General features: G+C 48.5%; 1 protein-coding gene and 1 long non-coding RNA gene across 5 annotated transcripts; one reads left to right on the forward strand and one right to left on the reverse strand.

The window, feature by feature from the left end:
- Positions 1-14,084: 14,084 nt before the first annotated feature.
- Positions 14,085-50,917, reverse strand: CALB2 (calbindin 2). The gene is made up of 13 exons (XM_077132960.1): positions 50,766-50,917; positions 38,966-39,042; positions 36,436-36,525; positions 34,071-34,151; positions 29,411-29,467; positions 28,749-28,826; positions 28,173-28,228; positions 27,831-27,870; positions 27,632-27,685; positions 26,768-26,839; positions 23,821-23,933; positions 15,827-15,867; positions 14,085-14,455 (listed from the first exon to the last, which is right to left on the reverse strand). Exons 1-12 carry the CDS (start codon positions 50,860-50,862, stop codon positions 15,831-15,833), a joined length of 852 nt encoding a protein of 283 aa, XP_076989075.1. The 5' UTR covers positions 50,863-50,917; the 3' UTR covers positions 14,085-14,455; positions 15,827-15,830.
- On the forward strand, positions 26,330-35,169 carry LOC143659715 (uncharacterized). 4 transcript variants are annotated; one of them, XR_013163669.1, is made up of 5 exons: positions 26,330-27,699; positions 28,809-29,294; positions 29,891-30,287; positions 31,395-31,604; positions 34,929-35,169. It is a non-coding gene; the product is annotated as an uncharacterized LOC143659715 (long non-coding RNA). The 4 variants fall into 4 exon arrangements; XR_013163668.1 differs by having other exon boundaries at positions 26,330-27,161; positions 27,419-27,699; positions 28,809-30,287; XR_013163666.1 differs by having other exon boundaries at positions 28,809-30,287.
- Positions 50,918-70,683: the final 19,766 nt, after the last annotated feature.

The following is a 70,683-nucleotide window of genomic DNA, read 5'->3' on the forward strand; positions in this document are numbered from 1 at the left end:
GATTTTTCATTTTTTCTTCTGGCTTCTCCAAGACACTGGAGACCAACAGAAATACCAATAAAATGATTCAGCAGTCATATTTATTTGTTAAATCATATCTTCTCTGTTATTCTCTTCTTTCTCTTTCAATAACATATATACATAGAAGCAATAAATTTCGAAGTTCATTGTAACAATTCGTTGTAGAATAGATTTCAGAATTTGGTATGGGTTACAATTCCATACTTTTAGGTTTTTATTTCTAGCTGCTTTAAAGTACTGGAGGCTAAAAGAAATATCAGTGTAATGATTCAGAACTCATTTGTTAAACTGGAATTATCTGTATACCTCTACCATTACCTTGATCTTTCTTCCACTTTTTAGTACCTAAATGGGTACTATACCCATTCTAAATTTTTCATATTGGAAAGGGCTGTCGATTATATGGCATGGGTGGTAGAACTAGTTGATGTTCTGGAAGGGCTGGCCCCTCTGCATTTTAAGACTTTTGTCTAGTCCAGGGACCCACCTGGAGGTTGTAGATTTTCAAGAGTTACCCTAGTGCATGGAACCTTTGTGGAATCTTATATATTGCCCTAGGTATTTGTTCTAGTTTGCTAGTTGCCGGAATGCAATATGCCAGAAACAGAATGCCTTTTAAAAGGGGAATTTAATAAGTTGCTAGTTTACAGTTCTAAGGCCAAGAAAATGTCCCAATTAAAACAAGTCTATAGAAATGTCCAATCTAAGGCATCCAGGGAAAGATACCTTGGTTCAAGAAGGCCGATGAAGTTCATCGGTTTCTCTCTCATCAGAGAAGGCACATGGTGAACACAGTCATGCTTTCTCCCTCAGCTCAAAGGGCACATGGTGAGCACGGTGTCATCTGCTAGCTTTCTCTCCTGGCTTCTGTTTCATGAAGCTCCCTGGGAGGCATTTTCCTTCTTCATCTCCAAAGCACTGGCTGAGGGACTCTCTGCTTCGTGATCCTGCAGCATTCTCTGCTTCCTCTGAATCTCCTTCATTCTCCAAAATGTTTTGTCTTTTATAGGACTCCAGAAACTTATCAAGACCCACCCAGATGGGTGGAGACACATTTCCCCTAATCCAGTTTAACAACCACTTTTGATTGGGTTACATCTCCAGGGAGATGATCTAATTCCAGATTCAAACATACAGTATTGAATAGGGATTATTCTGCCTTTATGAAATGGGATGTTGATTAAAACATGGCTTGTCTAGGGGCCATACATCCTTTCAAACCAGCACAGTATTCTTTAGGAGTGGCAGGTATGGTTTTGGCAAGTTATGATAGGTAGCAATGTCTAACTGAAGCTTGTATGAGAGTGACCTGCAGTGTAGCCTCTTGCCTCTATTTGAACTGTCTCAGCCACTGATACCTTATTTGTTACACTTCTTTCCCCTCTTTTGGTCAGGATGGCATTTTTGATCCTACGGTGTCAGGATTGGATTCATCCCTGGGAGTCATCTCCCACACTGCCAGGAAGACTTTCACCCCTGGATGTTATGTCCTACATAGAGGGGAGGTCAGTTGTTTCACATGCAGAGTTGCACGTAGAGAGAGGCCACATCTGAGCAACAAAAGAGGTCCTCTGGAGGTGACTCTTAGGCATACCTATAGGTAGGTTAAGCTTCTCTGCTACACACATAAGCTTCACAAGAGCAAGCCTCAAGATCAAAGGCTTGTCCTATTGATTGGGTGTCCCTAATGTTTGACACAGTATCAGGGGATTCCCCAGTGGTAAAGTTTAATAGTTCCATAATCTTTCTCCCATTGCTCAAGGGACTTTGTCAACACTTCTTGATTATCTGCTCAATATACTCTGGGATGTATCCAGGCATTACATCAAGCCATACTGGATTAAAAAGCTCTCATTCTTATTTTGGGCTCTCTGTGTTTGGATTATTTAAATGATCTATCCAGACAAGTTGAATTAGATTATGTGCCACAGAAAACTGAAGTTCTGGACATAATAAGACTTTCTTCCTTTGATCTCAAAGAGTAGGTGAAGTTCTAAAATACATGCAATGTCTTCCTTACCCCTTTAATCGTGATTCAGTAACCTTAATCCTGATTCAATCGGCTTCACTCTTGTCTCTAAATACTAGGTTATACATTTATAAAACAGTCTATCAAAATCTAGAAATAACAATTACCACTAAATTGTTAGGTCAGACTAAATGTGACTGCTATAAGAACTTACATTCTAGGCCCCCGTTTTCTTATAAGTATTTTCTATATGAGACCATATAATATTTGCTCTTTTGTTTCTGGTTTATTTTGCCTCACCAAATGTCCACAAGTTCATTCGCATCGTTGCATGGCTCACTACTTTGTTCCTTTTCGTAGCAGCCCTGTGTTCCATCATATGTTTATGCCATCGTTCACCAATCTACTTCTCAGTCAGTGCATCCTTCAGCCACTTCCATCTACTGGGAATCATGCATAATGTCCAAAGCCAACAGTCCATCAGCACTCTCACGTTTAGATAATTTCACTGTTCTGAAGAGAAAGACAGCCAATAAACACACCCTCACCAAATAGAAAATCCAACCCCCCCCAACTCCTGTCCCTCCCCCGTTATTTACTCTGCTGTTGCTGTGGTACTGTTGATGTTTTCCTGTTAAGCATAGCCCATAGCATGCAATAGCAGTTTTCCCCCTGTACCCTGAAATTATAGCTCTTTGTACAAGATGCATACCTTTGTGATAGTTCATGCAAGAACTTTATATATGTAGTGTTAATTGGTGGCACACATGATTCTATGCAATCCCTTTCAATCATGTTCACCCTCAATGTGGTAACATCACTTATAGACCCACTAGTGAACCGCCTTCGCTTCTGTCTGTTCCCTCACAATTAAGTTCAGCCTCATTAGCAAACTGTTCACCCATCTCAAGGTCCGCTATATTCTGTATTATAAACCTCTGTTTTTACCTTTACCATGGTCATAAAAGTGGAATTATACAGTATCCACCCTTTTGTGTCTGGCTAATTTCACTCAGCATTACGTCCTCAAGGCTCCTCCATCTTGTCATGTGCTTTAGGACATCATTTTGTCTTATTGCTGCATAATATTCCATCATATGTATATACCACGTTTTGTTAATCCACTCATCTGCTGATCAGAGTGCCTCATTCCTTTTAATGGTTGAAAAATATTACACTTATGAACATACCACAATTTTTTTTGGCTCTTTTTTTTTATTAATTAAAGAAAAAAAAGAAATTAACACAACATTTAGAAATCATTCCTTTCTACATATGCAATCAGTAATACTTAACATCATCATATAGATGCATGATCATCATTTCTTAGTACATTTGCATCGATTTAGGAAAAGAACTAGCAAAACAACAGAAAAAGATATAGAATGTTAATATAGAGAAAAAATAATAGTAAAAAAAAGGAAAAAGAAAAAAAAAGACACAAACAAACAAACAGACAAACAAAAAAAAACCTATAGCTCAGATGCAGCTTCATTCAGTGTTTTAACATGATTACTTTACAATTAGGTATTATTGTGCTGTCCATTTTTGAGTTTTTGTATCTAGTCCTGTTGCACAGTCTGTATCCCTTCAGCTCCAATTACCCATTATCTTACCCTGTTTCTAACTCCTGCTGGTCTCTGTTACCAATGACATATTCCAAGTTTATTCTCGAATGTCGGTTCACATCAGTGGGACCATACAGTATTTGTCCTTTAGTTTTTGGCTAGACTCACTCAGCATAATGTTCTCTAGGTCCATCCGTGTTATTACATGCTTCATAAGTTTATTCTGTCTTAAAGCTGTATAATATCCATCGTATGTATATACCACAGTTTGTTTAGCCACTTGTCTGTTGATGGACATTTTGGCTGTTTCCATCTCTTTGCAATTGTAAATAATGCTGCTATAAACATTGGTGTGCAAATGTCCGTTTGTGTCTTTGCCCTTAAGTCCTTTGAGTAGATACCTAGCAATGGTATTGCTGGGTCGTATGGCAATTCTATATTCAGTTTTCTGAGGAACCGCCAGACTGCCTTCCACAGTGGTTGCACCATTTGACATTCCCACCAACAGTGGATAAGTGTGCCTCTTTCTCCTCATCCTCTCCAGCACTTGTCATTTTCTGTTTTGTTGATAATGGCCATTCTGGTGGGTGTGAGATGATATCTCATTGTGGTTTTGATTTGCATTTCTCTAATGGCCAGAGACATTGAGCATCTCTTCATGTACCTTTTGGACATTTGTATTTCCTCTTCTGAGAGGTGTCTGTTCAAGTCTTTTTCCCATTTTGTAATTGGGTTGGCTGTCTTTTTGTTGTTGAGTTGGATAATCTCTTTATAAATTCTGGATACTAGACCTTTATCTGATATGCCATTTCCAAATATTGTCTCCCATTGTGTAGGCTGTCTTTCTACTTTCTTCATGAAGTTTTTTGATGCACAAAAGTGTTTAATTTTGAGGAGCTCCCATTTATTTCTTTCTTTCTTCAGTGCTCTTGCTTTAGGTTTAAGGTCCATAAAACCGCCTCCAATTGTAAGTTTCATAAGATATCTCCCTACATTTTCCTCTAACTGTTTTATGGTCTTAGACCTAATGTTTAGATCTTTGATCCATTTTGAGTTAACTTTTGTATAGGGTGTGAGACATGGGTCTTCTTTCATTCTTTTGCATATGGATATCCAGTTCTCTAGGCACCATTTATTGAAGAGACTGTTCTGTCCCAGGTGAGTTGGCTTGACTGCCTTATCAAAGATCAAATGTCCATAGATAAGAAGGTCTATATCTGAGCACTCTATTCAATTCCGTTGGTTGATATATCTATCTTTATGCCAATACCATGCTGTTTTGACCACTGTGGCTTCATAATATGCCTTGAAGTCCGGCAGCGTGAGACCTCCAGCTTCGTTTTTTTTCCTCAAGATACTTTTAGCAATTCGGGGCACCCTGCCCTTCCAGATAAATTTGCTTATTGGTTTTTCTATTTCTGAAAAATAAGTTGTTGGGATTTTGATTGGTATTGCATTGAATCTGTAAATCAATTTAGGTAGGATTGACATCTTAACTATATTTAGTCTTCCAATCCATGAACACGGTATGCCCTTCCATCTATTTAGGTCTTTTGTGATTTCTTTTAACAGTTTTTTGTAGTTTTCTTTGTATAGGTTTTTTGTCTCTTTAGTTAAATTTATTCCTAGGTATTTTATTCTTTTAGTTGCAATTGTAAATGGGATTCGTTTCTTGATTTCCCCCTCAGCTTATTCATTACTAGTGTATAGAAATGCTACAGATTTTTGAATGTTGATCTTGTAACCTGCTACTTTGCTGTACTCATTTATTAGCTCTAGTAGTTTTGTTGTGGATTTTTCCGGGTTTTCGACGTATAGTATCATATCGTCTACAAACAGTGATAGTTTTACTTCTTCCTTTCCAATTTTGATGCCTTGTATTTCTTTTTCTTGTCTAATTGCTTTGGCTAGAACTTCCAACACAATGTTGAATAATACTGGTGATAGTGGACATCCTTGCCTTGTTCCTGGTCTTAGGGGGAAAGTTTTCAATTTTTCCCCATTGAGGATGATATTAGCTGTGGGTTTTTCATATATTCCCTCTATCATTTTAAGGAAGTTCCCTTGTATTCCTATCTTTTGAAGTGTTTTCAACAGGAAAGGATGTTGAATCTTGTCAAATGCCTTCTCTGCATCAATTGAGATGATCATGTGATTTTTCTGCTTTGATTTGTTGATATGGTGTATTACATTAATTGATTTTCTTATGTTGAACCATCCTTGCATACCTGGGATGAATCCTACTTGGTCATGATGTATAATTCTTTTAATGTGTTGTTGGATACGATTTGCTAGAATTTTATTGAGGATTTTTGCATCTATATTCGTTAGAGAGATTGGTCTGTAGTTTTCTTTTTTTGTAATATCTTTGCCTGGTTTTGGTATGAGGGTGATGTTGGCTTCATAGAATGAATTAGGTAGTTTTCCCTCCACTTCAATTATTTTGAAGAGTTTGAGGAGAGTTGGTACTAATTCTTTCTGGAATGTTTGATAGAATTCACATGTGAAGCCGTCTGGTCCTGGACTTTTCTTTTTAGGGAGCTTTTGAATGACTAATTCAATCTCTTTACTTGTGATTGGTTTGTTGAGGTCATCTATTTCTTCTTGAGTCAAAGTTGGTTGTTCATGTCTTTCCAGGAACCCGTCCATTTCATCTAAATTGCTGTATTTATTAGCGTAAAGTTGTTCATAGTATCCTGTTATTACCTCCTTTATTTCTGTGAGGTCAGTAGTTATGTCTCCTCTTCCATTTCTGATCTTATTTATTTGCATCCTCTCTCTTCTTCTTTTTGTCAATCTTGCTAAGGGCCCATCAATCTTATTGATTTTCTCATAGAACCAACTTCTGGTCTTATTGATTTTCTCTATTGTTTTCATGTTTTCAATTTCATTTATTTCTGCTCTAATCTTTGTTATTTCTTTCCTTTTGCTTGCTTTGGGATTAGTTTGCTGTTCTTTCTCCAGTTCTTCCAAGTGGACAGTTAATTCCTGAATTTTTGCCTTTTCTTCTTTTCTGATAAAGGCATTTAGGGCAATAAATTTCCCTCTTAGCACTGCCTTTGCTGTGTCCCATAAGTTTTGATATGTTGTGTTTTCATTTTCATTCGCCTCGAGATATTTACTAATTTCTCTTGCAATTTCTTCTTTGACCCACTTGTTGTTTAAGAGTGTGTTGTTGAGCCTCCATGTATTTGTGAATTTTCTGGCACTCCGCCTATTATTGATTTCCAACTTCATTCCTTTATGATCCGAGAGAGTGTTGTGTATGATTTCAATCTTTTTAAATTTGTTAAGACTTGCTTTGTGACACAGCATATGGTCTATCTTTGAGAATGATCCATGAGCACTTGAAAAAAAGTTGTATCCTGCTGTTGTGGGATGTAATGTCCTATAAATGTCTGCTAAGTCTAGCTCATTTATAGTAATATTCAGATTCTCTATTTCTTTATTGATCCTCTGTCTAGATGTTCTGTCCATTGATGAGAGTGGTGAATTGAAGTCTCCAACTATTATGGTATATGTGTCTATTGCCCTTTTCAGTGTTTGCAGTGTATTCCTCACATATTTTGGGGCATTCTGGTTCAGTGCGTAAATATTTATGATTGTTATGTCTTCTTGTGTAATTGTTCCTTTTATTAGTATATAGTGTCCTTCTTTGTCTCTTTTAACTGTTTTACATTTGAAGTCTAATTTGTTGGATATTAGTATAGCCACTCCTGCTCTTTTCTGGTTGTTATTTGCATGAAATATCTTTTCCCAACCTTTCACTTTCAACCTATATTTATCTTTGGGTCTAAGATGTGTTTCCTGTAGACAGCATATAGAAGGATCCTGTTTTTTAATCCATTCTGCCAGTCTATGTCTTTTGATTGGGGAATTCAGTCCATTAACATTTAGAGTTATTACTGTTTGGATAATATTTTCCTCTAACATTTTGCCTTTTGTATTATATATATCATATCTGATTTTCCTTCTTTCTACACTCTTTTCCATATCTCTCTCTTCTGTCTTTTCGTATCTGACTCTAGTGCTCCCTTTAGTATTTCTTGCAGAGCTGGTCTCTTGTTCACAAATTCTCTCAGTGACTTTTTGTCTGAGAATGTTTTAATTTCTCCCTCATTTTTGAAGGACAATTTTGCTCGATATAGGAGTCTTGGTTGGCAGTTTTTCTCTTTTAGTAACTTAAATATATCATCCCACTGTCTTCTAGCTTCCATGGTTTCTGCTGAGAAATCTACACATAGTCTTAATGGGTTTCCCTTGTATGTGATGGATTGCTTCTCTCTCTTGCTGGTTTCAAGATCCTCTCTTTCTCTTTGACCTCTGACATTCTAACTAGTAAGTATCTTGGAGAACGCCTATTTGGGTCTAATCTCTTTGGGGTGCGCTGCACTTCTTGGATCTGTAATTTTAGGTCTTTCATATGAGTTGGGAAATTTTCAGTGATAATTTCTTCCATTAGTTTTTCTCCTCCTTTTCCGTTCTCTTCTCCTTCTGGGACACCCACAACACGTATATTTGTGCGGTTCACATTGTCCTTGAGTTCCCTGATACCCTGTTCAAATTTTTCCATTCTTTTCCCTATAGTTTCTGTTTCTTTTTGGAATTCAGATGTTCCATCCTCCAAATCACTAATTCTATCTTCTGTCTCTTTAAATCTATCATTGTAGGTATCCATTGTTTTTTCCATCTTTTCTACTTTATCCTTCACTTCTATAAGCTCTGTGATTTGTTTTTTCAGTTTTTCTATTTCTTCTTTTTGTTCAGTCCATGTCTTCTTCATGTCCTCCCTCAATTTATCGATTTCGTTTTTGAAGAGGTTTTCCATTTCTGTTTGTATATTCAGCATTAGTTGTTTCAGCTCCTGTATCTCATTTGAACTATTGGTTTGTTCCTTTGACTGGGCCATATTTTCAATTTTCTGAGCGTGATCCGTTTTCTTCTGCTGGCGTCTAGGCGTTTAGTCAGATTTCCCTGGGTGTTGGACCCCACAGGTTGAAAGATTTTTCTGTGGAATCTCTGGGTTCTGTTTTTCTTATTCTGCCCAGTAGGTGGCGCTCGTGGCACACGTTTGTCTACGGGTTCCACCAGTGAAAGTTGCTGTGGGTCCTTTAACTTTGGAAAACTCTCGCCCTAGGGGAGGTTTGACAGCCGAAGCGTCTTGGAAGAGTGCCAGCCGGCCCGGGGGTCTGAACGCGGGGAGGGTCGCCGGCCACCGCAGCACGGGAGAGCGCCCAACCGAATTTCCTAGTCGGCCCGGGGCGCCAAGCGTGGCGGGAGGGCGCCAGCTGCCGCAGCCCGGGAGAGTGCACTGTTCCCAGCCGGACCTGGGAGTCACGTGTTTGGAAGGGACCCCCCGGTCACTGTTCTCCGCAGCCTGGGGATTTCCGACCCAACTCTCTCAGTTGGTCCTGGGGGCCTCGCATGGTGGGGGCGCCAGCTGCCGCGGCCCAAGGGGACTGCCTGCCCTATTCTGCCAGCTGGCCTGGGAAGGAGGAAGGGAGGGACTCCGGCCGCTTGCCGTCCCGCCCGGGAAAGCCCGCGCCCCACGGCGATCTCACCGGAGCTGGTTCTCCCAGACAGTCAGCCGTTCCAGGATGGGGTACGCCGTCCCTTTGATCTCCGTCGTGGCTCCGGGAGCTGCTCTGTAATGTCTCCACTCCCCCAGTAGCTGTTCTGGAGGAGGAAAGGTAAGGGTGGCAAGGCTGTCGAGGCCGGTGGTGGAGGAGCTGGTGAAGGCGGTAGAGGGCACCATGGTGGTTGGAGAGCTGCTGGATCAGGAGGAGAAAGGGAAGGATAAGATGGCGGATGGAGCGCCGCCGGAGCAGAAGGGGGAAGAGGGCTCTCCCTCATTTTTGAAGGACAATTTTGCTGGATATAGAAGTCTTGGTTGGCAGTTTTTCTCTTTTAGTAATTTAAATATATCATTCCACTGTCTTCTAGCTTCCATGGTTTCTGCTGAAAAATCTACACATAGTCTTATTGGGTTTCCCTTGTATGTGAAGGATTGTTTTTCTCTTGCTGCTTTCAAGATCCTCTCTTTCTCTTTGACCTCTGACATTCTAACTAGTAAGTGTCTTGGAGAACGCCTATTTGGTTCTAATCTCTTTGGGGTGCGCTGCACTTCTTGGATCTGTAATTTTAGGTCTTTCATAAGAGTTGGGAAATTTTCAGTGATGATTTCTTCCATTAGTTTTTCTCCTCCTTTTCCCTTCTCTTCTCCTTCTGGGACACCCACAACACATATATTTGTGTGCTTCATATTGTCATTCAGTTCCCTGATCCCCTTTTCAAATATTTCCATTCTTTTCCCTATAGTTTCTGTTTCTTTTTGGAATTCAGGTGTTCTATCCTCCAATTCACTAATTCTAGCTTCTGTGTCTTTAAATCTACCATTGTAGGTATCCATTGTTTTTTCCAGCTTTTCTACTTTGTCCTTCACTCCCATAAGTTCTGTGATTTGTTTTTTCAGTTTTTCTATTTCTTCTTTTTGTTCGGCCCATGTCTTCTTCATGTCCTCCCTCAATTTATCGATTTGGTTTTTAAAGAGGTTTTCCATTTCTGTTTGTATATTCAGCATTAGTTGTCTCAGCTCCTGTATCTCATTTGAACTATTGGTTTGTTCCTTTGACTGGGCCATATCTTCAATTTTCTTAGCGTGATCCGTTTTCTGCTGGCATCTGGGCATTTAATCAGATTTCCTTGGGTGTGAGACCCAGCAGGTTGAAAGATTTTTCTGTGAAATTTCTGGGCTCTGTTTTTCTTATCCTGCCCAGTAGGTGGCGCTCATGGCGCTCCTCTGTCTGCGGGTCCCACTCAGTAAAAGATGGTGTGGCTCCTTTAACTTTGGAAAACTCTCGCTGTAGGGGGGGGGTCGCCAGCCGAAGCGGCTTGGGGGAGTGCCAATCCGAATCTCCCAGCTGGCCCAGGGATCCGCGCGCGGGGAGGGTTGCCGGCCTCCGCGGCTTGGGGAAGCACCTGTCCAAATTTCCCAGCCGACCTGGGGCACCAATCGTGGCGGGGGGGTGCCAGCTGCCGCGGCTTGGGGGAGTGCCTATCCACTGTTCCCAGCCGGACCGGGAAGCCACGTGTTTGGAAGGGACCCCGGTCACCGTTCTCCGCAGCTTGGGGATCTCCCATCCAATTCTCCCAGCTGGTCCAGGGGGCCGCGCGTGGGGGGGGGGGGCACCAGCCGCCGCGGCTTGAGGGAACCGCCTGTCCAGTTCTCCCAGCCGGCCCGGGAAGGAGGGAGGGAGGGACTCCGGCCGCCTGCCGCCCCGGCCCGGGTAAGCCCGCGCCCCTTGGCGATCTCACCAGAGTGGGTTCTTCCAGCCAGCCAGCCGCTGCAGAATGGGGTATGCTGTCCTCTTGGTATCTCTCGTGGCTCCGGGAGCTGCCCTGTATCAGCTCTACCTCCCTAGTAGCTGTTCTGGAGGAGGAACTAAGACCCGCGCATTTTACTAAGCTGCCATCTTCTCCGGAAGTCTTGTTGCTCTTTTTTTTAAAATTGCACAAGGCCCAAGTACTCCACGAGTTATGGGCGCCTCCTCCGTGGGTCCCACCAACATATCACATTTTATTTATTCATTCATCAGAGGCTGGATATTTATGTTGTTTCCATCTTTTGGCTATTGTGGAGTGTTGCTATGAACATTTGCATACAAGGTTTTTTTTTTTTTCCTTTATTAGAGAAGTTGTGGGTTTAAAGACTGGTCATACAGAAAATACAGGATTTCCATATACCACACCAGCAACAACTTGCATTGGTGTGGAACGTGTTACAATTGATGATAGCATATTTTTATAATTATACTATTAATTAAAGTTCATAGTTTAACTTAGGGTTCACTGCGTAGTGTCGTTCCATAGATTTTTAATTTTGGTTCTGTAACCATACATACAATCTGACATTTCCCCTTTCAGTCATATTCAGATGTATATTTCCGTGCTGTTTATTGTGTTCACAGTGTTGTGTGACCACCCATTACCTAAACATTTCCACCATTCCACATAGGAACCCTGCGCATTTAAAGCCTCGGCTTCCCATTCCCTGTCCCTCCTCCTCCCCCTGATAACCTGTATTCTAGATTCTGACTCAGAGCATGCTATTTCTGTTTCAAAAAAAATCAGTGAGAGCATACAGTATTTGTCCTTTTGCGTCTGACTTATTTTATTCAACATGTCTTCAGTGGTCATCCATGTTGCATGTACAGCTTTATGTGGACGTATGTCTTCAGTTCTCCTAGTTTTGTTTATTTTTAAACTCATTTAAAAATCACTCAACTCAACAGGCAACCAGAGATGGTTTGTTCAGCACTGACGAGGGTATTGTAATCAAATGTGCACATCTCCTCTGACAATTGTTCACATTTTGCCTTCCCCAAATCAGATTGTAAACACAGAAAAACAAAGGGGGCTTCCAATATTTTACAACTAAAATGCACTTTGTGATTCTCTAGAGAACCCCTGGAAAATCACAAAGATGTATCCTTTCACTCAAAAAAAAACAAAGGGAAGCCAGACAATTAAGTTTGTTTAATGGGTTACTATTTTAAGATTTGCATGAGACGCGTTATCAGAACAGAAGCTCAGCCTTCCTGAGGTTAAGCTTCTTTAAGTAAATGCTGTTAATCTAAGCACTGCAGAAATCGTTTTATGGGAAGCCCCTGGAGATGTGTCAATACGGTAACTGCCTGTAATATTTTTACCCTCAGGGGAAATACTGATTAAACCTCTTGTGGAGTATTTCTGTTCTGTACTCTGAGGGAGATGTTTGCTTTCCTCCATTCTGATGTTGTTAGTTAAGGTGATAACCTGTAGGTATGGAGTCCGCCATCCACAGGTAGCTTTTTCCCTTGCCTGAAGACGCCGCTATAAGCTACCAGCTGCAGTTTGTGTCTTCAGTGAGAAAGGGCAGTCTTGGAGCTTCGGAAAATGACTGTACCAGTTACCTCAAACTATCAGTACTTTAAAGGATAGACTCTTGGGTATGGGCTTCTGAGCTCAGACAGCTTTAAGGTCATGCCAGTGGACTGAGTAAGGATTTCCAGGACTCTTTTTAGTCCAGAAGCAAAACAGCCTCATGGAAACAGACTGCTAAACCGAGATCCAGCAGAACAAGATTGAATTACCCAGGAGTGCACAGAATGATGTGGGGATATCATTGTGTTAATTTGGTTAAAATACTGTTTTCATGTTCTGTGTTCTGGCTATCAGAGGGAGCCTTTTCTCTTAAGCTGCCTTCAACCCACAAGAATTTAGTAGACTCTGCTTTTGTAAACCAAAATAAAACTCTTTAAGTGACAATTTGATTTTCACTGGTGTGAGTGGTAGCTCACCGTCCTTTTAATTTACATTTCCCTAATGGCTACTGATGTGAAGACCATCTTCTCATGTGTTTATTTGCCATCTGTGCATCCTCTTTGGTGAATGGTCAGGAGGTAAGACTCGGAAGGAAATGTGCACATCACCCATTGCAAGGTTGGGAATTTGAAACTCCAAAAGGAATGTCTGGCCAAGTTCTCACAACAGACTGTGGTCTCTGAATGGAAACGAAGGACAGATGTAAGGGGAACTGTGTCCCTTACCCAGGCCCTTGGGTGGTTTCCAGGATGCCCACGTCTTCAGTTCCTCCCTTACCATAGGATCAGTCGCTCAAGAAAGCTGAATCTCAGAGGGAGTAGCGAGCACTACAGGCTTCAGGACAGAAAGGGACCATCTCATGATGGAGCCAGCAGGCCTGTGGGGGCATTTCGCCTGCACCCTCTTCTCCCAGGGGCTGCGTGGCTCCTTTTTTCTCCTCCTTCCCAGGGGGCTCAATCACCTCCTCAGGGAAGCCCAGCCGGATTAAACCGCAGTACACAGCCACCTCCCATACTCTACAGCCCTCCCTGGCATTGCTTTTCTCCACAGCACTTGTGACCCCATGGCTCAATACATGCTTTTTTCTGCTCCCCCAGCTAGAATGTACGTCCACAGAAGTGGCATGGTGACTGTCCATAATTCCTGCCCAGAACTACTCAGCACACACACCTCGGGGCACCCATTTCCTTCTGGGACTCCTAACCTGTCATCCCACTCCTTCCCACAACAAAGTCTCAAGCTGCCAAGCAGGTGGGGGAAGGCAGAATGACGCCCCCCTACCAAAGACGTCCACATCCTAATCCTCAGATGTAGCCAAGAGGTCATCTCACGTGGCAAAAGAGAATCGAGGCTGTTAATCAGCTGACCTCAAAATAGGGAGATTGTCCTGGATTATCCGTTGGGCCCAATGAGATCACAGATCCTTAAACGTGGGAGGGTGAGGCAGAGAGTCAGAGCCAGAGGGATGCCATGTGAGAGACATTCACCTGGCCAGTGCTGGCTTCAAAGGTGAAGGAAACATCTAAAGCCTGTAAGAGGGAGGAAACATTCTCCCCTTGAGTTTCCAAGAAGGAACCCAGCCCTGCTCACATCTTGATTTTAACCCCGTGAGACCCATTTCAGACTTAGCGCCAGAACTGTAATGTAATACATTTGTGTTTGTTTATGCCCAAGTTTGTGGCAAAGTGTTACAGTCACAAGAAATGAATGCACGGGCAAAAGTGTAATCCTATTTCCTCATTAATATTTTTGTTCCTGTCACATTCTGAGATGAGGGTAAGGAGGTATCTTCCTCGGAGTGTTGTGTCTAGACTTGAACTGACCTTATCACACTGTTGTGACAGGTGAGTTCTTATATCACCTTGGCTGGGCTATGGTGCCCTGCTGTTTGGTCAAGCAAGCACTGGCCTGATTGTCGCTGTTAGGGTATTTCATAGATGGGTTTGCATGTATGGTCTTCAGTTGATTGCATCTACAACCAACAAAGGAGGTTCTGGCCAGCAGTGAGAGAAGTCTCGTCCTGTCAGCTGAAGGCCTTAAAGGGAGAAATGATGTTTCAGCAGTCAGAAGGAGGAATTTCTATCTCTACTTCAGCGTCACCATCATCGGAGTTGCCAACTTCTAACCTGCCCTATGGAATTCGGACTTGCCAATCCCTGCAGTCATGTGAGCCAATTCCTATAATAAGTGTCATAATATTTACGGTCAATTCTGTTTTCCTGGAGAACCCTAATACACACATAGCACAGCGGCTGGCTGGCACATAGTATCATTAAATGGCAGTTGCAGGGTTAATATTTACTGTCTGCTAGAGGTGAAGTGCCAGATGCCTCCTCTGCTTCTAGGTGGAGGTTCTGTAGCTGCCCCAGGACTCGAAGGAAGTCACTTGGTTCCAAGTTCAAGAGGCCCTGGTCACCCCTGCTGCCCACCTGGGAAAGCCCGCCTGGTGCACTCAGTCCTGCTTAGTGGATGGGACTCCCACAGACCTGGCACATACCCCAGGGGGACAGTTGCCTTGTCTCCCCCTTACCCACCCCCCCATGGTCCCCAGATGAGCCAGGTGACCACTGGCCTTTGTGCCACTGCTTTTGCTATTTTTTCTTCTCCCTTCCTGAAATGGTTCTCTCTTCTCCCATCCCTTCTCCTGAATAAATCCTATATTTCCTCCAGGTCTCAGCTTATCTATTGCCTCCTCCAGGAATTCTTTCCTGCCCCCATCCCCCACCCCAGTCTAGGTTAGGTGCCTCTTCCTGTGCTTTTCTCAGACCCACCCACTGAGTCATCATTGCAAGCTTCATCATCCACCAGGTGCTTCACAGTCTTTAAGCACCTCGCAGCCAAGTGCTGTCACATAGTGTCTCCCTAGCACCGGGCCAGCTCATAGGGTGCATCCAATAAATATCTGTGGAATGAATGCATGGTCTCCCTAGCACCGGGCCAGCTCATAGGGTGCATTCAATAAATATCTGTGGAATGAATGCATGGTCTCCCTAGCACTGGGCCAGCTCATAGGGTGCATTCAATAAATATCTGTGGAATGAATGCATGGTCTCCCTAGCACCGGGCCAGCTCATAGGGTGCATTCAGTAAATATCTGTGGAATGAATGCATGCTCTGTGTAGTCAGTAGAAAAGGACAGTCATTTGGAACACAGGTTGAACCCTGACTCTCACTAACTTGCTGTGTTAGCTTGGGCAAGCACCTTCCCTACCCTGTGCCACCGTGTCCTTATCTCCACAGAGGAAATGATAGCAATACCTCCCCTGTTGGGCAGGAATGAGGATGAAGGAAGCCAATTCTAGAAACGTGCTTAGCAGAGAACCTGGCATCAAATGTGTGCCCCCAAAACCTGTTGTAGTGACAGCGCCGCCTATTTTTCTCCAATATTTCATGCATGGCATTTTACCTGCTCAACTTCTTCCCAGGTGCTTTGAGCCTTCAGTTGTCCTGAAACAAAACACAATGAAATGAAACTAATCACCAGAAGATGGGCCCTTGGACTCAGTGAGGCTCTGTTCTAAGCTGCTTTTCTTTTTCCTGTGTTGTTTTCTTGATTGGCCACCTGGAGACTCCTTCCTGGCTTTAGCCTAGTTGCCAAATCTAACAGCTATGCCTTTGGGGTGACAGGAGCACCTGCCGGTACCTGGGGCCCCTGAACCAGGTCCCCAGGAAACAGTGGCCTCTGCGCTCAGGGACGGCTTCCCCCCTACATGCAGTTGGGGCAGTAACTGCGGCCCACAGGAAAGTTCTAATTTCTATTAAAATAAGAAGGAAAAAAAATGACCTATTAGGTTGAAGAAAATGTTTGATTATGTAATATCTATACATTTGTCTTGTACCAATGCAGCCATAAAATGTATTTTTGAATAACATATATATATATATATATATATATATATATATATATTTAATGGAGGAAGAAGCCCACAAAGGCAGAAGCCTTCAGGGTCCATTGAAGTCCTGATGTGGCCCGTTTTCCTCTTTTCTTTTCTACCCAGAACTGGAAGGAGAAGTGCTTAGAGTTTTCTCATTTGTAACGACCCAAGCAGTATGTAAATTCTCCTTGTGAAGAAGCGATTCTTTGGGTGACGGCTCAGGTCTCCTTTCTCTCGCATACTTAGTTCTGGTCTCACCACCCATTGTTGTCCATCTGGAAGGTGCTCTGCAGACCTCTGGTTGGCTCCCTCACACATGTGCCCACATGCTGACATACACCCCCGTCCCCTCCTCTTGACTCATTTGCCCGCATACCCACCCGTTGACACATGCACCCCTCTTTCCCGGTTTTGACTTTCCTCCCTCCAATTTGTAAGGTGGGGATTTGGGGATGACTGTTCTGTGGTCCAGCACACTTCCCTTCTTCTGGGAAAAGACTCATCCATCCTTCCTTGGGAATTCCCAGCCCCTGTCCCATCCATGCAGTTCTAATGAGGATTAGAACCTAATTCTAACGAGATTACCCCACCCGGTGACCGCAGGTGGGCCAGAGTTCTTATCTCCTGGGTATTTTTAACTGAAACTGAAAAGAAGAGGAGCAATGCATCTTTGCCAGCAAAACTGAGCTCAGATGTGTCACTTGGAGCCTATTCGTTCATTCGATAAATGTTTATTGAGCACCTGCCATATGCCAGGCATACTTGTTGATGTTGGGGATATATATAGCCAGAGCTGGCCGTGTTGCCTGCCATATGGAGGAGGTCATCAGTCTGAGATATGGAGCCATCAGAGTCCTGGCAGTATTCTAGTTCCCCTGGCAGTATTTGTGTTGTCTTGGAGGACCTTCAAAATATGTGACAGTCCAGCTTCTATCTGAACTTCTCCTCTTTGCTGAAACGAGAGATAAATGGGTTTCTGTTGCTTTCCATTCAAAGACCTGGCTAATCTGAGTGACTAATCTCTCAGGGTTCTTAGAGCTATTATGATTCCATCATTCCCTAAGAGTTTTCCAAGATTAAGCTCAGGCTCATACCCACTCTTTTACTCTTAAGGTGGAAGCATTCATTCATTTATTCATACATTTACTCCTGCATTCATGCACTCTTAAGAAGACACAGCCCCTATCTCAGGGAGCTCCCATTGTCCTTGGGGAGGACTTGGACAAGGAAACAGGTGGTCATTTAATTCTCAGCCCTTGTACATCCCAGCAGCATTCATGGACTTCCTTCTCTTTGAATATGTTCTTCTCTGTCTTTCAGGAAACCAATACCTTCCTTGTCGCTCTCTACCTCACTGGCCATGAGCTCTCATTGTTGGACCATGAGATCCTTTCTAAGACCTCCTTTCTATAACTTCCTGGCTCATCTCCATCCCATTCCATGATCTTAAGCCCCATCTTTGCACTAGTGTTTTACAAATTTAAACCTCCAGTTCCAGCTTCTTCTGCAACTCCAGATTCATATGCTCAGTGCCTACTGAGAGCTCTTCTTTTCTGTGTGTGCTGAGTGTCTTCTGTTCGTGCCTCCTCATCACTCTTGCCACATCCCCATCTTTCTTTCTGCTCCTGACCTTCTGGTTTCTGGTTGGGTCTAGGCAATAGGGAGCCTTGGAATGAGATGGGAGGAAAGGAAGAACGGAGAGTGGAGGTGTGGTATCTGCTACTCAAGAGGTAACCTCAGGTTGACAGTGTGTTTGGACCAGAAAGTGACATTCTCTGCACAATTCCTTCCTTCTGGTTTTGGTTACTGCTTCTTCCTCTCATCCTTTGGGCCTAGAGGTGGTAACAGCAACTCCCCAGTTATTAGCCCTTGTTTATCCACTCTCCCTAATGCTGCCCTTGTTTGTAAAGAGACCTCTGTGAATATATCGTTCTTAAATTTTATAATTTGAAAGTGCTGTCTGTTTCCGGTTGGGACTTTAACTGAATTAGCAGTTGGTACTGGAAACAGCCCTAGGAAACAGTCTCTCAGTATTGTGGGATTTGGTTGATCAATTATTCAAGAAGGGAAGAGATAACCTCCTCTTGTCAGAGGGAGTTGAACGTGGATTATCCATAGCAGGTGGTGACATCACGATTCCTCACATTCTCAGCAGTAGTTGACTAAGATGATATGCAGGTAAAGCATTGAGATTTCAAGTGGCTGTGGCACTTGGTTTCTATGGCAACAAAGTGAGCTTAAAGATTTTGAGCACAAATAGGGACAATGAGAATTTTTAAACCGCAGTCAATTAAGAATACACGTGATGAACCAGAAGACCTTGAGGATCGTTTTGAAGGGGTCTCTCATCTCTGATGGTGGCTGAGGACTAAGCCCAGGTGAAGATTTTTGCAGAGACAGGTCTCTTACACCAATGTAAGGGCACTGGTAGGGAAGGAGTGGGATCCAGAAACATGGTAGGAACATTTGCACAGATATGGATAAAACAAAGACATTTGAATCCCCCAGTTTTCCCTAGACAACCCTTATTCCCAGAGGAGCTCCTCACCCTGTCCCACCCCACCCATGGCAGCCAGCCCATCCCTCATAAAAGCCTTTAAGTGGCTGTACACGGTTCATGCCAGCCTGTGGTTCTGCACCATCTTTTGTGGCCCCCCTGAGCCCTGCCCCCACACCTTTGTAAATAGTTCCTACTTGAATTATCCTAATGAGAATGTGCCCTCTGTTTTCTGTTGATATCTGACAGATCCAACACATACCAGGCAGCTTGTCCAAAATCCTGGTTCCTCACCTTCCTTCCCCAAAGCTTCTTCTCTCCCAGTCTTCCCATCTCAGTGATTGGCACCCACTAGGCACCCAGCAGCCCTGGAATCATTCTTGACTCCTGTTCTTTCTCCCACATCTCTTATCCAATCTGTAGCCAGTCCTTCTGACTCTACCTTAAAAGTACATCCAGAATCTGGTATTTAATAAGCCTTCCCTGCCACTTGCTCCAAGCCACCAACATTTCTCAACTGCCCTAGCGCATAAGCCTCCTGATTGGTCCCTCTGCTTCCTCTCTTGCCTCCTACAGTTTAGTGACCAGACCGAAGCCAGAGGTACCTTTAAAATACATCAAACTGTGTCCCTTCTCTGATGTCACCCCCTCAGTGGCGTTCTTTCACACTTAAAATGAAATCCAAAGTCCTTTTAATCATGGCCTCCAAGACACCATGTGACCCAACCTCACCTATTTCTCCACCCTCAGGGAGAGTTCACCCCTTCCCTCATTCTGCACCAGCTCCAGTGACTTTTTTTCTGAGCTTCTTCCTCTTTGTGGACCCTTCCCAAGGACAGCTACAGGACAGACCCTTCACTTTATTCAGGTCTCTGCTTGAACATCCCCTTTTCAGAGAATCTAAAATTGCACCTTCTCCCACCCTTTCTGTCCCTTTCTCCTGTTTGGTATTTCTTTGCAGCTTATCACTACTTCATGTATTTTTATATATTTATTATGAACAGATAATGTTTATAATACAGAGTGTAAGCTCCAGAAGAGTGTTCAATAAACATCTGTTACTGATTGAAGATGATGGAGCCAAATACAAGGTGCCCACCCTAGGCGCGGGGAAGCCAGGGAGAGATTCCCAGAGGAAGTGATGGTTCCCTCTGGAGCCACTGCCAAGGGGGTCTGTGGCTTCATGATGCAGGGCATGGGGCCCATGGGTTCCTGCCTGGCCACGGCCGTGCCCAGCCCACGTCCTCTCAGAGTCCCTCAACCCGTCTTCTCACTGTCTCCCCATGAGAGGTCCAGGGTTGTCAGGAAAATATCTTTTCCATGGAAGAAGAACTGCAGGGGTCTGAACCCTTTAGAATCCCCCCAGTGACCTGGCATCTTGTGGGTTTGACAAATCTGTGCTAGGAACGTTCTCATCGTGGCCGTGGGTTCTAGTGGATGCCATCTGTTGAGGTTCCGAGCCCTGTCCTCATTGCGACTGACCCGGCTGTGGGGATGGCCACGGGCACGTTCTGGTAATGAAGGGTGGCTGTTGACCTTTGTGTTCAAAGTTGGGGCTGTGGCTGGGGTTGCCTTCGAGGTAATGTTGGTGAAAGGTGTGAGGACCTTTATGCTACAGGGGCTGTGCCCCTATGGGCCTGGAGGACTCCGGCAGAACACGCTGTGCTGCCCTCCAAAATGCAGGGTTTTTTGCACCTGGCTTTCAGAATTCTTTCAGAATTCTTTCAAGAGAATTGTGTGAATACAGCGCATGGCCCAGAGACAGTTGTCTCTCTGGTTGAAATCTGTGTGTGTGAATGCAGCTGCTTCTGATCTCACACTCACATCAGGTCCCACGCTTCTGTTTGGAATGGGAGCTGCTGGTTTCCCAGCCACTCAAGGGAATGGGACTGGAGTAGGGTTATCTTCATTGGAGATGAGCTAAGCCTGCTCATCAGCATCTAATACCTCTGCGAATGAAGCAGCAACAATGTCCGGTATTATACGGGAGAAAGAAATGGTTCAAATCAATCACAAATGTCACCTGGGTCCCTGCTGGCTTGGCCTGGTCTGCCCAGCACAGGGGAGAGTCTGAAGAAATCACTAACAGCAGCATGGTGATCGTCTGTGGGATTGCTTTCTCTTCTCCCCTTGTCCCAGTGAACAAGGATACCTGTGCTCAGATACGTTAAACGGGCTCATTAAAAAAAAACACATCTTGCTGAGAGCACAAGTCTCTCTGCTCCTCTGACTGGAAGCACGCCTGGGAAAAAGGGATCCCGGAAACCAGGCTCAGGGAAGCTGCAGCAGAGACCCACCCACTTCTGTCCCAACGTGGGCCCCAAACCAGGGCAACTGCTTCACCCCATCCTGCCCTGGGATGCTTTGACCTAAGCATACAAAACAGAGTGTGTATGGAGGGGCATATGCGAAAGCCACAGGTGGGGGTGGGGGTGGGGGCTCTGTCCTCATTTAGCTGCACACGGCCTGAAGACTGGGGATGCAATGGTCTCCTGGCTTCCAGCCTTGTGGGCACTGTGCTGCGTGGAGATGCCCTCTCAAGATAGCGTAAGTAACCAGGGATTTTGTAGTGGGAAACGTAGGGAGTGCAGGGAAAGCAGTGTTAGGAAGTGCCACAGAGTACTTGGCAGATGGTAGGTGGCTCCTTTGCCCTCCCCACCCCTCTTTCTCTCTCTCCCCGCTTGTCCTTCACTCCCTCCCCCCACTTCTGATTTGGTTTTCCATCTGTGTTTTTCTCCACATATCTTCACTATTATCTGACTGGCTTCCTCTTCAGGGACCTTTGTTTCTTCTCCTCCCAACATCAGTGTGGCTCTGGGTTTCCATGGCGCCACCCTCCACCCCACCCCCAGAGCCATATGATGTCACACCTTCTCCTTAACAACTCTGGGTCTCAAACCCAGGTTCCAGGGGAAATCTCCTGGGCCCAGCTGTGGATCAGATGTCCACTGGTGGCCCAGATGGCTGTGGTGGGGGGACAGAGGGTTCCCTGGGCTGCACCATCCAGGCTGTGTGCAGGGCGTGCTCTCTCAGACAGGGGTGCGGCTGGGAAAGGGGCGAGGGCAATATGTGATTCAGGTGACCAGTGCCTTCAGTGGTCTGTTGCTCCAGATGGTTCCAAGTCATCAGAGAGAGGGCCATGTCCACAGGTGACTTTGGGGTCAGACCAGCCTGCATTGAAGTCCTAGCCCTGCCACTTAGGCTTTGTGTCACCCTCAACAAGGGGTGAGCCCAATTTCTCCATCTGTAAAATGCTATCCATCTCATAGGATTATTGTGGGATTAAATGATGCCATATTATGAAAGGGCATCTTGTACACAGTAAATCACAGCATTAAAAAAAAAAAAAAATCAGTTCTCTCCCTATTCCAGGGTTTCAAAGAGCTCTGTGGACCCAAAGGCCAAGCTGGTCCTATACCAAGGGCTGGCTGATCCATAGTTTTGGGGTAACTTGCACTTTCAGGAGGCGAAGTTAAATTGATGGTGGTCTAGAACTTCTGGCTGGAGTTCCCCCTGCTTTGTAAAGATCACCTAGTTCCATCATTGCCAGGCCTTGTTAGTGCCCCTACTACCACGGACGTGAGCTTGGCCTGCTGGGTTCATATCCCAGCTCTGCCACCAACTGGCCTTGGGGCTCCTCACCGTCTTTCGTCTTCAGAGCACAGTGTGTCCCTCCAAGGATTAAGGGAGACAGTCCATGCAAACTGCTTAGCACAATACTTGGCACCTGGTGAGCTTTCAGTAAACTGGTTGCTGTTATCTTGGAGATGTAGAAAAAACATGGAATAAAGAAGTGACTAGGATCGGCGTGACGGCTAATTTCACATGTCAGCTTGGCTGGGTTATGGTGTCTGCTTGTTTGGTCAAGCTAGCTGGGGCCTGGCCGCCACCATGGGTGTGTTCTGTGGATTTAAATCATCATGTCTGTTGATTGCTGCATCTCTGATCACAAAGGAGAACAGCTTCAACAATGAGAGGGGTCTCCTTCAGTCAGTTGAGGCCTTAAAGGGAGGACTAATTATTTTAGGGGTCAGAAGGAAGAATTTCCATCTCTCCTTCAGCCAGTCAGAATCTCCTGGGGAATGCATCAGAACTTTCACCAGAGTTTCCAATTTGTGTCTGCCCTACAGAGTTTGGAATTGCCAATCCCCACTGTCGTGTGAGCCAATTCCCATAATAAATCTCATAATATTTATTACACTACCCCCCCCCCCAACATTTCCTTTTGGTTCCTTTTCTCTGAAGAACCCTGGCTAACACAGGTTGATGGAAAGACAGACAGGCAGTGAATGGCAAGTGAGAGCCACAGTCCTGGAGTCTAGGCCTCTGCTTCTAGTTACTGCACCCCAGCTGGCAGTCCCAGGCCCCCCCCCCCACAGGACGGCAGCCCCTCTCTTTGCCAAGAAGAGCTGTGAGCTGCAGAGATAAGTTGACAACTCAAGAAAACGAGCGAGCTTCCACAGCAGGACTTTTCCATTTAATTGCCTGTAAACTCTTCTTTGGTAAACAAGAAGACAGGAGACAAAAAGAGAAAAGGCGCACACGGAAGAAAGTCGGCAAGGGAAGGGCCAGTGCCTTCCACAAACAGGAACTCGGAGGAACAGCTACACCACTAGCTGAGAGGTGGGTGGAAGTTGGGGAAGTCTGGGGCGGCAGAGAGGGAAGGCAAAGAGGGCAGCGGGAGGGAGGAGTCCACTCTGTTGGACGTCAAAGCCTAAATCATACAGTAAACGAGCTCATGCATCACAGCGAAAAGCGGAGGGACCCTCCCCCCACGCCCCTCCCTCCTCCTTCCATGCGGTTGGAGATGTAGGCTGCGGGCAGAGCAGGGTGGCAGGGCGGGCAGGGTGAGAGCAAGTTAGAGCAGCAGCCCCTCCTCCATCTCTCCTTCCCTGCTCTGCTGGCTGGTTGGGGGGGTGGGGCTTGCGGGAGGGCAGGGGCTCATGACCCCTGGGTCTGGGTAGAGATGTCAGGGTAGCAGGGGCAGGGTTTGGGGAAGGTGGAGAAGCAGCCCCCACCGCCGTTTACATGGGGGGCTCACTGCAGAGCACAATCTCCAGGTCCTTGCGGTAGAGCTTCCCCGCCTCGGCCAAGGACATGACGCTCTTTCTGTAGCTGGTGAGCTGCTGGATATTCATTTCCTGGGAGACACAGGGAGAGGGTTCAGAGCAGGCTCATGTATGTGCACGGCCCCAGCCAAACGGGCCCACCTAGGCTTCCTTTCACAAACACGCCGCCCGAATCTCTGCCCCATCCCCTGGCCACCTGCAGTGGAAGTGACTAAGAGTGATAAAAGCACAGGCTTTGGAGTTGGAGGGACCTGGGTTACCACCCTGAGTCTCTGCCACTTACTAGCTGCAGTGTGTTAGGGAAAACAGTCAACCTTTCTGAGGCTTGGCTGCCTCACCTGTAAAATGGGTACACTAATAGCACCTGCCTCACTGAGGCGCTCTGGGGTTTAAATGAGGGAATGGACGTAAACAGCACTTAGCACAGAGCCTGACATCCAGCAGGCGCTTCCCAAACTGTGGCTCTGTTGATGGTCATTACCTCTGCGTAATGACCATCCTCCCCCTCCCCCTCATTTGACCTCCATTTGATGCAAGCCAGTCTGGGGCTTTGCACATGATGGAGAGGGTGCTGGCGACACCGCCAGGCCTTGTCTCCAGGCCCCTTTTGGCCACACTTCCTTCAACACCCTTTTAATAAAACGAGTTCTAACTCCTGTCTCCTCCAGCAGCAAAGTCTAGGCCTGGATGCACTAAGACAGGCGGTCCGTGACCAATAACCCCGTATTCCATTTAAAATGGAGACCAGCGTTAAATGGAGCTCCACACCTGGTGTGCCTTACATGAAATACATGCTTTCCCAGGGTTGCTTTGGACACAAATAGATCCTAAATACAGCAGTCATTGCAAATTCATTTGAACTCTCTTTTTCTCCCTCCCTCCCTCCCGTCTCCCTTTCCTCTTCCTCCTCTTCAGCTTTTGTATTGAGAAGGTTGTCAGACCATGTACTCAGTATCTTAAGGATACTTTTTTTTCTCTTTTTAACATTTTGTCTTCGAGGAGCCCTTTTCCCCATTCTGCTAATGAGAAAACCGAGATAAATAGACGAAGGTGTTTGCCGAAGGACTGACCCAGCCCACAGCCATAAATACCCTTGGTCCCCTGAGTCCTGAAGTCCACCTATTTTTTGCCTGGCTCACCCGTCCTCAGCCACTCCTTTTTCTGTGCTCTTTGTTCCCTTGCTCCGGGAATTCCCAACGCCTTACCGGTTTCTACTTTTTTCCCACCACCCGGTCCAAGGGCACTGTGCAGACCTCTCTAGCTTTGGGTGCCCTAAAGTCACGAGGTCCCTGGAAACGTCCCCTCACCCGTAATGCTGGGATGTGCTCAAGCCATCTGCCACTCATCGAGCACATGTTCTTCCCCGTTTGGCCTGTATTACTTGGGAGCCAAGGCAGGGACCCCACAGATCGACCCCAAGCTTGAGAAGCCCCCACCCCACACTGCAGCGCGGCAGCGAGAGGCTTAGCAGCATAGAGAGAGTAAGTTGCGTGCTGTCTATGTCTAGAAGTTTGCTTGGAGCTGGGGAAGGTTTTAGTGAGTTGTACTTGCCTTAGGAGTGCTAAGAAATATTGAAGTTTGATCCTATCAGCCTTTCCCTCCAGGGCCCTGCAACATTAATCTGCTGCAGAAACCTTATCACACTTCCTACAGGCATCATCAAAATGGAACATGCACCTGCCACGTGGCTTCACCAAAAATAGCCCGTCTCCTCCCAAATCAGGTGTCATTATTTGTAGACATGCAAATAATGAGTCATTCTCTTGATTCGAAGTGCCAAATCTGGAGTCTGGTACAGGTGGAGGGCTCCCAGGAAAACAAACTTTATTCTTATCCTTGTTCTCTAACCTTCACATTTGCAACACCTGAACCCTTCCTTTTGTTTCCATACCTGGAGCCAACCTGTGCAGCTATATGAGTTAGTTGTCCTTTTTGTGTTAAACAAGAAAGGTGGTAACCATGAAATTCAGGCCACTCCTGAATTTAACGCATGCCTGCAGGGCTTATCAACCACAGGTGTAAGGTGGGGCCATTGGAAGAATAATTATGTCCCATTATATAATTACAGAGACTCTCCATTATGGTGCCTAACATTCCTTTGACAGATGAGGGTGCATAAATAATTTACTCCTAGAATTTGGTGCTTGGAAAGATTTGCCAAGTTCAAAATTGTGGCCAATAACTCCCTCTTCCTAGGAACAATTTACTTATTTATAACTTATTTTCTGCTCCTTTAAAAAGCAATTTTAGGTAACACAAAGAAAAAGATAAATTTGGGATAAAAATAAACAAAAGATGAGATTTAAGAGAAAGAGAGAAGAAAGCACTTGGAAAGGGAGACAGACTCAGAGGCTGTGGTGAATTTATTCCTGAAATTGAGCATTAAATTTAGCTCTTGCCTGGCAGCCAAGGCAGTTAGGCAAGGCAAGGAATTATAGAGCTTTCATCCTCTAATTAAAGAAAGCAGGCAAAACCATTTGCCGAAAGCCAGTTTCCAGGAGGTGAAGGGAGCCAGCTGCAAAGGTTTGTCTCCTGGTTCACATTCCACCCAGACCCCTCCTACCCTGTGCATAGAGGTTAGCCCACTCGAGGGTCGTTGGGGAATGTTCCAGAAGCAGCAGGACCAGGCACAGTGATAGAGCTGGGACCTCTGGTTTTTCCTCAAGGGGAACAAACGTTCTGGTGGCTCCTTTTGGCCTTATCTCCAGCTCCAGAATCTGCAGTTTCTCGACTCAGAATAGCCCCTCACCACCCACTGCCCCAGCTCTCCAAAATCTCTCCTTATGCAGAAAGTCTTTTTATGTTGGCAATTTGGCCAATCGGAGGGGATCCAAGTGCAGTCCCCAGGCATTCTCTACCCTCCCTGGGGACAAGGCGCCAGCCCCCACCCTTGGCTGGCTGCTCACCTTCTTGTTTTTCTCATACAGATCCTTCAGAAGGGCGTCCAGCTCGTTCTCATCGATGAAGCCATTTCCATCCTGGTGATTGGGGGCAGAGACCCATCAGCACCGGAGCGCTGACCTTGATCCTTGCTTCCACCCACCCATTCCTGGGGAGCTCTCAAAGTTGAGCCTTCCCATACAGCGTACAAAAGGAGAAGTTCGGACTGTGACGTGGCAAAAGAATGCACCAACTTCTGTCTTAATTAACTGGCCAGTGCAGGCACAGGGCAGATCCGCGCGCACGGCGCTTTTGGTAGCCTCGAGCTCTGGTGTCTCTGACTCGCACTGACAACATGAATGAGGTTCTAGCAGGGTTTGGCTGCAGCCCCCCTCCCCGAAGTGACATCCACAGGCAGAGGTCTGAATGAGCACAGGGGCTATTTCAAGTGACCCCAACCCTCGAGACAGAACGATCACTCCGGCAGCGGCAGGGAAGGGCGGGGTGAGAGGGTGGGTGAGCTCCTTTTTCCTCACTTCCCGCTCCCCGGACAACCGGCCTGAGTGCAGAACTACGAGCCGGCACCAGGGGGCAGCACTGGGCGCCGCGTCCCTCCAGCCCCACGGGACACGGTCACACCCTCTTCCACCAACTCTCCTCTGCTGCATTTTTTTCAGATGCTAAGACCCGGCCCACGAACTGCGAATGGCATTTCACTTCTTACACAGCAGGAGACGCTGCAGGGAACGAAAAGGATCTGGCACAAACCCTGCGGCTGCAGCCCCGGCTGCCCTCTGACCTTTGACCTCTGACCGCAGTCCCGGCCCGTGGCAGGGGTTAGTGGCCGGGATGAGACCTCCAGCTTTGCCGGGCTGCCCTCGCCTCCTCACCTTGTCGTAAAATGCGAAGATGGCGTTGAACTCGTCTGTGCTGAGCTTCATGCCCTGTAAGGACCAAGGTATTAGAGAGAGAACAAGCGCGGGGCGTGTGTGGGATTCCCGGGGGTTTGGGGGGGTGGGGGTGGAGGGGAGACGCTCATGGGGATGAGGGGAAGGGAAGGAGCCCAGGAAGGCAAAGCGGCCCTTTTACCTGGAATTTGAGCAGGAAGTTTTCCTGTACGGGCAAAAGACTGGAAAGAAAACATTAGAGCCCAGATGAGGCAAGGCCGGCTCAGGCCGGCTCTGCAGCTACAGCAAAGGTCGCTGAGCACTTAATAATCGGGAGTGAGCGGAGGGCTCAAAGGAGAAGCAAACAGGCAAACCCGAGTATTGAAATGCACAGTTATATCCAGCCCTGCCTCCACTTGCTTGACACCCGACCTGTCACCTGTCGCTTTTTCCACCCACTCATTTCAGAGGCAGGGAGAGCGGCACAGGAATGATCTGTGAGCAGTGCCGCTGGGGATGCGGGTGGGGGTGGGCAGGCGCTCACCGGGACATCTCCGACAGGCCCAATTTGCCATCCCCGTTCAAGTCAAACATCCGGAGCTGTTGGGGACAGACAGAGGTGGCCGGGTTATTTGCTTTGGCTTTCTCTTGCGAGGGTGGGGTGGGGTGGAAATGAGGGGGGTGTCTGACTGCCAGCGCCCTCTACTGGAGAGGAGCGGAAGGAGGCGAGGTGAAGAGCGCAGGGGCTGCATGGGGTGGGGGGGACAGGTGGGCACATTGTGACTGCACCTCTCTCCCCTTCCCAGCCAGGGGCAGCAGAGGCCCAGCCAGCCAGCCCCAAAGGCCCACCCTCTCCAAGTTTATCTTCTCCTGGAGCTGTAGAGGTTGTCATGGAAACAGAGGCTCCCCAGTCTCACACTGGCCTCGGTGACAGCTAGTGGGGGGAGTCTCAAGGAGAAGGGGCATGGGGCAGAAACAGGCGTCCTTCTTTGTTAGCTGCCACTGTGCACCACCTCACCCTGAAGAATCACCAACAAAAAGATTCTCCAAACCCAGAATCCCCCTTGGGCTCAGGGCCTGAGTCCTATGTCTCTGGGGAGGGGCCCCTCTGTCCACTCACTATGGTTTGGGTGTACTCCTGGAGCTTGGACTCGTCGTAAGGTCGGTTTGCCTTCTTCAGCAGGTCTGAAAGGAATCCCTGGAATACAAGAGGCCTCTTCAGAGCTCTGGACGCATACACTCAATCCTGCAACCATCGCTCACTGGTTCATTCAGGCAGTCAACCCTGTTTTCCCCATGTGTGTCACTTCCATCCCGCACAATTCCCCAAGCCCCTGGCCCTTGTGGAGTGACCTCCCAGGGCTGGAGGTGGCCCTGGGTGCAACCTTGCCCGATGGGAAAGGCAGGAGAGCCAGGCTGTGCTCCTCCTAGACCCAGCACCCAGCTCAGTGCCCGAGGATCACTGGCTAGCCAGAGGAACTCGAGGGTGGATGGACAGGCCAGAAGGCCAGAAACAGCAGTCAGCTGGAACTCCCTCGAGGACACCTGCCCTGTGGCTGGTTTGAACTCTGGGGCCCTACAACTTGCTCCACATTACTGATTTCACAGCAATGCCCTGGAGAAGTTCAACAATTCAGAGCCTGGCTTGGGTACTCCTGCATGGACTGTAAGCCCCTATCTCCTCACCCACCTCCTCCCTCCCCAGGTTCCTTCAGCCCACAGCTACTCTGGCCAGAATACCCCTTTTCCAAAGCATCCACCCCTCCCCAAGGCCCAGCCTACCTTGAGCTCGTTAGCTTCGATGTAGCCACTTCTGTCTGTGTCGTACTTTCGCCAAGCCTGCAGGGACAATGCCAAGCCGATGTCCTTCAGAGGGCCAGGCTGGGTCTTGGTATTCAAGAATGAGGGGTTGGGGGGTGGGCCTGGTCCAGCCCAGTCCCTTCATGTCCCAGAGGAGACTATGAGGTCAAGAGTCCTGACTGTGGTCACACAGAGAAGGAGGAAAACTGCTGGGACTAGAACCAAGGTTCCTTACTCTAACTTGCTCTGGAAGGGACAGGAACAGGCTTGGGTTACTCTTCACACCTGCTACCTCACCCCGTCCCTCCATGCTGTCACACAGGGAAGCCTGTCAGAGGGTGAAGTGAATTGGTAGTGTCATCAGGTCTCAGACTACCCAAAGCCACCCCCCCCCCCACCTTTCTAACTGAAAAATACCCTATTGTTTTCTTTGGGACCCTCCCCTCCCCTTTCTACTCTCAGTCCACAGAATTCAAGCGGGGCTGACCCCAACTCCAGAGGCAGGCACGGGGCCCAGGCCTGGCCAGTCAGACACCTTCCTGGATCCCATCCTGCTCTGCTTCTGGGCTCAAGGCTGAGTCCCAGCTCTCTGGAGTGTGTGTTTGATGCCAGCGAGGGACCAGGGTATGGTCTCCTGACCATAGCACCTGGGAGTCAAAGAGAAGCAGAGTTTCTGCAGGCAACATGAATCTGACTGCCTCCTTCCTCTACCTTCTGGCCTGCTGAGCACAAGCAGATGTTGCACAGGAGAAACAAGGAAAAATAGTTGCAGCAGCTTTCAAATATTCATGAGTTCTTCAGTGTACCTCCCTCCCTTCAAACAGTGGAACCCAGTTCCTCTTCTGAAGCATGGGATGGGGTGAGTGACTCATTCCTAATGCATAGAATATGGCAGACATGACAGTGTGCGACTTCTGAGACCAGGTCATAGAAGGCAGTGCTGCTTCCTGCTGTCTCTCAGGTCTGGCACTCTGGAAGGGAGGAAGCCAGCTGCTGTGTTTTGAGGGCACTCAAGTGACCCTACAGAAAGGTGTCCTGCCATAAGCTATGAGAACAGCCCAACTCAGCAGTGCATCTTCCATCCCCACTCAAGTTTTCAGATGAATGCAACCTGGCTGCCCCCTCGACCAGGACCTCATGAGACACCTGAGCCAGACCACCAGCTAAGCGATTCCTGAATTCCTGACCCATACTGTGTATCATTTTAAGCTGCTAAGTTTGGGGATAATTTGTTACACAGCCATAGATAGCTGATACAATGCTCCTAAGAAACATGGTCCTGGCCATCACCACCCCACAGCCTTTTCCCTAAACCATCTGGCAGAGAGGAGGGAATGCTGTGGTGGCTGGGGGTGGGTGGTTGGGGTGAGGACTGCCTGTATCTGTGGCAAAGGGGCCCAGAGAAACTTGTTCCCCTAAACCTTTGGTTTGTTTCGGTGTCTGATCCTATTTCTTAGGTTTTCCTTCAGGTTTTGTTCCATTAACTTTGCTGCCCTTCTTCCCCAGCTCCACGTGGCACTCATGGACACCATTAACCTAAGGTTTTCTTGTGTCAACAAGCACTGATTCTTTTCCTAAATCTTATCTCTTGCCTCCCCCACTTCTCCACATCATGTCTGCCTGGTATTATCAGGAGACATCTTAGGCATTTCTTCAACGCCAGCATACAAGGCTGTGCAGTTCATGTGGTTTAGGAGTGCCAGACCTCAGGAAATTTGGTCCTGATTTTGTTGTTGTTGTTGTTTTTTAATTATAAAACACGAGCAAATCCCAGCAAAAGTGTAGGCCTAAACTACAGGCAACTTGGATAGATTATATCTGATTACGGGACTGTCTTTGTTTAGATTAGATTATCTCCACGGAGATGTGGCTCCCCCAATTGTGGGTATTAACCTTTGATTAGAGGGAGATGTGACTCCACCCATTCCAGGTGGGTCTTGATTAGTTTACTGGAATCATTTAACAGAGGAAACATTTTGGAAAAAGAGGGAGAGATCTGTGAGAGCCACAGAGCCTATGCAGCCAGAGACCTTTGAAGATGAAGAAGGAAAACGCCCCCAGGGAGCTTCATGAAACAAGAAGCCTGGAGAGAAAGCTAGCAGATGTCGCCATGTTCGCCATGTGCCTTCCCACTTGAGAGAGAAACCCTGAATGTCATCGGCCTTCTTGAACCAAGGTATCTTTCCCTGGATGCCTTAGATTGGACATTTCTATAGCCTTGCGTTAATTCAGATATCTTCATAGGCTTAGAACTGTAAACTTGCAACTTTATAAATTCTCCCTTTTTAAAAGCCTTCTGTTTCTGGTATATCACATTCTGGCAGCTAGCAAACTAGTGCAGGTTCCATGAAAATATTCCTTCCCTCATCCAAAAAGCATACTCTTGAAAAAGTACCCAGGGCTGACAGAGGATTGTACAGGTTTCCAAACCCTATGTCACCAACCACCTGCATGCATTTAGTGCTCGGGAATTTAGTTCCTCCACGTTGAAAGAAGGCAGACATCCCCCCAATTGGCTGAAAGGACACTGACCCCCATGAAGCCCAGTCCGCACACAGCACGGCATCTGGCTGCTTGTCCAGCAGGTCTGCCCTCCCCCTCACCTGGATCCAGTGCCCCCCTCCCTACCTCCCCCAACCCCTCCTTCTGTCTCTGGATCTTATGCTTGATTTCTTTTACCTTCAGCACTTTGTGTGCGGCCTCAGTGGGTCATTCTCTTCCCATTCAAGGAAAAGAGTTCAAGAGACCTGGGGCTTTTTGAAATCCCAAAGAAGTCCTCAGGCTTCACTAAAATTAGAAATTAAAATGCTGGCCTGAGCAGTGGGGTGGGAGATAATTTGAGAGCACACGCCTTTCAGGGCTACTGGGGGTCCATTTGTTGTTTCCGGCTGATAAAAATGGAACAAATGGACAGCTGCAGGAGGGGACGGTACTGAAGGAGGGAGGGACCCCAGGAAATTTGGGTGAGTATTTATTTGCTCCGCAGTTAGGTTGGGGCTTTTAAGCAAAAAAGCGGATGTGGCTATGGAATCATGTCAGTTACACAGACAGTGGGATTTTAAGAGAAAGTGAGAGTGAGGGAGAGAGACTGGGGCAGGGAGAGATTGAGATTGGGAGAGAGAGCAAGGGAGGAAGGGAGATGGGGAGGCAGAGGGAGGGAGCTGCTTTTCGTTCCTCATTAAACATCTCTGCCCCCTGCAAGCTATCAGCATCCCTGTTTTCAGACCAGGCTGGAACAGAGGGCAGCCTTTGGCTGCTTCCTATCATGGAAGGAGGAGCTGGGCATGACACTCCTTTTTCTATAGACAGAAAGAAAACTGACGCGAGAGTAGCCCTCGACAAGTTATAAGTATATGCAGGACTTCTGCCCCCCAGAGAGGAGAGAGAATAACTAAGAACAGAATCCAGAATATCAACGACCAGTCTATGGAATCTTGCCATCTTGTAAAAAACTGGAGAAAATCCTTTAAAGCACCGTGAAATTAAATCCATATCTGATGCCGAGGCAGGTTGCCACCTGAAACGTGGCTCTCCTGGCCTGAGAATCGGTTGTTTCTAACCAACTTTCTACCCACGAGAGGAGCTCAACCGCGGTATGGGTTGCGGGTTAGCACGCCACTCACTCTCGGGTAGCTGGTCACGGGGAGGGGATGAGCCATGGCCGGGAACGGATTTAACACACACATCAAGTGGCCGCATGAGTTATGGTGAAGGCTGGACGTGGTCTGTCACAGCAGGCAGTGTGTGTGTGGCAGGGCTGGGTTGACAGCCATTGGATAGCAAGGGCGCAGTGTGCCAGAAAACGAGCACGAAATAGTAGGACCTTGCAGGACATCAGGATTCATAACGTATTTGGTTGAACCACATGAAATTGCCATTTTTGTAAGTCGAGTCATTTGAATATTGGCACTTTCATGTGGTCCAATCTAATGCTCTCCGTTTTGAGGTCAGAAATAGTATCGCTCAAAGGACACTTGAATTTGGGGGTCGCATTTTCACATAAAGATCTCAAAGAATTTATATTGCGAAGCAGCAATGCCCTTTTTAAAGGGAGACTCCATAGCCCAGACACGGTCAAAGATCAAGTGTGGAAGATATCGGAAACTGGGCTTCTCACTGGGCTTCCCCTCCCAGTATTAGGGTAGTACATTATTCCTTCTTTTCTTTGTGGCAATGTGGTAAAGCAGGGCGAGCGTCCGCCTGAGGCAGTGTTTCCCCTAAGCGGGTTCCTTGGAACTCCAGAGAACTGTTTTGAATAAGAAAGCAAGGGAGATACGGGAGCGAAATAGATTTCTCTACTCTAGGACTTTTTAGTGTGATTTGCAAATCCAGCATTTCCCAAATGTAATTGACCTAAGCTGTCTTGTCAGTTACCGCCCCCCCCCCCCCCACACACATACTTTAATGTGAACACAGATCACCCTGGGATCTTGTTAAAATGCAGGTTCAGAGATGCTGCATTTGTAACAAGCTCTCAGGCAACGCTGGCATTGCTGGTCTGCGGACCGCACTTGGGGAGTGGCGTTCTCAGTGGCTTGGCATCTCCCGGGACCACTTCTAGGCATTATGAGGGCGAGCTTGCCTCTGGACATGGAGGAAGGAGCACCGAACACACAGAGAGAAGGCAGTGCCTTGGCCTCACCTCCATAAACTCAGCGCTGGAGCCCACGTGCTGCCTGAAGCACAGTAGGAAGTTCTCCTCGGTTGGCAGGATCTGCGCCAGCTGCGAGGACACAGAGAAGGACACTGACGTTAGGGAGGGACACGCCAGGGAGCAGAGCAGAGCTGCTTTTACCATTTTGCAGATGGTAAAAGGGTCAGTGGAGAGGCAGCGTAGGAGTCACATTTTGCTTCCTTCCTTTAGAACAGAGGGTGCTAGCCCTTCAAAGGGAAAGGAAGATGCTCTGAGAAGTGCTTCTAGGTCACCCCAAATCTTATAGCCAGAAGGACAGAAAGCATGGCACTGTAAAATACAAGTACCCGGACTTGAAAGAATACTTAGTATTTGATTCTACTTACATGCAATTCTAAAGTATGTGTATTAATCTAAGTAGATCAGTGGTTGCCTAGGATGGCATGGCCAGACGGGTGGCAGGGATGCTTTAGGGGTGATGGAAGAGCTGTACCTGGATTGTGGAGGTAATTCACTGCTGTTTACAAGTAGTGAAACTTGTAAAATGCCAAAACTCATTGAATTTTACATTTTAGATGGATGCAGCTTATTTTATGTAAATTACACCTCAACAACTCTGACTTTGTAGAAATGAAATCAAGAACTCTTGTGCAGCAAACACTGCTGGCTGCCCCCCCCCCACCTGGACTACCCCCTTTTTCCTCTCCCAGATGAAATCCTGATTAGTCTAAGTGGGTTAAAGGTGGCAATTCCATTCCCCTTGCCAGTGATTGGCTTAGGGTGAGGCATGTGACCCAGTTGTGGCTGATGAACTGTGAGGGGAGCGTCTGCTGAAGGTTCATATGGAAAAAATTTCCTTGCTCTTAGAATGGATCCAAATGAGATGGTCCCTTTCTGCAACTGGATCTGGTTGTATTTGGATGCAATGTCTAGAACTACGCAGCCATCTTGCTCGCCTGAGGGTGATGCTGTTTTAGGGCAAAGAACAGAATCAAGAGAACTGCAGAGAAGCAGAGCTGGAGCCAACCCTACCTATGACCTTTCTTGTTGGAAGCTTCTGAGAGTTGACCCAGGAGTTGGTGAACTATGGGCCACAGGCAAATCTGGCCCAGTGACTCTTTTTGTAAATAAAGTTTTATTGGGACACAGCCATGTCCATTCATTCACATATTGTCTGGGCTGCTTTTGTGCTACAATGGTAGAGTGAATTGTTACAATGGAGACTATGTGACCTGCAACATCTAAAACATTATTACTATAATCTGGACCTTTACAGGAAAATGTCTCCTGAATCCTGGCTTAAGCCTACGGGAGTCACGGTTTTCTGAGTTTTGCACCATGGACATTTTGGCACTCCTCCCAGATCCCGATATGGCTGGGGCGCCATCCTCAGGAGGCTGGGGGGATAACTGCTCATCACTGCTCTCTGCAAGAGAATTGCCCTCAACCAAACTAGAGTTGCCTTGCTGGAGGAGATGACTCCCCCGCCACCCCCCACCCCCCCCCAGTCTGGAGAAGTGGGCAGCCTGAATCCAATGACTGACTGACATGGAGGTGCAAAAGATCACACACACCCTTTGCCTCAAGGTAGGGCCAACTATGGCCCAATCTGCACTTCAGATCTCCCCATGAGCTCAGGTCAGAATTGACTCCAGCTGAGTGCATGTCCCTGCTTAGCAACTTCCTCTGCTGTTTCCTGCCCTCCTCTCTTCCCTTCCCTTAAAAGCAACCCCTCAACAAATCACAGGCACTCAAATCTGTCTCAGGCTCTGCTTCTAGGAGACCCAACCTAAGAAGCATCCCGAGAGCATCCCAGCCAGTAATCCCCCCGGGGAGCTATGCCCTCGGTCACATGCAGCCATCACCCTAACCAGGGGTTGCAAACTGATGGCCAGAAGTGTTTGATCTGGCACATGTATGCATGAGCGTCATGTCGGTGTACATACACACATACACATCCATGAATATGTACTTATTTTTTTTAATTTGCCTTGTGATGTCTTTAGGAGGGCTGTGAATCTCCCTGTTTGCCACAATTTTCACCCTTCCTACTGTCTTAAGCTGAGCTTTTCACACATTTAGAAACCAGCTGGACAGGGAAGGTATCTGAGCTCTTGATCCCTGTCTTAAACCATTGTTAGTTGCTTCCTCTTACCTTGGGAAAATGAAGGAAAATTCACTTCCCTTGTGATACACAGGAAAAGCCCCACCTGTTCTTTTTGGTCAGCCTAAGTACTGGGGGCTGGGGGCTGGGGGAGTGAGGAGGCAGCTCTAAGGCCACCCCATTTAGATCCCCAGATGGACACTTGGTGCGTGGGAGAGGCACAGGGGTGGGTAGCCCTTCTCATGCTGCTCTTAGGGCGGCAGGACTCACTTCTGCCATCTCGATTTTCCCGTCCGAGTTCTTGTCATACTTCTGCATGAACTCCTTCATCTTCTCCCCAAAGTTGTCACTCTTTGACATCTGTGGAAAGACAAAGGGGGGCTGCTGGGTCCCTCTGCAAACCATGGGTCCCCCACACTCTCAGTGTGGCAGTGACAAGGAGCATTTTGTGTCCCATATCTGTCAGCACAAAATCAGGCTCAGCTTTTGCTCTGAGTTGCTGTCCTGTTTCTTTCCACGACCCTTCCAAATCCAGCTGTCTCCTTTGTCAAGACTTAGTCACATACTTTACAAAGGGGCCCAGGGTACATAGGCATGTAATTAAATGTGCACCTCTGCCTTTGAGATGTATTAAACCAGAAGGGTGGGGACTAGTTCCTGTCACTCAAATCTGAGACCTGAGGCCCCAACATTTTACTGGGACAGCTTCTAATAGAACCCAACTTAATCCAGTGCCTCCCAGTAAGTGCTCTACCATAGCAAGGGGAATTTCTTATTTTCTTTAAACACTAACTGGCAATTGCAGAATATTTTTCATACTGATTTCATGCCAGGGAGGCGGTGGGAATGCAAGAAGAAAGTCTTTGTGCATCTGAGGGATAATTTATGTGAGCCATTTAATTGTTGTGACTTCTGGAAAGACAAAAAACTTTAAAAGTTTCTCTAGCCCATCATTTCCACCTTGAATCTGAACCTCTCTTGAAGTTCTAAAACCTTTCCCTGGAATGGGGAGCTGCTGATTAATTATTTGCATTGATGAGCTCTTTTTTATCCTTAAGCAAAGAGGAACCCACCTTTGGCAGCTGATACTTCTCTTCACTTATTGGATGACTTCTGGGTGGGTTCTAAGATTGGGCCAAGGAGAATTCTGCCAATTCTTAGAGTTTTTCTACCTTTTATGATATTGAGATGAACTGGTCTCAATTTGACAAGAATTACTTGTTTATCTACATTTATTTATTTGCAGTTACTAACAACGTGCATGGAATGACCCTAGGCATTTGTCACAAACGTGGTCATCCCAGACAGCCCCCGTAAGGTTAGCAGACACTCCATTTACACCCAGATGGAGGCTGCGATGAAGTGACTTTTCCCACGGTGATCCAATTAGTGCAGCCAGGATTTGCACTCCTGACTCCTGCTCCCAAGTCCATTACCCTTTCTACCGTATAACACCTGCTGTGAGAATCAGTCCTGGGTGACGTCGGTTGGGATTGTTGTTGAAGGACTTAAAAATCATCCCTCAGGCCATCTAAAGAAGGGAATGACTAAGAGAAGGATGTCGGACTTCAAGTATTTCACAAAAACACATTCTTCTGCCCACTCCACCATCGCAGAGTTGGTTTGGAAGCCAGTGTTTTCTGTGATCCAGGCTTCCTTGTCCTAGTAATAAGGGATGATGGGGGAGCTATTGCTAAACAAACCCATGAGTCACCTCGAACCCTCTTAAGCCAGTAGTGTTGACCTCTTCTCACTGGGGCACTCCACTGAGCTCTGAACCAGCAGCTCACCGGTGGATTTGTGACTTATTTCCCAAATGGCTCCCTGAAGAACTGCTAATAGGCAGTGGACTGGCCAACAGACATGCAGCAGGGGAGAGGAGAGAGACCCCCCCAAAGGACCTGTGGGAGCTGGGGCAAGGGGGTGGGCCTGACTCCATGTATTTGAGAACCAGACAAGGGGCTCACAACAGACCAGCTCCAATCTCCTTGGCTTTCCAATTTCTCAAATGCTTCCCCCAAAAAGCTTTAGAGAACTCAGCAGTGCCAGGCTGGCACCAGGAGAAACAGCTTTTCTCCCATGAAGGGGCTGAGCCGTGGTTTGCAGTCACTTCAGGCAGGCTAAGAAGAACAGTTTGACTCCTTCACAGATGAGGCCAGACAGTGCTACTGGGCTCAGACACTGGTTCAGAGCAACCCTCAATTTTTCTTTAAGCTCTCACTGAAGATTCCAGCTTTTGCTGGTCTAGAGCAGTGCTTTTTTCCTCCCCACTAAGGGCCATTTGGTAATGTCTGGAGACTTTTTTTAGTTATCATAACTTGGGGGAGGTACTAAGAGAATCTGGTGGGTAGAGGTCAGGGATGCTGCTAAATATTCTGCAGTGCACAGGCCGGCCCCCCCACCCCAGCCCAGATGTCCATTGTGCTGAGGCCGAGAGGCCCTGATCTAGAATAAAGACACTTGAAAGCCTCTGCTCTTGAGTCATGACCCCTTTAAGCACCTTAGGAAGCCCAGGGCACTGTACTTAGGAAAAAATACTTATACATGTGTATATACCTACACAGACACAAACTTTTCAATTTTGGGTGGTTCATAAACCCCTGATGCCCATTCATGAATACCCCCACTCGCCCCTCATCCCAGGTACCCAAGGATATTGAGGAACTTTTGGGGGAGTATCCCAGTCTTTTTATGCTTGTAAATTAAAGACAAACTCCAAGTATCAAGGTCAGTGACATGTACCCTGGGATAGATAATGTGACCAAAAAACCCGATCCATGGGAGAGGGGGCTGGGCTTACCATGCCAGAGCCTTTTCTTGCCTTCTCCAGCTCTTGGAAAAAGTTTTCTAGCTCTTTACCTTCGATATACCCATTTCCTGCAAAGACAGCAAACGGGGTGGGGATACAACATCAGAGCTAAACGGCAAGGTTCTCGTGGGGTTCGTGGAGGTGAGGGAGTCGGGGGCCTCTGGGAGAACTTCTCCCACTGGTCAACAAGCATGTGTCCAGGCCAGCCCTGGCTGTGCAGTGTTAGGGGTGCAGCTCCTGTGCTTGGGGAATTTGCAACCACAGAGATCCAAGATTACTAACAGCAAGTTCTTGGAATATATACTCAGCAGGCAGAGATGCGGGGAGGAGCTAGCATCTGGGACAAGCCGGCAGAAGTGAGCAGAAGCTGGGAGCTGCTGAATCTGTCCATAACCAATTGGGTAAGAGGTAGGTGCCCGAGGTCTACCAGGAGACGACAGGAGCAAGATTCAGGAGGAATGTCGGCCGGTGGCAGGCCCTGGGGTAGGCAGGGAAGGGTGCAAAGAGACAGGTAGGGCATCTGTCCTATGGGATAGGGATACCAGAGAGACTCGGTCCCAGGGACTGAGTGACTGAGAGGCAGCCCACTACTCTGTAACTAAGAGAAAAGGCTGAGCTCCGCGGATGCAGATTCAAACCCCGGGTCCACCTCACTTACCAGCTGCGTGACTCTGGGCAAGTTATATCTGAGCCTCTGTTTCCTCATCTGCAAAATGGGGGTGATGATACCACATAGGGGTGTAACTGAATAGGATTATTGGATGCAAAGCCTATCACACACTGCCCAATCCAATCCATTTTAAGTGCACCATAAATGTGGTTACTGAATTCAGTTACTAGAACCTGTGTATAACGATGAGAATGAATCTGGGGAAAATGTGCAATTCTCAAAGCCCAGTCCCCACTCTCCTTGCAAGTCAAGCCTGACTTATAAGAAGGTGACATATATAGTGAGGGCTCCTTTAGAGTGTCAAGCCATGAGCTAGGATGGCCTAGGTGGAGGTCACCTAGGATGGCCACCATCAGTGGTCACTGGTGGCAGCTGTAATGGGACGGAGGCATCGGGGGGTGGGGTGGGCATCAGACATGGCTTAAGGCAGTGGTTTCTAGACTTTCCTTCGCACTGGAATCTTCTGGAGAGATTGTTAAAAAAATATGGATACCTCGATTCCATCCCCAGACATTCTGATGTTATTGGTTAAGTACAACATCAAGTGCAACCTAAGCACTCAGCTTCATTTGACGCTCCCCCAGACAGTTCCAGTGTGCAGCAAAGTTTGCAAAGCTCCGGCTTGAAGTCTAGTTCCACATCTGATGTAAAGCAGTTGAGCAAGGTTCTCACAGAGAGGAGCTTCCGCTTGGACAGGAAAGCTGGGTGGCAGCTTTCTTCATGGGCAAATGAAATTTACAAGCTAAACACAGAAAAATTAAATAAAAGGAGCTTGTACCTGGCCTCTGGTTGGGGGGGGGTCCCTTCTCATCCTTTCCTCCTAGTGCCTCCCTGAGAATTTAAAATCTTAATTAAATAACCTTAGAGAGGCCCTCTTGTGGAGAAGATGCCACGATAAATATTGCATGGACAGAATCTCATGAGATAAATTATGTATTTTTGTCTGCAGGGAGAAGATGTGATTGTAATTGGTGGGGGGAGAGGGGATACTCGAGTTTCCTTTTTTTCCCAGGTGAGGTGCTCATTTCTTCTAGGGTGTCCTCTGAAGCTTCTTAAGAGAGTTGGAATTTAGAAGTATGTGCCCAGTGGCCGGCCAGGCCAGCTGTGAGTGGGGGCATGAGGGATGGAGGTGGGGGAAGAAGGGATTTCCAAAAAAGGTCATCATCTGGAAGATAATACCTTTATGTTGGAGGAACCAGTCATTTTTTCCCTCCCTGGTCACTCCCTGCCTTGATTTAACTAGTCTCCCATTTCTTCGGAGAGATTTTCTCTTGCCTGAGAAGGCAAAGGCACGTGCGGCTCCTTGGAAGCTTTGTAGGGTCAGAGAGGAAGACGGAAAGCAGAGCTCAGCAGAAGCGGGGGCCGGGTGGGGTGGGGTTGGGGAAGGGAGTGGGGGTCTCGCGGCTGGCACCGTGGCACATCCCGGTTCAGTGAAGCAGGGGTGGCCGAGGCTGGGTCAGGAGCCAGGCCTTGGGGGCACATGAGTGAGTGCCTGTGTCTGTTTCGTGAGCAGATCAGCAGGAAGTCAGAGGGGCCAGGCGGGCAGTGCACCATGATGCGTTATGGGGAGCAGCCCCCACCTGCGATCTGGGGGCTCCTGCTTTGCCCCAGGTCTTTGCTTCTTTGCTGTCTCTTCTCCAGCCCCTTTGCCCACTACTGGGAGGGGGGGCAGGGGCCTCGGCGGAGTGGGAGGAGCCGGGGACCTGCTTCTCCCCCTGCCTCTGTCACAAGCACTGTGGGACTCTGAGCCAGTCGTGCCGCCTCTCTGAGCCTAAGTTTCTCCCCCTATAAAGTGGGAACGATGGTGGAGCCTCCCTCGTCCTTCGTGGCGAGGTTGCAGCGGCTTCCTGGAGCCTCACAAATGCCCGCGGTCATGGCCCGCTGCTCTGGGGACACCGGGAGGCCGAAGAGTGAACAAGAAAGTAAGACAGTTGCAGACCTGTAGGGGCCACCTTTTCTGTGGGGTGCCTCTGAGACTTACAAAGAATATGTGCATTTTATTTTTACTGCACTTTGTTCTAGAAAGGTTTTCAGGTAGTTTAACGGCCTCATGAAATCTAGACAATGAGCCAGTGCCTCACCCAGCAGGCTTGTGAATGCCAGTAACTCCCTCACAGATAAATGCCTTCATTTTTCCAAAGCACTTTTGCTCTTTCTTTGACACAGCAGATAATGTGGGGCCTCGCAGTGTGTACGGCCCTTTGGGGGTTGCCGTGGGGGATATAAACGCGTATAACAGCTTGCCCTCATTTTCCAAGTGGTCACAACCCTTTTAGACACACATGCTTGCGATATGGCAGAGCAGAATCCTCGCTTTGTGATTCAATTAGAAACTGAGGCACAGAGAAGGCAAGCGACACGCTGAGGGTCGCACAGTGAGGCAGGACCAGAACTGATACTCAGACTCCTGAACTGGGATTAATTCACTCAGCCTGTATGGAGCACCATTTTGTACTGGGCTCTGTGCTAGGCGCCGGGATGCAAAGGTGAGCTAGACAAGGGCTGGTGTTATGGGGCTTACAATGTAATGGTGGGGTGGGGGGCGGGCAGACAATAAACAAGGAAATGAATTTGAACATGATCTTTCCAGGGAGGATCAAGTGCAATGAAAGAACAATGATGTCATAGAATCAAGATCCACAGGTGCAGCAACATGGACAGAGGGGCTTGGAGTGCCTCTGTGAGAAGCCTCTGCCACTGAGCAGAGAGAAGAGAAAGGGAGGGATAAAACTGTAGGGAGAGAGGGGCCAGGAGCTGGGACGGCACCCCTCTCAGAGGCTGGGAGATCCCCTTTCACTGTGCTGGGAATTCCACCAAGTCCCCTGTCCACCCCAGCAAAGAGACAGGAAGGTGTTTCAGTGTGGCATGCCTTTATCTGTTGAACTGCACAACAGCTCGACTTCATGGCCCCTGCAAGGGGCGCAGTGACCAAGGTGTAGCTGTGGCCTTGTTCCCCAGGAGCATTTAAGGGACTCCTGCCGTGAGGCAGCCAGACAGGGATAGCCAGAGCCAACCAGATCAAGGCTGTGGCACCCAGAGGGGGCGAAGCCCACCACCCGGGAGAATAGACCTTTGCTACCTTGGCCTCCCTCAAAGCAACCACCTGCAGTTTCCACCCTCTTTCCTCGCCCAGGAGGCCGTGCTATCCAAGGCTGGGGTAGAGGATGGGTCGGCCCACACCCTTCTTGGGAAGACTTCACTGGACACGTGGTTTGCTTTTCCTATGACTCTTACGGAGGGTCGGTACCTGGCCACCATGCAAATCTATGCAGATGGGCATCAATAAGGATGCGGTTACCATAGCAACCATCAAGCGCCGAGCCCAACCCCAGAATGGAAATAGACCTGCTTATTTCTCCCTAAGAGTTGTATTTACAGATCTTCTAGGCATTGAACAGTAAGACATGCCTGAGTTAGCGATAGAATCCTAACACCCGCTCTACGACTCTCCCTGAGATGGGGAGCAGGTCAATCTCTCTAAGCCTCAGTTTCTTTAACTCTAAAATGAGCATAGCTACATCCTCCCTATCTACTTTTATGGGATTATGGTAAGAGCAACATGTGGTAATGATGGAAAATGGAAAATCTCACCTAAATGGAAAGCATCATTTCTATAAGGTCCTCTGAATCAGTCTATGGCAGAAAACCCTTTAGCCCAAAGAGTTCCAGCACTACTGCTTTCTTTAGAGTAGTGGTTCCCAGCCCAGGCTGTGCATTAGAATCACCTGGGAAGCTTTTCAAACACCACCCTTTCCTGGGTCCCACATCCAGAGTTTCTGATTGAATTGATGAGGCGGGAACTTTGGGTGGGTAGTTTTTAAAAGCTCCCCAGGTGATTCTAATGCGCTGTCATGGTTCAGATCTGCACTGGAGTAGCACATCTCAAACCAAAAGGTGCTTCAGAATTACCTGGGTTATCCTGTTAAAATGAAGATATTGACTCAGTACGTCTGTAGTGCAAAAGGTTTGTTGCACAAAAAGTGTGGTCCTAGGGCCAGTAGCCTTGGATTACCAAGGAGCTTGTTAGAAATGCAGATTCCCCAGCCCCACCCAAAACCATCTGAGTCAGAATCTGCATTTTAACCAAGTACAAACCAGCTTGAGAGCCACTGCTTTAGCACCTTTTCCAGGGGAGAAACACTCTGGGGTTCAGATCCAAACGAGTGACAAACGGAACGTGGGGGTCTTAGAAAGTTAGAAATTAATACCCAATCCTATGGATTATAAATCTTCATGTATTTCTCGTTTTCTGTTTAACAAGCCCTCAGTGAAGGGACAGTTTATAGAGGAAAGCGCTTTGGTCACCAAAGAGGAGTGAGCAAGCTTTCTGCTCAGGGTGGGGGAGTTTTAGTTAAGGAACATGTAAAAGCAAGCCAGGAAGGGGAATTACTTGAGTACGTTCACTTGTTATGATCCATGGAACACTACACTTATGATTTGTGCACATTTCTGTATGAATGTTATACTTAAATGTTTATTATTATTTTTAAAGGCTGACACCAATTTATCTTTAAAGCTAGCAAAGTTAGCTTCCTCTCTAGAAAGATGATGGTTTTATTTTATTAATTTTTTTGCATGCTGTGTGGCGGGGGTCACATTTCCTTCTTTTACCATGTGAGTCCCTTATTGCAGCACCATTTACAGAATTTTTGTTTATTTGGTTTTTCATTAGTTTGTTGCTTGCTTGTTTGTTTGGGAAGTGCAGGGGCCGGGAATTGAGCCCAGGTCTCCCACATGGCAGGCGAGAATTCTACCACTGAACTACCCTCCTACTCCCAAGACGATGGCTTTAGATGTGCAAAGTCGAGGTGGGGGGCGCTGGTATGCGCTTGAGACGGTAGACCAGGTACTCAGTGCTGGTCTTGACTTGAGGGTCCTAAGACCACTGCTCGCCAAAGCATATCCGGGGGCCTGAACGCGACAGTATCACCTGGGAGCTTGTAGAAGTGCAGAATCCAGGCCTCGGCCTGGCCTACAGAATCTGAATCTCTGGGGACAGGGTCCAGCCATCAGTCTTATCAGGCTTTCTAGGTGACTCCTTGGGCAGGCTAAAAAGTCTGAGAAGCACGGGCTTGGTAGGTCTCAAAGTGTATCAGAATCACCTGGAGCTTGTTAGAAATGCAAATGGATCAGGCCTCTCCCCGGATCTACAGCTTCCCCCAACTCTCGCGGGGGTGGGACCTGGAAATCTGTGTTTTACAAGCCCTGGGTGATTCTGACGCTGCTTGCGTTTGAGAACTTCCGGCCTAGAGGCTGCCTTGAGCCCCTCCTAGCCCACCCAGCTATGCAGCGCTCGGTGGTGCGCAGGGGAGAGGGCGGTGTAGGGAGGCACTGGGGTTTCGGGCTTCCTCTTTAGGAAATCGCTCATGGGGCCAGGCCGCTGGGCTGCCGTCCTAGAGTTCAGACTCACTGAAAAGGCAAAGAGCCTGATAGCCCTCTGGACAGGACAATCTCACCCTCTGGGACAATAAATTGGCTTCCCCAGGCTCTGCCCCCATCTCATCTGAGCTCCACAACTATGCCAGGTAAGCAAGCAGGCGTTACTGATGCTATCTTCAAGGTGAAGAATTGAAGGGGTGAAGAGCTCGATCACCCAGCTAGCAGAGGTCCCAGACTCACCCAGGTTTTTCCTTCTGCTTATCCCAGGGACAACCTCTGTCTGTATCTGTCTTTGTCTCATCCTCTGTCTCTCTCTCTCTCTGTCTCTGTCTCTCTCTCTCTCTCTCTCTCTCTCTCTCTCTCTCTCTCTCTCTCTCTCTCTGTCTCTCTCTCTCCTCCCAGGGGCTCTTGGAAAAAAAAAAAACAAAACAGCCCCAGAGCAGGCAGCTCTTGGATGAGCGTGTGGACGCTTGGATTCTGATCTGTGCTTCTGGGCTGGTCCCTGAACCCACCGACATCTGGCAGTCTTGTTGCTGGGCTGGCTCCCAGGTCTGGGGCGGGGGTGCGGGGGGGGGGGGTGTGGGAGGCCAGAAGGATGGGGCAGATTGGAGAGTGGGGAGGGGAGAGAGCAGAGAGCCACAGAGTGGGGGAAAGGCCCAGTGCCAGGGGCCCCACCTGGGACCTCTCGGCCAAGGAGGGCGGGCAGGCGATGCCACCCACCAGGGGAGACAGGCCAGCACTGGCGAGGCGCCGTTCTTGAAGAGCCTCTCGCCTGCCGGATGAATTCTGACTCCCCGGGTGTCGGAATAGATTTCCCTGAGGGGTCTCCTTAACCCTGGAAACCTCCCCCGTGGCTCAGTGAGTAAAAGCGTCGAAGTCTAGAGGGGGATAAACAAGGCAAGCAGGGCAGGGATGCGGAGCAGCTGGGCGCGTGGCTGCCCTAGCGAGGCCAGCTGGAGTGTCTTGTTTGTGAAAACCCGTCCCCTCCCTGCTTCCCCGGGGGAGCCCCGGCTCGCTGCAGACAGGGCCACCTCCCCCTGGCTGGTGCAATCTCCATCGGTGGGGCAGGGCCATGGGGCAGCCATCCCGTGCCAAAAGGTACTTAGCTGGCACCCCCAGCCCCGACAACCACAAGGCACCATTAGTGAGATAGATGGGAGACTCGGGGGTGGAAGAGCAGGGGGGGCTAGCTGCGGGCTTCCACCCAGGGTCCATCGGGGCAGGTGGACCTCCCCAAAGAGCCTGGCTGTTATTTCCAAATGAGATTTATACAGGCCGCACAGAGATACGCCTTTAATGGGCCGAGCGGCACTCGTTTCTGTAGATCCTATAATTATCTTATGAACAGCACAGAGATACTGCACTGTAGTATTTGTGTAAACACTTAACTATCCACCGTATATTTTGTAACCCTGATTCGGCAAGTCTTTTTGTAGGATTCCTATACAGGGTGCCCAGGCCTCTCCCGGCCTCCGTGAGGCACTGTTCTCAATTTTCTTCCTCCCAGCGGGGATGATGAGTGAGCAGTGACCAGCGCCCTGGGGGAGGCTGCCAGGCACTGGGGCTCGGGCTAGTGGTCCTCGGTGCCCTGGGGCTTGGAGGACACTTCGGTTATCACCACAGGGTTCAGGAGGACCAGGGTGGGGAACTAGGCAGAGCCTTCCTCAGCCCTTCGGGGTCCTTCCTGTCCCCCGAGAGGCTTGCAGAGCCCGTGCCCTCCTCCCCATGTCACCAGGTCCATCTGGGGGTAGACAAAAGCCAGTAGGCTGTGGGCCAATTCCCATATGCGTGTGTGTGCATGTGTGCACACGTGTGTGCAAATGCATTGTATGCATATATATACACTTTGTATGTGTGGGGGGCTGTCCATAAAATTGTAATTATTTTATTCTTACACCTTTATTTTGCTGATTAGAAAAACAAAGCATACACGCTTTTGTAAAAATTTTCGAACACTACAGAAATTAACTTAAAAAGTAAAAGAAAATGCCCTTTAATTTTGCCTCATCCACCCTGCAGACAGAACCATTATTATTCAGTTATCTTCTTCCAAATATTTTCCAACATACACACTTTATTAATAATAAAATGAGCTCATATAAGAACAGTGTTCTGCTATGGGATTTTTTTCTCCTTCAATAATACACCTTGGACATTTTTCCACCTCACTCTTATCAGTTGTATAAAATCCACTGTAGATTGCCATGATTAATTTTTCCATTCCCTGGTGATGGACATTTTTTTCCCCCCAAATTTCCAATATTCCAAAGAATGCTGACTAGAGCCCCTTGCATATATAATTTTTGCACGTGTTTGAGTCCATCTATGTAGGATTGATGCTTAGACGTAAGGAGGATTCCCTACCTGCTCCTAATCCAAATCTGCTTGCCCCTGGGAGAGATCCCACTGCCCCATCTGTCCCTGACTCTTAGTTGCTTCCAAAGGGATTACAAAGGTCAAGGCATTTCTTTTCCAAGCCACAGAGAAATGGCCTGAGAAACAGGAGCCTCGCAGCTTGTCTGACCTGGGCAACACCGAGGGGACAGTGTGAACTCTGAGCCGGACATTCCTCGGCTGCTCTGGGTCTCACAAAGGAAGAATAAGAAAGTTCCTGACAAAGAAGTGACCAGGAAGCACAGATCAATGGTCTCAGATAGACAAGCACATGTACGGGTCATCTGGAGCCTGGGGACACCATGTGGAGAAGGCCAGCCCCTTCTCGGGTCACAGGGTGGACTTGGCTGTCATCCCCCCACCCCTGCTTTCGAGAGACAACATCTGGGTCCTCCCACAGGCATGACCTTGGCTGGTAGAGAGTCCCCTGGGTGATATAGAGACTGGGAGACGGGATTCCTGGGTCCCCGCTCTTGCTTGGCTGTGTACCTGTGAAAACAACTTTGCCTCTGAGTCCCAACTTCCCACTCTCAAAAAAACTTCCCACTCTCAAAAACTCGGCTCCTTCCTCCTCCACTGCAAAACTTATGATAATTTTGAAAATAATCTATTTGGGCAAAGACACCAGGATGTGGACTCTTCCTTCTGTTTCGGAATGGGCCGAGTTAAAGATCAGAGACCCCACCCCTCATCCTTCCTTAGAACCCAGCTTTCTCCTAAGTTCTCCTTGCCTTTGTTTCCCAGGGGGTGTGGGGGGCTGGCGGGGTGGAGGGGAGGCCGCTCCCTCTCACAGGTGGCTGTGATTAATTGGGCTCCAGTGAGCTCACTCCAGGGACCGGTGAGCAGTACAGGAGAATTCTCCCAAAGGTCTTTAACATCTTGAGTGGCATGGGGGCTCTAGAGACGGCAGAAAGCCCAAGTTGAAAACAGAAGCAAGAGTTAGCAGGAGAGAGGCCCAGAGTAGGGCAGTGGGCAGGTGGGCAGGTGGGGAGGTGGGGAGGTGGGGAGGTGGGGAGCCCACCGGCAGCCTATGAGTGCTCAGGAAGGCAGGCGTGGAGAAGGACGAAGGTCAAAGAGAAAGCAACGCAGCCCAAAGCCTAATTCCGGATGCTTTAGTGGACTTCCAAGTAGGCAGTATCCCCATTTTCCTAATTCACTTTTCTCTTCCATCTCTTTGCCTTCCTTTTCTGTTGGTCCACAGTCCCTCCTTGGGAGTTCCCTGAGGCTGTGACCCAGAGAGAGGGCAGTGGGAGAGCCCAGCCGACAAGGAAGTCAAGAAGAGACTTCTAGCTTCCCTTTAACCTAAGACCAAGAGGGAGCCAGAGGTGCCATGGCTTTGGGCCTCTCTAAAGACTCCTGGGTCTAGCTCTCGCTCAGCCATGCCCCAGCCAAGCCAAGGACCCCTCCCTCTCTAGGATAAGGGGAACTGTCCATCTCTTCCAAGCCTGGGTTGGAATTCTCCTGTGGGGGAATGGATGGGAGACTTGTATCTACCATCACAGAAAAGCCCCTCTTCTCACCTGGCCAAGAACTACCCCAGCCACTAACCTACTAGTCCCACATGACTTTGGATAAGACACCTCTTGTACCTCTTTCCTCATCTACCCAGGGGGAATCACAATCTGCCCAGCAGCCTCACATGGAGGGACTCAAGAAGGTGCTGTTGTGTTTTGAAAAGTACAATATCTCATATAAAGATATGCACGATTACTGAAGGAGGAAAAGTAGAATTGTGGAGTCCTCCATTTATAGCTGACTCATCTGGCAAGAGGCCAGTGCTATAACCTTGTCCACTTTGTAACTTTCCTTGAGTCATGTTAGTCTCTGGTGCAGATAAACTGGCAGAAGCATCCTTAGGGCGTAAGCATGTCATCTGGAATATTAAGAGGCTGCAGACCCACTACAGCCCTTTCCACTAAGGGAGTTTCATGCACTAGCTGGGGATGGAAATGCAACCCACTCCTTAGCCCCATTTTACGGATTTAACAATCTCCCCAACGTCCTTCAATAATTCATAGGCAGATCAGGCTCCTAATCCAGGTATCCAGTTGCCCAGCCCTCTGGCTCTCCAGCTTTCTTAGCTGGCTCCAAGGTGACAAAGCTTCACTGAGTAGCAGTCCCAGAAATTAACCCCTGCCTTCCCACAGTGCTCTGGGCAGAGCGCCTCTGTTTAGCAACCTCCACACCATGCCATGGTTAGGTAGGGAGGCAGGGGGGATTGAGTGAGCCACCAGCTGACCCTCCCTTTAGTTCCCTTTTCCTGCACTCTCAGCCCCGGGATAAAAACCTTGAGCCTGATAAAAAACAAAACAAAACACCCTGTCTTAGGTGCCTGGTCTGAGATGCCAGAACATATTGGATGGCAACTCTTACCAAGACCTTAGAGAAGAAAATCAGATCACCTGTCTTTCGGGATGGCTGTAGTGCCATCAAAAGCCTTTGGTGGTGGTGGGGGGGGGGGGCTCCCTTTATGCCTGAGACAGAGCACCATGGACCCTTGAAAGCCCAGTGACGGGGGCCACCCCAAAAGGTCATTCAATCCAGTCCTCAATTTTTCTATGAGTCGATGTCAAAACCACACAGAAAGGGGCTTGGTCACAGATGCATTTAAGTCTGTGTCTCCCCCCACCCGAGGATGGGGTCACCCAAAGCATCCAAGATTGTCATCACGATAATTATCATCATCAGGGGACAGGTCTGGGGCCGACACCCCACCAGAGCCGGGTCCAAATGCTCTGCTGCTGTGACTGGGAAACCCAGATGCCCACGGGGGGTGGTGGTGGTGGAAAATGGGCACAGGAACCCCAGGGGGTGCTCAGAGTTCCAAAAACCCTTCTCCACTTCTGCTCACTGTCAGCCAGGCTGGGGTCGGGGGTGGCCAAGGGCTTCCCCTCAGAAGCCCCCAGATTGACCCAAGCCCCAGGTATGTGATGGAACTCATCTAGCACTCAACCAAAGGGGAACGTGAGGCAAGAAATGAGTGGGCTTCTGAGACCTGTGGCTGCAGCAGCCAAAGCCAGGAAGTTTCCTTACAGAGAAGGGCGGGGAAGATGGCATTTCTTAGCCCAGGCTTCCTTTCTGGGAAAGCTCCACCTTGCCCAGGGTGAGGCTGCATAAGCAGGTGGGCCCTCTGTCGTCTATATCAGGGAAGAAAAGTTACTGACAGTTGTCACCGGAGCAGCCAGATGCCTCCCAAGCTCGAGACCCCAGCCCCAGCAGGTGCAGGGGCTAAGACAACACCGCGGGCAAAGACGTGCCCCCCTGCCCGCATCGAGCAATACCCCTTCCCCTCTCTCCACGGCAGGTCCCCTGCAGCTGATGGGCACAGAAGTTGGGCGCTTTACTGACCGTCTGCGTCAAAGTGCTTCCAGATTTCCAGGAACTGGGTCGCCGTCAGCTCGGCAAGGTGCAGGTAAGGGGGCTGCTGCTGCTGTGGGCCAGCCATGGCGAGCCGCTCGGAGACCTGGGCCAGTACCGCGCTCTCCCTCCGCGCCGGCTCGGCTCGGCTCTCGCTGGTCCGGGGGCTGCGCGCCACGCTGCCTTTATATACAGTCCGGAGGCTGCGCCCGCTCAGGGCGTCCAGCAGGGGGCGCGCGGGCCCAGGGAATAGGGCCTGGGTCGCGGCGGGGCAGGGGCGCCCGAGGGGCTCCGCCAGGTGCGTGGGGGGCCAGCACACCTGCGCTGAGATGGCCCCCGCGCCCGCCACGGGAACCCAGAGGCTTTTTGGTGAAAACGGGAGAGATGCTGCCCTTCCCCTCCGTCCGCCACCTCCTTGAGAACAAAGCCACCACATTGTCCAGCAGGAGCCAAAATGATGATGATGATGAGATGATGATGAAATAAAGCCTTTATAAGAATCCAGTCCCGTCCCCCCTCCCCGCCCCCGTCTTCAGAGTTTGCTGGGGCCTTTCTCGTGCATCCACGCCCCCGCCCCCCTTCCAGAGCAGGCATTCCTGATGTGTGACCTGGGGCTTAAAAATGGCTGGACAACTTGCCCGGAGCTGGAGTTTGAGCCCAGCTCTCTCTCCTCTGGCCACCTGGCTCTGTCATGAGCCCAGTCCCGGGGAGAAGCCCAGGCTGTACTGGGGGCCGCTGGAACCAGTGATGCCCTTGTCTTGGTTATTGCACACCCACCCCCCCAGGACTCCCTTCACCCCCTGGGGTCCTGCCTCACCCTAAACATGCTGGTGGGTGTCCAGGGGATGGTAGAATTAGATCCCCTCCTTGCTGATCCCTAACCACACCCACCTGGGGACACTTGGGGAATTTGCCTGGTCCAGTGGGCAGAGAATGGCCCGCTGGAGCAAGGGTGCTGGTCACCCAGAAGATAGAAGCAGCTACCGAGGGTACAGCCCTGAGGCCCCGAGACAGCAGGACTCCAGATGCTGAGACCTGGGCTCCTGCCCTCTGTGGCGCCTCTGGGGCCTGGGGCGGGACCCTGCCTGGTGGAGCAGTGGCTTCATCCCTCCTCACCCCCACTCTCAGCCGAGAGGCTGAGAAAGGAATTGATGCTCATTAACATGTGCTAATGAGTGTTAGCTGAACTGCCTTCCAAAGGGAGAGTGAAAGGGAAGAAGGTGAGAATCAAAAGGAGGGCGCTAGGGAGAGGGGACACCAGGAGGAGACCGAGGGGAGGGGGGAGCTTGCCCCTTCACGGGAGGGATGAGCTGGAAAAGGGAATTCAGGGGAATTCAAAAACACCCCTTGGTTTTTTGCCTTGGGAGATGATTTTACAGTGACTTTCTTTCGGGAACAGATTGGGAGAGAAAAGGAGACAAATGGCCTATTGGGGAGGGGAAGGGAAAGGTGGGGAGGCAGCTGCCTTGGGCTTTGGTGATGCGCTGGTGGCAGGGAGAGTCCTGGCTCTCTTTTGCCCTGGTTTGGGGATACCTTCCCCCTGCCTCTAGGAGGCAGGACTACTCAGTGGTTAGGAGTAAGTTCTTTAGAATCAGGCCACTTGGGTTCTGGTTACAGGGAAAGCTTTGTGACCTTGGGTAAATTATGTGATTGTGCCTCAGTCTTCTCTTCTGCAAAATGGGAACATTCTTAGCTTGTAGACTTGTTCTGAGGATTAAGTGAGATAGTGTGCTCTCTCATTTCATGCTCCTTTGGGCTTCCGGTGGAGCCAGTGATCAGCTAAGGAATTCCTTGGCCAGTGCCCCTCCCCAGCATTGCTAATGGCTCCTGGAGGGGCTGATTCCACAGAGAGGTCAAGGCTAAGACAGATGCTATCTCCAGAACGTAGGCTCTTAGCCACTGTGCTCCACAGCCCCTGGAGGGGCCAGGCCAGCCCCTTCTATCTCTGGCACTTGCCACTGGGTTTCTCTGACCCACCTCCTGTCCCCACCCCTGCTCCATCTGTAGGCTGTGAGAGCTCATCCTTGGCTCTTCAAAGACTGAAGCCAGTATCCCCTCGTTGCTTTGGCTTTCTTGGTGAGGAAAAGAGAGTGGGATTCCTGCTTTCTACTTTCCGGAGCTATCTGCTTGACTAGTATGCCAGCAGATGACCACAGTGTCCTCCAAACTGTGCATTGGGAGAGTCCTGTACCATTTATTTTATTTTATCATCATTTTGTTTTTTTTTTTTTACATGGGCAGGCACCAGAAATTGAACCCAGGTCTCTGGCATGCCAGGTGAGAATTCTGCCAGTGAGCCACTGTTGCACTGCCCTGTACCATTTATTTTAAATGCATGGTTGGAGTCTCTTTCTGGGCAGCCCATCCCTGGCTCTCCCAGGCACAGGCACACGGAGGTCTGAAGAGCTCAAGCAAATCTCTGTTCTTTTGTCCTCATGCTGAGTTCTGCGGAAGCAATCCTGCTCTGGAATGGGCCAGCTGTGGGTTTGAAACCCACTAACTGGCTTACAAGGCCTTGGGCCGGATATTTAACCTCTTGAATCTTAGTAGAAAAGAGGTGATACTATTAATCTCAGTCAAAGGGTTAGTTAGCAAAAAGCCTGGCAGTGGTGTTTGATTAAAAGATAGCTATTGATATAAGATATTAGAGGATCTTTTCTTGTTGTTCTAAAATGGTGGCAAATCTTGTAAATCTTGCCCTCCAGGAGCCGGGCACCTATCTGCCTGCCTCGCTGGGCCTGCCTGGCCTTCTAACCACTGCATGGTCTATAAAAAGACATGACATGGTAGGAGAGAGAGGAAGGAGCCCAGTCTTTGGTGTGTGTGTGTGTGTGTGTGTGTGTGTGTTTGTATGTGTGTGTGTGATCTGCGGCTCCTCGGAGGTCAGGTTTTGCTGGGGTCCCTCCAGAACTCCTCTCGAGGTCATGGGGGATGCATCTCCAGTAAGGAGATGGCGGGGTGCCCACGTGCTCTTGGAGCCGGCTGGGGTGAGCAGAATTCTTGAGTTTGGGGCCACACGTGACGATGGAACTGGCGCTTGGTTTTGCCTGAGAGCCGGCCGAAGGCTGAGGAAGCAGGCTTGTGCTGGCAAGGCTGGAAGAGGCTGTGCTGCCCTGTGTCCTGATGAAGATGGGGGCAGTCCCACATCCTTCTAGCTCTCTGGAGCCCCTGGAGGGTGCTGTGGTTCCTGGGGAAGGGGCATGGCCTTTACAGGTGAAGCAGGTGCCCGGGAACTGCTCACTGCTCCTTGGTGCTGGAGGATGCTAGTGTGGCACTGAAACTGCTCTAAGGAAACCTCCACCTCACCATGCAGAGACCTCAAGCTCCCCAGAGACTAAGTAATGGTAGCCAGAACCAGGTGGCGCCTGCCACCCACAGGTGGCCAGATAGGTAAGAAGATGTTTTTCCCATTTCTTCTCCCATCAAAATGGGGTGGGGTGGGGTGTAGTGTCTCGAAGCCAGCCCCACCCACACACTGACACCCCCGCCCCACACAGCCCTGCACCCAAGGCCTTTGTCTGGTTGGCAGTGGAGTTTGACCAAACCACACCAAGTGTAAATAACTGGATGTGAGAGGAGACTCACACATGGACTCAGAGCAGGAAATCATTAAGAGATGGAAAGGGGGATTCAATGAGCAAATTTTGAAAGAGCGACGGTAAAAGCAAAACTCTTTTATGTTTATATCTCAGTTGCTCCTCTAGTTATTTTTAGATGCCCAAGGTTTTGCTACTCTTCCAGGACCGCCCCCTCCCATGGTGAAGACGACAATGATGCTGATCCCTTTAAATGCCTTTAAAGAGGGCTTTGATGTGTCTTACCTGGTTTGGGCTGCACCACTAGCCCATCGGGTGTGCCATGCAAGAATTGGACCCATTTAAAAGATGCGGAAACTGAGGCTTACAGCGATTAATGCCCAACCTAAGACCTGGGAGAGGTTGGACGTCAAGAATGCTTTGGCTCCTCCAATTTCCTTTGTATATAGAGTCCCTGTGGACCAGGCACCAGGGCCCTGGGCAATAGGTATAAAGTTCTTACCAATCCTAGCCACCAGGACCCCAGGGCCCTTGCAGTGGTAAGGAATGATGCAGTGCCCACTGTTCCCAGGACACGCACAGGTCAGCTGATTGCAGGCTTCTCCCTTTCCCAGAAGGAGTAAACTTTCCACCCCTGCTCCCCCAGCTGCATCCTGAGGACTGTCATCCAATACCAAGGACTGATGAGGAGACTTGCCACTTGTTCTTGTCCTAGGCACCCGCCCCGGCCCCAGAATTGCTCCCCCAGGAAGCAAGCGAGGCCTGGTGACCACGAGATGGTGAGATGCAAACTCACCATGATGACAAACAACCTTCCAGCTAGGACCCACTGGGCACGCTAATTGGCAGAGCTCCTCAGAGCACCTGATGTTATTTTGGAAGGCATCAAAGAAAAAACCAGAAGGCTGACCCGGTTCCTCCCCTGCCTGCACATGTTTCTTCTGGCTATTGCTTCTTTGGTCTTTATAATGGTCAGATCTGGCTACTGAGGGTGCTGGGGAGCTGGCCTTGCCTTGCAGAAAGGAGGATGAAAGAGATGCAGGAGCCTAGCAGTTTCTATGGAAACGGATTGAGGTGGGGGGAGGATAGAGAGTCCAGAGGTAGGAGCAGGACTTTTGAGTAACTCAGTCTGAAGCTTGATAATCTGTGGACAAAATACTTCCCTCTGCAAAGGCTTTGGGTCACAGGGGATAACAACAGGCAGTAGAATAACAGTAGCTGATGGCCGTGGGGTGACACCCCCCCCTTCCTCCCAACAGGTAGGGATGCCGTGCCTTAAAGGCTCAGGTTCCTGAATCCCACGGGCCCTGCTTAGTTCCTGGTTCCACCTTTGATCGGCATTTCTGCCACATGCTATCTCTGCGGCCCTGGGCAAGAAGCCCCTCCTCTCTGAGCTTTGATTTCCTCATTGATAAAAACAGGGATAATTCCAGTAACTCCTTCATGTGGCTTTTGTGAGCCCTAAGAGAGGTAATGCATGTGAAGTGTGACACAGGTCCTGGAACAGGATAAGCCTTCAGATGTTGCCATGAAACACGAGACTGAAGGCAAATAGGGGAGAGTCTAATTCAATCAGTGCAGCCCATTTCTCTGGCCACAGAGATCGGTTCAGGGCTATGCGTGTGATGAATTCCACCCAATGAGAGAGATTATACCCCAGCATGTGAAGGAGCTACTGGAAGAAGCACCCTGCTTTCCCGCGGACAGTCTGGTATGAGGCCGTGAGGTCTGGCATTGCACAACCATCCCAACACCCTGAGGGAAGAGTCAGAGATGGGTGATGGCACACAGGAGACAGGATGAAGTTGGCATTGCAAAAGGCAGAGCAGAGAGACTGCAGGAAACCGGGCCCGAAGTGACATCATTTGAATTGCTGAATCAAACTGAGCATAGAGTACCTTTGTATTTTTTAGTTATATGAGTCCATGCATACCCATCAGTGCTGAAGCCCATTTAAGTTGAGTTTTCTCTTATTTGCAACCAAAAAGCCTAAGAAATAGTCCAAGAAGAGTACCATTGGCCTCATAGGAGTTGTAAGTGGGAGAACTTTAGAGACCAAAGCTTCTTTCTCCCTTTTTCTCTCAGGGCAGCAGGACTGCTCTTATAAATTCTAACTCCATCTGCTAGACTCCTCCATTTTCTTCTCTCCCTATCAGCAGAAATCCTTACAACCTTGCCTTTTCCTGACCTAGCATAAACTTCCCAGCCTCATCTTGTCCTCAGGACTCCATAGCTTCCATTCCCCTCCCCACAGCCTTGGCCTCTCTGTTCTTTTATGTAAATTCCCAAGAGAGGAACCTGATTGGTTTAGTTCATCTTTTTATGTCAGGCCATTCACTCTGTAGGTTGCTGCCCAGCTGGGTATGGACACCTGGGGTCAGGCCCCCACCCCTTGGTCTAGTCAGCTGTGGCAAGGGCTGAGCCAAGTGGTGGGTGGAGCAGAGAGGGGCCCATTTCCCTTAGAAGGTTTGTGGACATAGCAACAGTAATGAATCTCTGGTACTGGTGAGCCTGCTCATAAGATGGTGAGCCTGGGGATGGGGTGTCATCTAGAAGGGTTGGCAAACTTTTTCTACAAAGGACCAAATAAGAAATATTTTTGGCTTTGCAGGCCATATAATGCCTGCCACAACTTCTCAACTCTGCCCTTGTACTGTGAAAGCAGCCACAGAAGATATATAAATGAATGAACATGTCTCGGTTTTGATAAACCTTTATTTACAAAAGCAACTGGTGGGCCAGATTTTCCCTGTGGAAACCACTGATCTAGTAGGATGAATTCTAGGCTCTTTCTAACCCCTCCAAGCCTCAGTTTCTTCTTCCATGAAATGCAGATGCTAATTGAACCCATGAGGAAGGATTACTGGAATGATTAAATAAAAGGATACACGTAAAATTACTTGCCACAATGGTTGGCACAGAGTAGATAAATGTTGGCTGCTTTTCCTCTCTTTGTTTTTGTGCTGGGACTCTGGCTTCACCATCAGTTTGCTTCGTAAACCTTGGAAGAAAGTCTTCTCCACTGAGCCAGAGGCTGATAACCCATCCCCATGGGATGAGACAAGGATCGTTAAAGAAAGGGGGTGGGGAGTTAGAGAAAGACGAGGCTCAGGCTAGGAGGACGCAGGGAAATGTAAGCTGCAAATGATACGAAACTTGCAGGACGAGGCTGGCTTGGTCTCTGCTTGGGGACCTGGCAGGGCTCCCTGGGCCCGATTTGCAAACAAACCTGCTCCATTTCCTGCCGGAAAAGGACTTTCTGGTGGCCAGAAATTTGAATCCTTTCAGCAAGGATGGGGAAAAGCTCCCTACAGGGGCAGCGTCCCACTTCTAGGATTTCCCAGGCTGCAACAGGAACACTGGAATGAGGTGCTAAAAGATAACTGCTGCGTTTCATTCATTCATTCACAATTTTATTTATTCATGCTGTCATAAAATGTCTATTACTCAACTGCTTTGTTCTGGGCACTGTACTAATTCTTGGGAATTCAATGGTTAGCGAAACAGAAATGGTCCCTACCCCCTAGAGTTTAAAGCCTAGTAGGGGAGATAGCCATTAATCAAACCACATAATAGAATATTTAAGTCCAAACTGTATTACAGCAGTGGTCTGGCCTTACCTAGCCTTCCTGAGGTTTGGGGAGGCCTTCCTGAGAGTGAATTAACCAGGGGGAGGGGGGTGGTGAGCAAGCCAAGCATCTAAACCCCAGGTGCAAAGGCCCCTTAGTGGAAGGACTGTTACCCTGGTGTGACTGGAGCATAGTAAGGACGAGTGTAGGGTTGAGCTGTGTCCCCCAAAAGATATGTTGATGTCCTAACTCCTGGTACTTCAGAATGTGACCTTATTTGGAAATAGGAGGCCCAATTGGAATAGGGCGGACCCTTAATCCAATACAGCTGGTCCTTGGAAGAGACACAGAGACAGAGACCCAAGGGAGAATGCAGAGACGGAGGCAGAGGCTGCAGTGATGCAGCTACAAACCGCGGAACACCAAGGATTGCCAGCAACCCAGGGTCTAGGAAAAGGCAAGGAAGGCTCTTTCTTAGAACCATTGCTGACACTTTGACTCTGGACTTCTAGCCTCCAGAACTGGGAGAGAGTCTTAAGCCACCCAGTTTGTGGCCCTTTACTGTGGCAACCCTAGGAAACTTGACCATGGGTGGGGGTGGGGGTGGGGATGTGCTGGTGATCCTGAAGAGGTAAGCAGGGCCAGAGCCTAGAGCTCTGGGGAGCTGTCCAAGGGTTTTCATTAGGGAACACATGTGATCAGGATTGACTTTTAAAAGGATTCCCATGGTCTCTGTGTGGGGCTGACAGGAAAGAGGCCTTAGTGGACACTAGGGGACCTGTCCAGTGGCTCCTCAATTGTTCAGGGGAGATGGTACCTTGGGCTTGGGAAGGGGCAGTGGGTGTGCAGAGAAGTGATGAGGAATGATTTCAGCAGCAAATGGGACTTGGCGATGGATTGGATGTGGAAGGCAAGGGAGAGGGAGAAACCCTCATTGGTGTGGGGACTGGGAGGAGAGCAGTGACATCTGCTGGGATGAGGAACGCTGGAAGAGGACCAAATTTGGTAGGGGAGACCCTGAGTTTTGTTGGATGTGTTGTGTTTGAGTTATCTTTGAATCAGTCCAAGGGAAGACACAGGCCAAATAGCTGGATTTATAGAACCAGAGCTAAGAAAAAGGCCTGGCTGGAGAGGCAAAACTGGAATCCTTGGGTGCTGAGTGAATCAAAACCATGACTCTAAAAGATTGCCCTGGACTTGGCCTCCCTTACTTGGGCTGCCCTTCGCCCCTGTGCCTTCTGGAGCCATCCCCAATCCCCCATCCTGCTACTTCCAGGCCCAATAGCCATTTAGGGGAGAGGAATTGTTCTACCTTTGAAAGCATGCATGGTCTTTCTTCTTCAAGACCTGGGCCACTAGAAAAACCAAAACAGAAAATCGCTCCTCTTAAGACCTGCTATTCAAAAAGTGGAACGGGTATCCTGAGCAGCAGAATCGGGTACCCTTTGTAAGTGCTGTTGAAGTCTCTAAAACTGCCCCAATGCACCTTTGAGCTCCACCAGGCTGGGACTGCATGTCCTCTCCCTGGGTGGGTAGACTTTTCTTCTGAGATAATTATTTCAAGAGAAGAGGGAAAACTATGTGCAGAGAGAACAAACCAGTTCCTACTGATTGCAAGGAAGACGTGGATTTCATGAAGTCCAGCCAGTCTCACATTGGAAAAACCACAGAACTATTTTTTTTTAATGGATCTCATTGGGAACCAAAAATCTTGGTCTTAGCTATTGCTTCTTACTTGTCCTTGATAACCTCCTTCCTCCTCCTTCTCACTAGTTTAGACCTAACATCAGGGAACGTTCTCTCATAGCCCTAGGTCATAATCACAGCACTTCCAGTAGTTAGTGTGTGTACTAGATGCTTGTTGATGCTGGTGACCCATCATCTGAACCTTCTTCCTGGGCTTGGGAAATTCTATACCTTATGAGATTCTGCCTCTCATTAGAGAAACTAGAAATGCTGATTTTCTCTTTCAGCTTCCCTTGCTAAAATAGAGGCAGGCAGGGAAACAACCCTCCTCCCATCAAATATCCTCATTCAAACTTTGATTTGGAGCTAGTGATGCTAAGGAAATTGGACTGCAAGGAATATTCTGTGGTAGGAGCAGCAATGGCAGAATTCTTGGGGCTGCAGTGGCAATTGTGAGGCTGGCATCTAGATCTCGGTGGTGGCTATGGTAACAGGTCTCACTGATCATGATTGTATGAGTTTTAGTTTTATTGTTTAATGCTGTGTAACCCTGAGCCCAGCTTTTACCCTTCTGGAGATAATGGGAGTCACCTGATATCCTTTTAACAAAATTCTTCTCTGCTTAAGTCAGCCAGGTTAGTGTCTGCTGCTTTCAAGTAGGAACCCTGACTGATACAATGGGCCTCTATCCAGCTCTTCCTTATATGCAGTCTTGTCTTATCTCTAGATGTTTCATGAATATTGGCCTTATCTTCCCAAGAGGGTGATGTGCTATCTCTTCAAAGTAAAATATTGACAGGTTGAGCACGTACATTCTCTCCAGTTTGTCCATGGTAGACATCACTAATTGATCTCAGCATTTTCTCCCCTGGATCCTGGACCCAGCCTCAGAACTGTTTCCCATACAGAATCCCAGTCAGTCATTACCAATCAACTGGAGTCATCCATGAACTGGTTAAGTTCCCTGCCAGGTTAAGCAATGAGAATCTGAGAATCACTGTGAGCTGGTGTGGGAGAGTTTAGCAGTATCAATATATAAAAGTCCACATGACTTCAAATATTGCAGTGTTCATTTTAAGCAAATTCTCACATGAGGCAGGCTTGTCTTTATTAACTTGAGCAAGAAAATATAACCAGCAAAATACAAAGATAGGGCACTGTCTAAGGTGGGGACTATTGTCCTTTTTTGATGTGGTTGCAGAACTGGGTTGGCATTTGGTGGCCAGGGGGTAAACTAGTATGAGAGGAGCAGGGTACCCACCTGTCCAGCTCATTTATTATCCACTCATGAGCCAGGCTGGTGGGAAGTGTGGGCTCTCCCAGGACCCAGGGCATGATGGGATCACCATCCTCTTTTCATCTTCACTGTCCCACCCCAGACCATGCCACATCGCTCTTCACCTACACGATGGCAAGTGCCCTCCTGATTGTGACATGAAAAATGCCTTTAGATACAAGGAACAGAAAGTTGGCCTGAAACAAAAAGGAGTTTTCTTTTTTCACTTGACAGAGAGTCTGGTGTTGACTCAGAAGGTCAACCATGTCAGTCCCCAACTCTCACGGCGTTTCCTCTATGTTTCACTGCCCTACTTCCATGTACACCGGCCATAGCAATATTCATCTCTTTTAGCAAGAAAGCACGAGCAATCACAGAAGCCTCTACTCTTGGGTCAGGTTCCCCAGAAGCATAGTCTAAGGTGGGGATTCTTGTGCAAGTGATTTATTGAGGGAGGGCTCTCAGAAGAAAATTGTAAGGGAGTGAAGGAAACAGGATGGGGCAGAAGAAGCCAATAATGGTGTGGGTTTAGTTGAAGTCTAGGCGCATTCTCATCCCACAGAGTTCTGGAGGACCGAAAAGATTTCCTGCCCAAAGGCAAGAGGGCTGGGCTAGTATATCCCGCTCCTTCTTTCTTGCTACCACTCCATATCAGCCATTGGCCAGGGCCCACCCCCAGGTGTGGGGAGCACCTCTTTCCCACCAATGGCAATGCCCTGGAAAAGGATACAGGTGTGACAAGTTAGCAGCCAACATCTGTGGTAGGTGGGGATTGGGTGGGGCTGCAACAGCAGCTGCCTCACTGCAGATAGGAGCAGTGTCTCTCAGCAGTCCAGGCAGGGAGAGATAAGGCCAGGCACTCTGGAGCAGCGGCCAGTGGGGAGGACCCGGGCCACCTCCAAGTAGATCCCACTCTACCACCACTAGCGCCCTAGTAATTGCTCTGTCAGTCCCTCGCACTCAGACACCATCCTGGAGAGGGAGGCAAGGAGAAAAGTGATACGACTGAGCATTCACCCAAGAGAAACCAACTCACCCAAAAGAGCCCAAGAGCCTATTGAAGCTAAATGGTTCATAAGTTGGCAAGTTTAGAGCGTTTCCCCACTACCTACCCCCACTTTTCAGCAGGATGGTCACTTGACGTTTAAGCCAATTATGGGAAACAGAAGCTATATTTTTCTTGCACATCTGAGTGAATTTGGGACCTGGCCACAGTCCTTGTCTTTCTCCCACACTAGAATAGAGTTTTGTCATCACTTTTTCCCGGCACGCAGTACAGTTTGTGACACATGCGCTCAGTGAATATTGTTGAATGAATGAGTGAAGGGCAAGGAGTGGAAGAGGATGCTTCTGCACATAGATTTAAGGCCCTACAGGAGGCTCTAGAAATGACCACTTGCACTGATCTGGCCAATTCAACTCCTGGCAGTCAAGGGCCAGGCACCAAGCCCACTTGGGCTGTCCCCAGGAGGGCAGCTGCTGGCCCTGTTGGGGGCTGCAGCACCGTCTGGTGAGAGGGAGCTGCCTGGCTCTTATCCTCTCCCCTCATTCATTAGCCGTCAGGCCTGGCCCATTGCTGCTTCCCTGGCCTGCCTTCCTGATGGCGTCAGTGGGAATCCCCACGTGGTAGGTGACAGGATGGGGTGCAGAGTGAGCAGGCCTGGGCCGGAAAGGGCCAAACTGGGGAGCTTCCTGGAGGCCTCGGCTCTGGCTGTGATTGCCGATGGCCTGACACAGAAGCCAGGAGCCTGGGCCAAGCCTAGCCCAGCCAGTGCTGGAGGGTGACAAAGGAGAAGGAATTGGGCAGCAAAGGGATGTGGGTATGATTTTCTGGGAGCTGCAGAGCCAGTTAGTGTTGTCTGGACCCACCGGGTCTCCTGTTCACAAAGGATATTGATGGCACCCAGCCAAGCTCCTCTCTCACAGTGGTGCACCATGCCCCAACTCCAGAGGGCATTGGTTGCTAAGGCACCAGGCTGTGCCATTCTCCAAAGAAGTCCCACCTTGCTCAGAGATGCAGGACAGCCCATGGCCAGTGGCATAGGTCCTGGCCTCTTGCCTTAAGAGGAAACAACTCCATGGTCTGCATGTGCTCCAGAGCTCCAGGTGAGATCAAGCTGGGGTGACACTTTGGCTGATCCCCCACCTTCGCTTGGCTTCTTCCCCTGCCCCGTCCTTCTCCTCTCACCATCTTACAGGCTTCTCCTTGGAGCCGTCCATCCTTGCACAGGAACCCTGTCTCTGGCTCTGCCGTTAGATGCCCTCAGAATAAATCAGTTTCTCTCCACCTGTTGGGGGGCCCAACTTTTCAGTCTAGGACCTGTTTTGGACAGTACCGTGCATTTCTCGTGAGAGTGGGGTGGGCTCCAGCATCTCTGCACTGCAATGGCATGCCAGCAAGGTGTCCCACCTCTACCATTTGTCAACTGCACGGACTGGGACAAAGACCTTCACTTCTCAGTCTCTCATGTGAAAAGTTGGAATGATAATATAATCTTGCAGGGTGGCAAGTGAGGTAGGAATAGGTGGTAGAGCCTTGTGGCAGAAAACAAAACAAAACAGGCTTTACGAGTCAGATAGACCTGCCCCGGTGGGATGCTGGGTATTGTTCCCTCCCCTGTCTCCATAAAATGGATATTATAAGGGTTCTTGAGAGCATCCAGTGCATATAAAGATCTTAACCTAGAGCCCTGCCCATTTAGTCAATACTAGTTTTGTAGAGTGCTTGGCACACAATGAGTACTCAATAAGAAGCAGGGCTGGTACTCTTAGCGGGAATGATATGTCTAAAGTTCAAGAGAGCCCCACAAGTGCGGCAGATGGGGAGGGGGCTGGCGAGGGGCAGGCAGATGGAGCCCACCAGCTCGCCTCTCAGTCGGCTGGCGGGGACCTTGAGGCCACCGTTCCGCAGCAGTCTGCCACACGCCAGCCCATTTGTCACCCTGTCATCTCCACACTTGAGAGCCAGGGACAAAGCACACAGAACAAGGAGCTACTCTTTTTTTTTTTTTTTCTTTTCTTTCTCTAGGCCTGGAGAAGGGGAGGCTAGGATGGTGAGCAGCAAAGAAAGATCAAGGGCCCATCCTTGCAGAGAGGACATTTTGACAAGATGGAAGGGACCCAATTTGGAGGGTTGGCAACCTACAGCTCGAAGGCCAAATCCAGTTGCCTCCTGAGTTCGTATGACCCAAAAGTCAAGAACGGTTTTTACGGTTGTAAACAGTTGGATGGGAAAAAAGAATCAAGAGAAGAATAACATGTCATGATTAACTCATGGTCCGTTATTAAAATATTCCCATTAGATTCTGAATGAAAGGAAGGTGACTGGTTTTAGGACTCATTCAATATTATACTGGAGGTCCTATATGTTTCAATAAGGCAAGATTATGAATTTGTAGTGATTGGAAAGGAAGAAATAGAGCTATGATAGGTGAAAATATTTTGAAATTCTAACTTCAGCACCTGCAAATAAGGTTTAGTTGGAACCCGGCCATGTCCATTTGTTCAAGTGTTGCCTGTGGTTGCTTGTGTGCCACAAGGGCAGAGCTGAAGGTTTGCAATGGAGATTTTGTACGGCCCGCAAAGCTAAAAGCGTCTACCATCTGGCTCTTTTCAGAAAGAGTTTCCCGGCCCCTGACCAAGGACATCAGGCTGACCACGACTGGGCAGAAAGGAAATCTGTTTTTCCCCGCTTATGTTTTCTTTCCCCAACATCCCATCTCTTTTCAGCAACCTTTCCCTTCCAATGCTTGGTGCTTTCTTAGCACCTGGCTAATGCAGAGGAAAGAATCTGATTAATAAATTCACACCGAGGTGTTGGTGACTTAATGTATTACACCCTCCTTCTTCTCCCAGGAGGCTTGTCTAAAGGAATGAGTTTTTGAGCGGCAGAATTTTAGGAGCTGTGGATGTGTGCGCACATGCGCAGGTGAGAGAAAGAGAAGGAGAAAGAGAGAGAAAAAGATTTGCAATCACAAAGGGTAGAAGCAGCAGAGCATTGGCCCAAGAAAATAGATAAATTGATTTTTGGGGGGGTGAAGAGTATGAGCCCAAATTAGAGGCCTCCCAGAACCTCTGAGGACAGGTTAGAAAACGTGGAGACGTTTCCAGTGTGCAAACTCTACACCTCTGTTGTCCAAGGCTCCTTTGATAACCAGATAGCGTGCACTTCAGAGAACATGGAATCTGCAAACAGCCAGGATGGTGGGGATGCCACTGCTCTCCCAGTGTGCTGCCCAGGGTGCTAAAGCCGGTGCTGTGGCCCAGAGAACAGGCCCAGCTGGCGTGGTGCCTTTGCTGGCCTTGACCCTTGCTTTCCAGGCCTTCGGCATTCTGGGTACCAGCCACTTGCCCTTTTTGAGCAGCCCGCCTCTGCCCCCCTCTTCTCTCTGCTGCCTGGATCTGAAGGTCACTTCCAGTGGGAGAAGCAGGGCCAGTTCTATAACACAGAAGTTAGGATTTAAGGGATGAGGATTACTGAATTATTGTATAGATGTTCCTCTTTATTTTCTGGTGTATTAGAGTAGACAAAGGGAAATACCTGAAATCTTTGCATTCTAATCCAGCTGCCTTGATCTCTGATAATGATTGCATAGCTTTTATCTTATGTCCTTGTGATTGTAAGAACCTTCTGACTAGCCTTCACTTCTACTCATTTATCCAGTTTTTCGACTTAAGAGTTTGTGATCACTAAAGTCAGCCCCTAATGTTTATTAATGAAGGTCCTGGGTCAATAACTAATCTTTATTAGTGAAGGTCCAGAACTAACCCACCCCAAGTCCAAAGTCATCTTGATATCCAAGTCTGGATCTAACCAAAATGGACCACCTGACAGGCGCAGTAGCTTCGACTATAAACTGTAAGTCACCTATACCTCAATATAATACTAAAAATCATGCCTGTCATCATATTAAAGCCTCCATTTTTTTATATAGGTCTGTGGCTGAGCATGTAACCAATCTATGCATGCTCAATAATTAGATCACCTCTAATTACATCATCCAGTACCACCATGCTCTTTATCCTAAAACCCCGCTCATCTTTTAATGCTATAAAACTATCAGAATTCCTGAAGTTGGGAGAGACAGATTTTTGTGCCTAGAGGATCTCCTGGCATGTCAAGAATTGGCCTTTTGAGCGTTCGGGCAAAATAATTCACCACCTTTGTCTTTGACTGTGGCCTCAGCCATCCTTACTTGGGCCGTGATTAACTGGTGAGCTGTAACAGAATTTCATCTGGGCTCTCTGCCGCGGGTCTCGGTTCTCCTGGCTGCCCTCCCTACCCAAACCAGGGTGAGCTTTCTGACTTGCCAGCCTAGCCTGGGAACACCTGTTCAAACCTTCGATGGCTCTCTACTGTCTCGGATAGACTCTCTGTGTGGGCCTCCTATCCCCCTGCTTCATCTCCTGCCACCACCCCTCGTGGCTTTCACTCCAGCCATGCCGTGCTCCTCCTCGTTCCCAGAACAGCCCTTGTCCCCCCATTGCCAAACCTCACGCTCTGTCCCCTGCTGGAAGCGCTTTCCCCCAACCTGGCAGGTCCCACTCTTCCTCCAAGACTCTGTCCCCGGGGTCTCCTCCTCTGACCTTCCTGACGGGAGCATTGCCAACGGCTCTGTTGGAACTTCCTTCTTTCCATGCCTGGCTCCCCAACAACCTGTTAGGCAACTCCTAGAAGACCAAGTCTGAGCTTCATTGACCCTTGAGCTTCCTTTTGGTGAGTGCTTGCTCGAGCTGTTGGGCCTGGCGTCTCATCTGCAGGACCCCAGTGAATGTGTCATTATTAAGTGGGCGTCGTACACGTCCCTCCCCCTGGCACTGCCCTGAGGTTTGAACAGTGCCATGTGTGGAAGGTGCTTAGCCCAACACCCTGTGCACGCAAGAGCTGGATAACGGGGCGCCCTGACGAATAGCTGCAGGGAGGCTGCTGGAACAGCCAGGTCCGCGGAGCCCTCCTATGGCTTCTCTCGGCTCATCCCTTCTACCTTCTTCAGGGGCTACATCCCTCTTCCCCTGCAAGCATAGAGAATCGGAAGCACTCCCCGCGGGTCCAGCTGGGGCAGGGACTTGGCCTGAAATTACACACTCATTTGGCCTCTTCCCTAGCCTCCCCATCCCCCCAGGGATGGGGGCTGGCAAATGCTTTCTCTAGAGAGCCAGCGGGTAAACATCTTAGGCTTATTTATTTATTTATTTTTATTTATTAATTAAAAATTAACAACAAACAAGAACAGTAACGTGTCATTCCATTGTACATATATAGTCAGTAGTTCTTAATATCGTCACATAGTTGCATATTCATCATTTCTGAGAACATTTGCATCGATTTAGAAAAAGAAATAAAAAGACAACAGAAAAAGAAATAAAACGATAACAGAAAAAAAAACAGATTATACATACCATACCCCTTACCCCCACTTTCATTTATCACTAGCATTTCAAACTAAATTTATTTTAACATTTGTTCCCCCTATTATTATTTTTATTCCATATGTTCTATTCGTCTGTTGACAAGGTAGATAAAAGGAGCATCAGACACAAGGTTTTCACAATCACACAGTCACATTGTGAAAGCTATATCATTGTTCAATCATCATCAAGAAACATGGCTACTGGAACACAGCTCTGCATCTTCAGGCAGTTCCCGCCAGCCTCTCCACTACATCTTGAACAACAAGGTGATATCTACTTGATGCATAAGAATAACCTCCAGGATAACCTCTCGACTCTGTTTGGAATCTCTCAGCCATTGACACTTTGTCTCATTTCCCTCTTCTCAATCGTAGGCTTTTTGGGCCCTATGGGTTTTCTGTCACAGGTACTCAACTCTTGTGGAAGTGCAAGGGCAGGTGCAGAGGACAGGTGAAGGGTTGCTCCTGGGGGTGGGGTGGGGGGTCTGTGTTCCAGGGGAGCTCTATTTACAGAAACAGATAGTGGGCCAAGTTTAGTCTGAGGACTGTGCTGTACGTTCCCTGGAAGACGACAGCCCTGGGAGCTTGGTGTTCTGTTTCAGCCCCATGATTACAGAAGAGGAAACTGAGGTTCAGAGAGGCTAAGTAGCCGGCCCAGGGCGCCCACTAGTGGGAGGCAAGCTGGGGTTGGGGGCCGGCCAACTGGCTCTGCAGCCCACCTGCCCAGGACAACAGGTAATGGCTCCAGGTGGGCGAAGAGAAAAGGGGGCACAGGTGAGAAAGTTCTGGTTGGTTTCCTCTCCTCCATCTTCAGAAGGAAGAGTGACAAGTGTGTGCTTTAGTGAGAATGGGGGAGTGCATCTGCCTCTAAAGTTCTGGTGAGGGCCAGCGGATGATGAGTCTGTGCAGTTGCCATCCAGGTCACTGGATGGATCGTGGAGGACTCTGGAATTCTTTGTGAAATTTGCCTTCTGGAAGAATTTCAAAAATAGCACCAGGCCCTTTGAGAAGTCTCTCCAGGCTGTGTGCTACCACAGACTGCACCCCTCTCCAGCTCCATGCCGGGACTTCTCTGTCGAGAAGGGAGGTGACGCTGTCAGATAGGCACCCAATTTTGAGGCATGAGCCAAAGAATCACAGCATTATAAGGGTCTCCAATGTGAGTGTGACTCCAACAGGGATTTCACCGCAGTCAGTTTTAGAACATTTTCATCGCCCCAGAATAAGCGTGGAAAAGATGCTCAATATCACATTAGCCATATCACAGCTGCTATGATGGCTACAATAAAAAAGACAGATAATAAGTCTTGAGGAGCATGGGGGAAAAATGGGGCCCTCATACGCTGCTGGTGGGAATGTAAAATGGTATATTTGCTTTGGAGAATAGCTGGCAGTGTCTCAAATGGTTCAATATAGAAGCACCACATGACCCAGCAATTCTACTTCCAGATGTGTACCCAGGAGAAATGAAAACCTATGCCCACATAAAAACTTGTACATGCACATTCTTAGCAGCGTTATTGATAATAGCCAAAAAGTGTACACAATCTAAATGTCCATCAACTGATAAATGGTTATAAACAAATGTGGTATGTCCATGCAGTGGAATATTATTCAGCCATGTAAAGGAATGAAGTCCTGATACATGCTGCAGCATGGATGAACCTTGAAAACATGAGACATAATTTTGAAACGAATGACTTCTGCATCTGAAATACCGAGTATGGTGCCAAGCCCTGGTTGGTGGGCAATGAATTCTTATTTATCACCTACTGGAACAGCTGACTGGAAAGTCAAAATGGTGGGTTCCAGGGGGTCTGAGAGGTGGTGGCTTTCTGAGGAGACAGGAGGAAGGAGGTGGCACTGATGTCCTCTATCTTGGGTGGATGGGGGTGGAGCCAGGTGTGCTGATGGGCAATGGTAAGTTATGACCACGGACCCCCTCCCTCTCCCCTTTCGGCTCCCTTCTCCTGGGGACACTGTCCCTTTTCCCTCAAATGGCCTCCTTTCAACCAGTTCCCTTCCTAGGCTGTTTGTCTTTAAATGAGAGCCTGGTAGTCGGCAACCTGTCATGATTCCAGGAATCTTCCTTATCCCTCACTGGCTTTCCTCTTGAGCTGAGGAACTCTATGATACAGTCACATTGAACTACTTGCTGTGCCCTGAATGCTGTCTTCCACCTCTGGGCCTTTGCACGTGGTGCTCTCCTGCCTGGAGCATCTTTCCTTTTTCCAATTCTCTCCCCCATCCTGTCCCGGCCAACTCCTGTTCATCCTTCAAGTCTCAGGTTAGATTTCACCTGGTAAATACCCCCCATCTGGTATTTCCACAGCACCCACACTCTGGCTATCCTCATAGTTTGTTTTTTTTTTTCTTTTTATCAGAATGCCTCCTAATTCTCTGTTCTTTTACTGGCTTCCCCAACTAAACTGCCCGGATGAACACAGGGACTCTGCGTTGCTCACTCTTTTACCCTTAGGCCATTGCCTGGCAAAGAGACAGTGAATGGATTATTGTGGATTATGTTGTTGGGTGAATGAACAAATGAATCCCTGATGATGAACTAGACACTGCAGGTGTCAGCAGGGAAGGCCTGGGTGGGGCTCCTGCTCACTGCCACGTGGAGAATTGGTGCTGAGACCTGGAGCCTAGGGTCTTGTCTCTCAGGCCGGCCACTTTCCATGGCTTCTGGATAAAGTGTCCTTTCGTGTCTGGGAAGTGACAGCATCTGCTCAGCTCCCAGGCCCTCTTGGATTCAAATGCTTTCAGCTAGTTTCTATAAATGGGATCATTTTCCTCGGGCAGCAGCTGCCATGGTAACTGGCCGAATCTTAGAACCGGGGGACTGGGGACAGATCAGCGATCACACAACTTTTAAGAGATTCGTTTTGAACCATGCTGGTGTTCAGAAGCTCATTAAGGAGAACTGACACTGCCCAAGTGCCCCACGATGTCAGCATTCAGCTCTTTCCTGACTCTGGAAAGGGGTCTTCAGGGGCTTTCATTGGACATGTTTGTTATGTTGCCAGCTTGTTCTCTTGGCTTCCAGGCAGGCTGAGACTTTCCATGGTACACTAAGGTGATGAGATCAGGGTAGGGGCACAGTGAGGTGGGGAGAGGAAGGTCACACTTGCCTTTAAAGTTCTGTCCCAGCTGGACTTCCAATTAACCATCTAGGCTCATGGGTACTTCCTCTCCTTGGTGCTTTATTAAGTGGCAGGGCAATGTTTTAAAAATATTTGCAGATATAATTTCCCGTCGGCATTTTGTTCTCTCCATTTGGGCTGTATGGGTATATGGTGAGTATTTCTGCAGCCTATGCAGCTATGCACAGGTATACAACTGCTCAGGTTGTGTATTATGTAAGCCCACACAGGCTGTGTGCATGACACTCCCTGGAATTGGGTAACGGAGAGCCCTGAGAAGAGATGT

Source organism: Tamandua tetradactyla, chromosome 16 (assembly GCF_023851605.1).
Source record: "Tamandua tetradactyla isolate mTamTet1 chromosome 16, mTamTet1.pri, whole genome shotgun sequence".
Taxonomy (NCBI): domain Eukaryota; kingdom Metazoa; phylum Chordata; class Mammalia; order Pilosa; family Myrmecophagidae; genus Tamandua; species Tamandua tetradactyla.

Excerpts from the sequence above, each read along its gene's own strand:
- CALB2 (XM_077132960.1), bottom strand. The coding sequence starts at position 50,862 with ATGGCTGGCCCACAGCAGCAGCAGCCCCCTTACCTGCACCTTGCCGAG. Across the intron at positions 34,152-36,435 it reads GGAAAATCGAGATGGCAGAA|CTGGCGCAGATCCTGCCAAC; the intron begins GTGAGTCCTGCC and ends GTGTCCTCGCAG. Across the intron at positions 28,827-29,410 it reads TCGAAGCTAACGAGCTCAAG|GGATTCCTTTCAGACCTGCT; the intron begins GTAGGCTGGGCC and ends CTTGTATTCCAG.